This window comes from Amblyomma americanum, chromosome 10 (genome assembly GCF_052857255.1).
Source record: "Amblyomma americanum isolate KBUSLIRL-KWMA chromosome 10, ASM5285725v1, whole genome shotgun sequence".
Classification (NCBI taxonomy): domain Eukaryota; kingdom Metazoa; phylum Arthropoda; class Arachnida; order Ixodida; family Ixodidae; genus Amblyomma; species Amblyomma americanum.
Genome location: NC_135506.1, coordinates 58,830,794 through 58,902,543, shown reverse-complemented (window position 1 = coordinate 58,902,543; position 71,750 = coordinate 58,830,794). Strand labels below are relative to the sequence as shown.

General features: G+C 46.8%; 3 protein-coding genes across 3 annotated transcripts in view; all 3 read left to right on the top strand.

Annotated features, from left to right (window-relative positions):
* Nucleotides 1–3,892, top strand: part of LOC144107101 (uncharacterized) — a 14,470-nt gene extending 10,578 nt beyond the window's left edge. The window contains exons 5-6 of the mRNA XM_077640090.1: nucleotides 1,913–2,035; nucleotides 3,296–3,892. Coding sequence (XP_077496216.1) covers nucleotides 1,913–2,035; nucleotides 3,296–3,484 — 312 coding nt within the window. The 3' untranslated portion in view covers nucleotides 3,485–3,892. The remainder of the gene's footprint in view (nucleotides 1–1,912; nucleotides 2,036–3,295) is intronic.
* A 19,741-nt stretch (nucleotides 3,893–23,633) lies between these two features.
* LOC144106739 (uncharacterized) lies at nucleotides 23,634–35,452 on the top strand. Its single transcript, XM_077639585.1, has 5 exons — nucleotides 23,634–23,792; nucleotides 24,406–24,599; nucleotides 26,045–26,087; nucleotides 27,546–27,633; nucleotides 35,306–35,452. The coding sequence occupies exons 1-5, from the start codon at nucleotides 23,680–23,682 to the stop codon at nucleotides 35,360–35,362; spliced, it is 495 nt and encodes a 164-aa protein (XP_077495711.1). The 5' UTR covers nucleotides 23,634–23,679; the 3' UTR covers nucleotides 35,363–35,452.
* Nucleotides 35,453–45,839: 10,387 nt separating this feature from the next.
* On the top strand, nucleotides 45,840–68,324 carry LOC144108340 (uncharacterized). Its single transcript, XM_077641599.1, has 5 exons — nucleotides 45,840–45,968; nucleotides 53,854–53,919; nucleotides 54,444–54,539; nucleotides 55,385–55,541; nucleotides 68,263–68,324. Exons 1-5 carry the CDS (start codon nucleotides 45,840–45,842, stop codon nucleotides 68,322–68,324), a joined length of 510 nt encoding a protein of 169 aa, XP_077497725.1.
* Nucleotides 68,325–71,750: the final 3,426 nt, after the last annotated feature.

Here is a 71,750-nt window from a genome sequence, read left to right as displayed (position 1 = left end):
CGATGACCGTCTCATTTGGTCTTTGCGCTCGTATGTGAAAGATAGTTAAGTCGGCATGAAACCACTACGAGGAATATGTGAAATATCAGCAGTATGCGGGCAGGCTGTTCAGTGCACTCATCCACCAATGTATCCCTCCTGAATTTAAACCACGCTATCTTTCTGCTGCTGCTGCTGCTGCGTTCTGAAGGTGGCTTCACTGAACGGAGTTACATTTCAACTCCAAACGGTCAGGGAGAGTTTCGTTAAAGTAAAGTGTTAGCGAGATGGACTAACAAGATTTTCACTGCGTCACACAAAATTGTTACTATAACAGGGCGCAAACTATCAACCGATTTTATTGAGTAGGAAGTTCATTTTGTATGAACTCTTAAAAGCGCAAATAAAATGAAATAAAATATCAGAAGGGTGGCGTCTGGGTGCTTGAATCAGCTTCATCTAGTCTGTGACTGGTAGGCATGCGGAGGGTGTAGGTTTCAACGCGATGACGTTAAATGCCCCGTTCAGCAGAAAATTCGGCGTCGACGTTGTCGTTGTGAAGGAAAAATTATGGGCATGGCTCTGGGAGCTAAGTGGTCCCCAGAGAGGAACCTAGGAGGCAGGTGCGCAATCTAGGCCACGTGGCCTTGTGGCGTCGTCAGAACCTGCTCAGAGAATAGTGAGAAATAATCCTATCGTGGCAGGTGGCAGTTGAATTAATGATTGGTCGTTCTGGAAGAGCAACCGGGGTCTCACAAGCCCCACCACTGGGAGCACATGCGATCGGAGGTCAGTGGCGCGTCGCTTAACCGCTGCACCACTGCGCCAGAAGGGGTATGAGGACTCGCAGATATATATGAATGTAAAATAGACAATGACCTTCTGCATATGTGAGATTTAAACCATTACGCTTTAGCGTAATAGACTTAAGACGGAGCTTAAGTATCCCATCCAATTTTAGAACGAAAGCTCTACACTTCGCACTGCAACTCCCAAGGTGAAGTTTGGTGCCCATTTGACCTTTAGCCGGCAGACCGGTTGTGTGGCAAGTGACGTCTACCACGTGACTCGCTGTAGAGAGGCACCGCAGCTGCGCTCTTTTTTTTCCTCATTGCCTGGGTTTGGTCCATAACATTTAACCAAAAACACTCAACAAAAAACACACAAAACGCTGTGTACATACGACACTGTCGTGGTCAGCCAGCGTTAGTCTGGCTTCGTGATACTAAAATTCGCGTAGCATACAGAGCGGCTCTAGCCTCGTGAGCCACTCGGGAGGCTCTGCAGCGGCTATCTGGATGGCCAGAAAGCAGTCCATTCTTTCCAGAAAATAAATTCGGTCAGGTCGTGCCTTTCATTCTGGAGCGCTCTCTCGGAGCCTTGCCGGTTGGTCGGACCATAGCCGCTGCTGTACCACGTGACTAACGGGGCTTTAACAGCTGCTCCACTGGCACTCGGTCGCTCAGTCTAGCCATGCACAAGGCGCGCGACGGACCAACTCCGGCGCCAAACTATGAGTAACAATGCTTAACAGAGCTTTCGCTTGTATCACTAGTTATAACAAGCGCTAAACCTCTATTTTTTTTACTTCTTTAAGCAACTGACTTTCCGCTTCGTCGACGTTATTTTCTTGTCTTTTTAACGATAAATATCAAATCAATTTCGCTCGCAATGGTATCAGTTGGTAGTTGGCGCGCTGTCTTTATGTATGGTTTTTGCGTCCGCTGTTGTTCGTACTGAAGAGTAGCGTCTGAAGAAGTTAAACATGGAAAACGAACTAGCCCGTTTAAAGCTTTACAAACAGCGTACACGTATATGATCTACGTTACTTTAGCTTGTGTACTAAGTTTCTTGCTATTAAACAAAGAACGCAGGCCTCATGAGAGCGGAAGTGAGAGCGGAGCATCCTATTTTTGTTTTCCTCACAATATAGGTGTGCGGCAATAATAAGTATGGAGAGCCTCACGACTGCCAAAAAATGGACTGCAGATTTGTTGTGGACCAAGAGGAGAACAAGAGATTGGTATTCGACTCGGCAGACACCCTTCGGCGGAAGGTGCGTTGCTTGACTTGTCTCCCGGTGTGTGTACTTGTGTCTTGGTTTTGCAGCAACTGCGTAGCCACTGAGGTGGGGCACGAATTGCTTGCGCGGGCAAACTTTACACCGCCTCGCGCTACATTAGGCTCTTCCCTTGTATGTGTCTAAACTGCCAGGGCGTTGTTATGAGCGAGAGAGGTCGAGTTGAAAACAGAATGAAGTCGTAAGAACCGAAAGCACAGCCGAGCCAATGAGCGGTCGCTCCCGGAACCTTTCATACCGGTTTAACAGAATTCATCAGATTACTTTCCTACAGACGGGAGAAAAGCATGATCCCGCTATTTCTTTTTAGCGGCTCCAAGAAGAAAAAAAAAGATCACGACCTTCGGTAAAAACTGAGAAATGTTTTGCGTATAACCTGCTACGGCTCAGGCTTTTGTGCATCTTTGCTCGCGGGAGTGCATCATAATGTAACGCATATTTCGAAGCAGGGCGACAAAGAGCACCAAAACTCGCCTTTTCCTTAGCGTGCACTGCGCTGTGTGGCCCCTAATCTGCCGTGTTGTATCTCAAGAGATTACTGACAACATGTTTGAAGGTGGCAGCGTTAGGGCGGACCTTCGGGAGAAGAGCCGTTCGCGTTGTCACTCTAATTCAGGATTGGTTGAGAGGGACGTGACGTAACAATTTGAGGTGTGGAATGGTAATGAATAAAAGTCGGGCTAAAATCTGTCTATGAGATGTCAACACGACTGAATTGTCACTAGATTCAAAGTAAATTACCTACGGTGAAAAAATATGCGATAATTCTTTGGGAATCGACCGATGATCATTGGGTTGCGAGTAAGACCCGCTACCCCTATGCTGTTGAGGCACGTCTGTTTGATTGATTTGAACGGATCTTGCTTGTCTTGTGTTGTTTAGTACGATAAAATGATCTGTTAATCAGTTCAATAATTATAGGTGTTAAATAAAAAATAACTGAGCAAATGACCATTAGTTCTGTATCTTCATGCACTTTTTGCGCAGCCTAAGTGCCCCCCCCCCCCCTAATTTTTCTTATGCGGTTTCATGCTTCATATATTTTGAGGTACTTTTATGCAATCTAGATTGACTGTCATTTTACAAAGGGCTCTCTCCGAGCTGTCACCCTAATATTACTTCTGAAGATAAACGCCCAGGACTGCTCGCATGAATACCTGATGATAACGTGCCTTAAACATTTATGTATCTAATAAATTCAATTTACACCATTTCTCTCTTCGCCCCCCTTTGCAGTTGTGTCGAAGCAAAAGGAACGTCACTGACTTCAAGTACGGCATTGTTGCAGCACGCGTCGAACATTCGGATGCGAGTGGCGGCTGCGGCGGGGGAAAGTTTCCTCTACTAAAAGCCTTGAAGAAGCTCATGCAGTTTTTCAACGGCGGACATGCATCCGAGGCGGCACTGCAGAAGTGCCTTGCATGACGCAATGGTGCCTGTGTGTTGCAGCGGCAAACAATGAAATGCGTTCTAGCTTGGCGCGTATTTGTTGAAAATAGCACTTTGAGCATTCATAGATTGTTCATAAAAAGAAGTCGAATCGTGTACTCACGCGCGGAAATTTTCAGCGCGGCTGCGGAATTAACTAGTGCTCAATAAAATTACCGCAAATGACAGACACTGCTAATTACCAAGTGATGCACGTAAGAGAAGGAGCCAGTCGTTAAGTAGTAGTAAGCACTGGCTGTCCCTGGCCTACTGCTTCCTGCTCTGCATGAACCAAGTGCAGTGGTATGTAATGTTTAACGTACCGCAGCACCACATGGTCTATGAGGGACGTCGTTGCGGAGGACACTGGATTATTTTCGTCCACCCGTCGTACCTGAAAGTGCTCTTACATTGAACAGCAGACGGGAAATATTGGATTTCGCATATATCGAAGTGCGCCCACCACTGCCACCGTGCTATTAGGTAATATTTTGCTCGGCAGTCAAACGCAACAGAGACTGAGCCACCACGGCAAGTTATTAAAAAAAGCATGCGGTGGAAGAAAAAACTTCAGCGTTATTTAATTTGCATTAGCCTTCATTTGCACCGATAAATAAACAACGTTGCTCGTTATGAAAAACCTGTGTATGATTGAGCTATGTTCGGCTGTCTTTAATATTAGTGTTAAGAAACCTGATTTGAAAACACGTTTACCGATGTCAATTAAAGACACGAAGACATGAGAAATTCCGGAGAATATATACGGAAAAAACATATATTATGTAGCAGACCCAAGAAAGGGGGGTACAGAGAAGATGTAAGTAGAGGCGATGATCGTTAAAGGTGACAGCCTTGATTCCAAAGAGAACCGAAGGCTATCGGCGGGTGAGAGAAAGGTCGGTGAGCGGATGTGCTTAAGAAGCGTGTGAGGATTAGGAGGCCGCAGCTGTCTGAGGACCGGGTTAACGGGTGTGTATTTAGACATTTGTCCTGCAGGGGACGTAGGCTAATGATGAACCACGAACGTTAGGGTCACGTGGATCGCCTTCGTTGTATCTGAAGTTCGCAGTAAGTAGACTTCCCATAGTGCACCTGTACTATGGGAAGCGCAGTGCAGCGCACGGGTGTAGAGAACGTACAGTCAGCTGAATGCACTCTACCTGCATTCAGCGCAGGAGGCGGAGAGCTTATTGACCAGATGATACATGCCACGAGACTAGCTGCACCAGCAAGGCGTACTATGTAACTGTTGTTCAAACTTCTCTGGTTGATACCATTGATTCATCGCCGACCGGGTGCAGGAGTTCAGCTTTCAGCGCTGCTTTTTGCTATTGGCTATTGGCCATTTCACCGGCAAGCAAAAGCCCGTCGCGCTCCCGAATTTTCAGCGGTGTCTGTGTGAAGCGTGTAAGTAGCGAGAGCAACTGGCCCACTGTGTCAGTGGACACCTCAATGGCGCTTTGAGGTACGTGGTGGTGGTGGCCACCTGCGAAAAACCGTGCTTTCGCAGAATATTTAGTGTTGAGCAATGCTAATTGCCAGCCATTTTTTTTTTCATAATTGCCGTTGTTGAGATGTCTCGAGTTGTATGTTCCGCTTACGGTTCTAAGGACATGCTACACTCGTTGCTTCTGGCGTTTTACTCTTGTGGATCTTAAGTTTGAGAACGTTCAACGTTTATCTCAAAATTTATTTGGTGTCCTGAAAAGTTTATGCTCCCAAATTGTACATAGTGCAAGCCATATAACCAAGAAAGCGCTCTGACAATGTCATTTGTTACAGGGGACCAGATGCATTTAAAACTAATGAAGACGTTTCGAAAATGTTTCAACTATGTTAATGAGCAAACACCTCCGTTTAAGAACACACATATTCTACCTGAAGCTCTCACAGATATGAGCTTTCTTCGCTGTCTGCATTAACCGAAACAGGGATAACTCGTGAGTGAACTCTCAATCGTGACGCGCGCACAGCATCCCAGCACTGTCAGCCTCAATGAAACATTTTTCCTGTAGTCATTGCGCACAGGCTTGGCTCGTTTGGCTTTGTGGTAAGGATTGCTGCCTTTTTTGGGGTGCTAATTGGAGATTCACAGTCCCTAGAATAGTAAATCAGCGCTACTTTTTTCAGCCGAACACACGAACAAACATGACCTAACGGGCGCTTACAGTTCGAGCCAGTGCCCGTCGTGTCATGTCTTTGTGCTCCTTTGAAATAATTAGCGCTCAATTACTATTATGCGGACTGTTCGGTAATAGTACCAGTTCATGTATTCATACTCAATATGCAACAGCGGCAAAGAGAGGGGAAACGCATACTGAGCAATCGACACATAATTTGACCGAAACCATAACCATAGAATTCCTAAAGTATCGCGAGCTGAGGGAATTTTGATTGTAGTACTGGCCACTGGCAGACAATTATATCGTTGGTAAAGCTGCTAGCAATGCATGATTTCATGCCTCCGCCCTTACTATTAAAACCCGATAAAAAAAACTAAGGAATCATGAGATCTCGCTATATGTATCACCAATACATATGTGTTGTCACAATTGATCCTTTTGATGGGCGCAAATATTTAGTTAGCGACAATGCGCAGTTCATTAAATTATACAGGCACTAAGTTCTCTCCCCTCTGCACTTATTATTCACAGCCTACGGAAAAGGAAAACTGCGGAGGACCGAGAACTTGACGAGATGTTTCTTGCCAGGCTCAAGCGCGCGTCGCATGAAGGAAGAGTAAGCAGGAACTGCCAGACGCACGTCGCAGGAAATGCCTCTGAAGCCTTTTCACTCAATTAATAATTGGTGTTTTGGAGAAAGGAAATGGCGCAGTATCTGTCTCATATATCGTTAGACACCTAAACCGCGCCGTAAGGGACGGGATAAAGGAGGGTGTGAAAGATGAAAGAGGTGCCGCAGTGGAGGGCTCCGGAATAATTTCGACCACCTGGGGATCTTTAACGTGCACTGACATTGCACAGCACACGGGCGCCCTAGCGTTTTGCGTCCATAAATACGCAGCCGCCGCGGCCGGGTTCGAGCCCGGGAACTCCGGATCAGTAGTCGAGCGCCTTAACCACTCAGCCCCCGCGGCGGGGTGCCAATTCAGCAATTAAACAAACATTCGGGTCCAACCCGAAAAATAAATGAAACAACCGTTTTATAAATTTCCACACGGTTACTGTCAATTTAGATAATAAAAGGAAATTTTTCAGACACATTCGTGACAAAGACGATGATTAGTGAATGAGTGAGTGAGTGAGTGAGTGAGTGAGTGAGTGAGTGAGTGAGTGAGGGGAGTGAGTGAGGGAAGAGGATGGAGCACATATGTGTGTGCCCTGAGTCCAGGGCTCCGGAGGCTTCTGCCGTCCTTCTGGCGATGAGGAGGAGCGCTGCCTGGTGGTCGACGAGATTTTGAACAGGCGCTTTAGCAGCGCTGCTATTGTGGCGTGTGTCTGTGCTTGACCTGGCTGAGAAAATCGGCTTTTGGGGAAAGAAAATGGCGCAGTATCTGTCTCATATATCGTTGGACACTTGAACCGCGCCGTGAGGGAAGGGATAAAGGAGGGAGTGAATGGACAAAGGAAGAAAGAGGTGCCGTAGTGGAGGGCTCCGGAATAATTTAGACCACCTGGGGATCTTTAACGTGCGTTGACATCGCACAGCACACGGGCGCCTTTTGGCCTGAGACTGTTTTCGCCGCTGGTCCCGTCGCGCCGGTTCCTTTATTAGACCACCATCTTACATTTCACAGACATGCAGATAAGAAAAACATTTCCAAACAAACCTGATGTTCGAGAGGAATACATTTCAGCTTGTTTCTGCAGCTTGAACTTGAATTCGCGTCTCCCGACTGAACACAATGGGTGCGCAGGTGGCCGCCAGATGCTGGGAGCCTGACATTTGCTGCCGTCAGTGCAGTTGTGGGTTGGGATCTCTTTCAGGCACCGTTATGCGTTTCAAAAAAAAATATTTTTTTAAGCATATACTGAAGCCTCGAGAAATGCAGTTCTTAAGTTTAACAACGCAAAATGTATGGCGAATTTTTACCGGCATGTACAAAATTTCGCACGAAGTGTCAGAATACTTGGATATTGCAACTTTTATACACTAGAATTCTAAATTTGCGTGCATGAAAATGACAGCGGACATGCTACCAAGTTTAGTGTTTTCAGAAATATTATTTTTTGCTTTCGCTAGTTGTAACAAAACACGTATCTTATTTGCGTATGGCGGATGCTTAATTCGCCTGAAACAAAGGAAATGCTCCTAGTTGTAGCACACTCTAGGAGAAATCCTATGAGTTCGCTGTACGTAAAATTCGTAACATATAGGAATTTACAAGGCTAAGTTGACGAATAAAATATTGCTATTCTTGCTCACACGGATGAGAGACGGCAGTGAATTAAGAAAATGGGCAACTGAAATTATTCCTATAAATTTTACCTTTCGTTCAAAATGTACAACAGAGGACTAACATAATGTCTGACTTTTCAAGTTCTTGAAGGGCTCAGGACTGAGTGCAAGGTTGTGAACTATCAGTGTGTGCCCTGTGCACCCTCCAAGTAATGGCCAACGGACATGTGGAAAAGCGATCATCTCCGTTTGTTCTCTCCCCTTTCTATCTTTCCCTACGTTCCTTTTCCCACGTATAAGGTAGCATACCGGGCGATGCCTAGTTAACCTCCCTGCCTTTCCGTTTGCCTCTCTCTCTCTGATAAATCTCTAAGTTACCAATGTATAAACAACTTTAGAAGGCTACAGTAAACACAAGGGCACGTTAGGCAGTACGAAACGAAAGCCTCTGTCAAATAACGCTGAAAGAAATAATGAACGGACAAAGAGCCTAGTATGGTTTTAAAAATGAAATAAATCTCATATTTATGAATGCAGAAGAGTGCCGACAGCAATCACGGAAGCTATTGCAAGCTCGAGACAAACTGCTGCACGGTACAATGGGCCTATGCCTGTTCTTAAAGATCGTGTTCTGAGCAGCTCACTCGTTTTTTTTTCCAGTTGTATCAAGAAGATTGAGAGTACTCTTTAATGGCCTGCGGCTGCAATGAAATTGTGAGCAGTTAAATATTCTGCGCGCGAAGCAGCGCACTCGCCGTAGGTGCGCAAATGCTCAGGCGGGAGTATAGTGATGTGGAATAAATAACAATCTTCCACTGAGCTTCTCTGCTGCTGCCCTCGCTCTGAATCTGTCTGCACATTGATCTCTTATCAGATGGCACATAGCGCATAGTATATACGTATAGAAAAACAGAATAAATATGTGACGAATGTGTAAATTGCAGAATGACTGAATGACCGAGAAGTCTTCTGGGTAGGGCCGGATGAATAGGACGATAGAAGGTGAGAACGCACGCACACCGCTATCAGAAAACTACTTGCTCCTCGTTTTAAAAAGCAGTCACAGGGGAATCAAACTGTGATTAGTGACTGAGAAACTGCATCATTAGATAGCAATAGGATTGAACATTAATGGGAGACCCGTTAAGACTTCCCACAGGCATTCCTTTTAAATGTAACGAAGTCTCATTGCGGACATTTCTCGATTTTTGGTTCGAAAGCTCAAGTGACGAAACCTTGTCTAATACTGCGCATGCACCTGGCGGGGCGGCCTCCCAAGACGCAGACCACTTGTGCGCAAAGGGGGGTAGGCCAGACGAGTTGATCGGAATGCGCCGGCTGTAAGAAAAGGTGGCTAAGATACATTACGTATCGCTGCTGTCACCGGTGTTGTACATTTTTTTTCGCTGCCGCCAGTGTAGTGTTTATTACTTTTTTTGACCGGCACAAGGCCATCGTAAGCAGCTTCGCCATCTGTCACCGTTCGTACTTGACGCCACTGGGTCCTTGCTATATGCAGAGGAATCAGAACGGGCAGGACATTTTTTTTTCTTCCTTTCCTGTTGTTTCGAGCCAAATTGAAAGAACAAAGCATTGCGCTGCATGTACTTCACTGTTGCCGTCACTCGCGACAGTTGACTGGCATAGTGAGGCAGACGGGCGAAGCAACAAACGTAGGGATTAACAGGGCTTGGCGCAACCATTACTGCTATTCCTTCGCTCGAAATGGCCGAACGAAATGGGAGGTAAGCGGCTTTTTTCACTACCGCTCTTGTAAAGCCTGCAGTTCACAGTCGTCCTGATTTCATGGCCATTATCTGAAAACTTATGCGGAACGAAAAAAATTAATCGAGAGTTGTTTCATCACCATGTCAAAATCTATGTACTGGCATGGAGCGCAGGATGTTGTAACTGAATGCCTCATTGGATAAAGATGCTGAATAGTGACAGATAATACCGCGCTTTTTTTATTTTTTGCTGACGCCATAGTTCACTTTCAATCGTTGAAAATCGAGGTATTGCGTTCGGCGGCCGACGCAAATGCAACGAACACCAACCGTTTCATGTTTTAAATGGTATGGAAGTATGGGGGCAGTTTTCCATTCCGCACACCGACTCCACGGCTGCAGCGTTTTCGCTCGGTAACCGCGAAGAGGTTCGTGCTCGAGCGGAACAAAGGGAGGGACGACAAAGCATGATCACTCATACGCTACTTATTGCACTTGGGAACAATACACAGAGCGGGCCAGCTGGCTACAAAAAATTTGCCATACAGTTCGGCGCCAGTGTGCACTGAGCGACGGGACGCCTAAAGTTGCACCTGAGATCTTCGCAGGAACCCGTCTTTGTTTCGACGCTGGAATTTCCCCGCTATCAGAGCCTGCTACTACGCATGGTGTGCCCCGCGCATCATCGAGGGAAGCATTGCTGCCAGCCATCTGATCGAGCGACGACAGAGACTGCTCCGAAAAGAACACTAGTGAGTGGCTACGAAGACCTAGTGGGTGGCTACGTGTCTGCTTCTAGGTCTGTGTTTTTGCTTTTCGCTGTCTTCTCGCGTGTGGCGTGGGTCGGACAGTGCCCTCCGTGAGACCGAATGCTGACGACGCCCCTGCGGAGAAATTCCCGGCAAGGTGGGCGCATTCTCAAGTGAGAAAACCCAACCGGAACCCACAGAGGCAAGCTAGGCTTAGCTCGGCGCTGCCGAGCGAGGCCGCACTGCGCGTCTGCATGGATTCTGCGTTGCGACGACAGCTACACGGATGCCCGCTGTGTTGCCACCTGACGCAGCTCCACGTCCACGCAATCGTCAGCGCCTCTGGGCCTCCAGCCTGCGCCGTCTTTCGATGCTACGACTTTGGCCTGTGACATGGACTGCTCCACCGCATCCGTGCCCGTGGCGCTCCCTCAAGAAACTGTGCCCGTCGCGCCAGTTCAGTATTCCCACCAAGGGCCGTCACCAGCGTCTGAGCCTCCTCCACAGATGCCTTCCGTGAGTCAAGGCTCTCTTCCACCTGCTGCGAACTCGTTCCGCGTTACCATCAAGCCTACATTGCGCTTTGATATGACTGCCATCCCTGCTCGGAATGTTCAAGCCACAATTGACCACGCTCTTGGCTCTTCGAACTACTGCGGGTTTGTCGTCCATCGCCCATCGAACACCATCACGGTAAACTTGTCATCCTTGATGGACGCCCAGAAACTTTGCGCAGTTACGCGGATCCCCCTGGATGACAGCAAGCATGTCCCGGTGCAAATATATTTTGCATCTGGTCCTGACACACTCCGCTGCATGGTTTATCATGTCGACAGCACGAGCCCTCCCGAGGAGGTGCGCGCAAATATTCGCTGCTCAACTCACGTTGTACTGCAAGCACGGCCTATGGGTCGCCGGGGCTCATACCTGCTCATACTGCAAGGCCCGTTGACTCTCCCGAAGTACCATACATACTACGGTGCGATCGTCAAACCACAGCCCTTCCGACCTCGTCCTATTTTTTGTTATCACTGCCACAAAGAAGGACATATGCAAAGTACCTGCCCTAATCCAGCAGCTGTGGCCGACATGAAGGAACCAACAGTTCTTTGTGCCCTGTGCAAATCGCTGGACCATGACATTCGCTCTCCCGCTTGTCCAAAGAAGAAGCAAGCGAAGAACTTTCACAAGTCGCCTCCAAAAATGGATGTTCCTACAAGTAATCGCTTTGCAGCTCTCGCATGTGACGACGACGACTTCCCTGAACTTCCTTTATCTGAGCCCGTTGCTCACCATCCGTCTCCTCACCAGCGTACATATGCACAAGCGGCTTACCTTCCCGGATCAAATGGTACGCCAAAACGTCCAGTGCATCCATAAAATGTGGATACCACAGATGAAGACACAGCTTTAGACAATGCAATCGCGGAGGCTCGCCGCCGACTAGACGAACTCACCCAGCGCCGGGAACAGCGTCGTTCTCAATCCTCTCGAAGAATTCTACTAACTCGGGAGCAATCATCAGAGGAATCACCTAGGGTAAGCACTGGCCCACAATCAGGTGCCGACCACCTGTTAGCCGTGACTACCCCGACAGTGGATAAGATATTAGCGCTGATGAAACAGGTGACATCCCTCATCGTGGAAGCTCTTCGGCCTCGTCATGGATAGCGCATCATCATCGGTGGTGGTGCAGTGGAACTGGCGAAGATTCGCTAATAAGGCCTCTGAAGTGAACATCCGCCTTCGCGACGGAAAGCTGAGGGCATGGGCGTTCCTACTGCAAGAGCATAATGCACTCCCACGCCTTTCAGGTTTCTGCGCATACCATTCACCCTCTATCCCTGATCGCCGTTGCACCGCCTAATCCCTCAGCCCAGGTAAATCTGCAATTTATATTCACAGTTCAGTACCGCACACACCGCTCGACCTTTCACGGTGGTGCAACACACGTCAAGAGGTTGTCGCCCTTCTCCTAAAACCTGCATGTACACCCCTTGTCCTAGTTTCGTTTTATAGTCGTCCTGGCTCCGCATGTCCCAATCTGGGAGAGGTTCGTTTTCTACATTCTACCAACTCGAGTATCCCTATTCTAGTTGGTGGTGACTTCAACGGCGCAAACACTGCGTGGGGTTTCTCATCGGATTCCTCAAGGGGTGCACACGTCCAAGGGAGCTTTTCAGATCATTCCTTTCAACTTTTAAACCACCCGAATACTTCTACCCGCCCACGAGGTGGCCCGTATTCACCTGATTTGACTTGGTGGTTAGGCCCCGGTAACCCTCGTTGGGCTGTTGATTCTGATACTTGGGGTAGCGATCACAGCCCTATTTTTATCTCCTTCACACCTACGCGTCTACGGAAAATACGCCACACTGTACGAATAACGTCATGGGACTCTGTACGCGCAGACAATCATTTATCTACATTCAACCCCTCTTCAGCACTGTCTACTCTCTCTGCTGTTCTCGCTACTCACACTATTACCACTACTGTAAATGAAGACGACCCAAACCCGGACATACATCTGAATCTGTGGGCTCTTCGTCGCCAGGCGGATCTTTACGCTACTCGTCACCCCGATGACCCATCGGCTCTTCCTACTCTTCACCGCGCAATCGCACGGGCGCGGCGCTATGCAAAGCGGCTAGGCAGGCAACGCTGGGCTGCATGGTGTGCCCGCCTGTCCTCTACGCCGGGCAATCGACATCTTTGGAGAGTGTTTCACGCCGTGGAGCGCCCTTCTCATGTTGCAGATTACACAAAGAGCATTCGCCTCGCACTTAATGTGGATGAGGACACATTTGCACAACAAGCGGCCCGTCAATTTTTTCCAAACCATGACTGCACCTCTACGTCTCCACCTGACTTATCGGTTACAGAGCCCCCCGATGGGTTTACTTCTGACCTCACCATGGCAGAGCTGCTGGCCTCCATTGAACGTTTAAAAACTACTACTACTCCCGGGCACGACGGCATACCTAACTCTTTATTCCGTAACTTGGAAGGGAGGGCTTTGCAAACCCTACTTGATACATTTAACAAAGTGTGGCTTTCTGGCGTCATGCCGGGAGAGTGGAAGCATTCTATTGTGGTTCCAATACCCAAGTCAGGTCAGCCTCCAGTTTCTCTCTCGGCCCTTCGTCGAATTTCTCTTACGCCTACCATTTGCAAGCTTTATGAAAACATTCTAGCCGCACGCTTGTCGTGGTGGCTGGAATCCCATGATCGTTACCCAGATTCCCAAATTGGTTTCCGCCCACAAATTGGAACGGAGGACGGCCTTGCTATTTTGGCTGCTGACGTGCTTGACCACTCTCCGCAGAGTCACCTTGTACGAACCGTAATCGCTACAGACATAACAAAGGCATATGATAACATCCTTCACTCTGCCATTCTTGCCTCCCTTCAAACTATTGGTATCCCTCACCGGTTCCTCCTCTCTATTCACGCCTTTTTAGCAAATCGAACCTTCAGCGTGCGTGTCCACGGAAAGCCCTTTGGTAACTTCACTTCCAATAGAGGAGTGCCGCAGGGCTCCGTTCTCGCCTCCACATTATTTAATGTGGCTTTAATTCCTCTTGTTCGAGCCCTAGAGTCCATTCCTTCTATCCGCGTGCTTGCGTATGCCGATGATATAACCTTTTGGTGCTGTCATCCAGATGCGTCTATTCATCAGTCGGTCCTTCAACACGCACTGGATGTATTGACATCTCGCCTCCCACCTCTGGGTCTAACACTCTCTCCTACTAAATCATGTTTCATTCGAATTGGAAATAAAGCCGGCTTACGGAAAGCTCCCCCTTTAAATTTTACGGTACATAATTCTCTGATTCCTCAGGTAGAAACTGTTCGTATTCTTGGTCTTCTCCTCCATACATCTGGGACTGGCACCCCGTGGCTGACAGCCACCCGTAAATCGGCTCACGCTACTCTAGGTCTGATTCGTCGCATAGCTATGCGCTCTGGTGGCGCACGTGCTCATACGGCCCGCCAGCTTGTGCGCTCTATCATTCAGCCACGGATAGTATATCAGGCACAATTTCGACGTCTCACCCGCAGACAGTGGGACTCCCTTGAAGCTACCAATCGTGAGGCTATGCGCGTCATAAAATATCTGCCTCGTTTAACACACATACCTGTGCTACAGCAGTTTCCACAGCTTAATACACGCAGTGAAATCATCGACCAACGGGTGGCAAATAGAGCTCGAAAACAGTCTCTCAAACTTCATCATTTAAAGACACTTCCACCGTGGTCCTATTGCCAGCTCACTGACAATCGCCCCACTGTTTCCTCGTCGGTATCAGCAGCGTATCTGCCTGAAGGGTGCATATTATACACGAATGCATCACATTCTGCAGATAGGGGAGTTACTGCTGTGTATAGTCCGTCTCATCCGCATCTCAACTCTAGCGCGACGTATACTGCGGATACGTGCACTCCCCTGGCATTGGAACTTCAAGCCATTTGTAATGCCATTGCTTCCCTTCCTCTCGTTCCAACATTCAATACAGTTCATATTTACACCGACTCCGCGCCGCCCTTAAACAGCTTAAGGCTGTTCGACGAACGTTCCAGATTTCACAATCAATTCATGTGCTCTGCGCAAAGTATCCATGTCCTGTGGGCATACACTGGATTCTGGGCCATGCTCAGGATCCACATAACATTCAAGCGGATGCTATGACTCATCTTCATACATTAGACGATCCGCCACCTTCCCCTCTTCCCCCAGATCCGTTCCTGTCCCATGTTTCCGATTCCGAAGTTCTGCGCCAGCGAACACGTGCTCTAATTCCTCCCTGTTCGCACCCTCTCCCCCGTAGTCTTACTCGGCAGGAGGAGGTATCCGTGCGCCGGATTCGGGCAGGGGCGGCTCTGACACCATCTGTCCGTCATCGGTGGCGTGCCAAAGATCTGCCAGCACCTGACAGGTGCCCTCACTGTAGCGCTGCATCGGACATTTGTGATGTGCGGCACTTGTTATGGACGTGCCCAGCGACGGCTACTATCAGAAAACGGCTCCTCTGGGAGGTGGGCCTGCGGTGGAACCGCGAAAGTGACTACGTGAAGTGGACTATGGACAACCGTTTCATAAGCAACCTGTGCGACTACCTCAGCGCAACGGTTCTTCACTCCTTCTTTTAACTTTCAATCCCGTGCATTCCTCCCTCCCCTCCTTCCTTTTTCAACTTATGCCTCATGGCACACTTCTTGAATAAAAAAAAAAAGAACACTGGGACTGCCTGCTATCTACATATACGCCGGCAGCCGCTGGATCTTCACAGTCCGGCGGCAGTGCACTGAGCGACGGGACGCCTAAAATTGCAACTGAGATCTTCGCAGGAACTCGTCTGTGTTTCAACGCTGGAATTTCCTCGCTATCAGAGCCTGCGACTACGCATGGTGTGCCCCGCGCATCATCGAGGGAAGCTTTGCTGCCAGCCATCTGATCGAGCGACGACAGAGACTGCTCCGAAATGATCACTGGGACTGCCTGCTATCTACATATACGCCGGCAGCCGCTGGATCTTCACAGTCCGGCGGCAGTTTACTGAGCGACGGGACGCCTAAAATTGCACCGGAGATCTTCACATGAACCCGTCTGTGTTTAGACGCTGGAATTTCCCGGCTATCAGAGCCTGCGACTACGCATGGTGCGCGCCGCGCATCATCGAGGGAAGCATTGCTTCCAGCCATCTGATCAAGCGACGACAGAGACTGCTCAGAAAAGATCACTGGGACTGCCTGCTATCTACATATACGTCGGCAGCCGCTGGATCTTCACAGTCCGGCGGCAGTGCACTGAGCGACGGGACGCCTAAAATTGCACCAGAGATATTCGCAGGAACCCGTCTGTGTTTAGACGCTGGAATTTCCCCGCTATCAGAGCCTGCAACTACGCATGGTGCGCGCCGCGCATCATCAAGGGAAGCATTGCTTCCAGCCATCTGATCGAGCGACGACAGAGACTGCTTCGGAAAGAACACTGGGACTGCCTGCTACCTACATATGCGCCGGCAGCCGCTGGATCTTCACAGTCCGGCGGCAGTGCACTGAGCGACGGGACGCCTAAAATTGCACCTGAGGTCTTCGCAGGTGAGGGGGCCAACCTATTTTCTTGTTTCTGTTTTCTCCTTTCAGCGCTGCTGCCGGGCAGTGTACTTGACAGTGTGCTGCAATTATATCATTGGGCTGGTATAATCCTAGTACATGCGTCATGAACAATGAGAAAAAAGAAAGAGCTAACTACGATGATCGCATACTTCCGCAGAGAAGTGCGCGCTGAATTAAGAGCCCTTGAAAAGAGCGTAAAATATTGCAGTGACACTTGTTATGAGGTGAAAGAGGTAGGAAAGGGCATTAAAGCACTCAGAGTTGAAATTTAAGCGCTAAGAGAAGAGAACAAAGTTCTGAAACCTTAAAATCAGCGGCTAGAAGGGAAAATCAAAGAACTAGAACAGTACAAGCGAGGAAACAACTTTGAAATCAAGGTTGTGCCGAAGAACTTGACTCGGTTAAAGTTGTCAAACTGATAGGGGAGATTGCGGGCGAGGATGTTCCGATACTGATATCCACATCTGCCACAGGGTGAATACTAAGCGAGAACTTGAACAGGACATTATCGTCCGGTTTGTGTCACGTGCAAAGCGAAAGGCTTTGCTCACGAGCTAACAAAAATATCGTTACCACCGAGCTTGGTCACGAAGAAACAGAGAACACAGTCTACGTTTATGAACACTTGACTCGACAAAACAAGCACCTTCTTGGAGCAGCCGTTGGAAAGAAAAAAGCTGCGAAATGGAAGTTTGTCTGCCTGAACAATGGAAAGATTCTTGCCAGGAAAGATGAAACATCTGACGTCATCAAAATCATGAGCGTTGATTACGTAGCCCTTATCTCGTAACCAAGCGGACCAAAGGTTGTGTATACAGAGCATGTCCCACCCGCTTAAGAAATGCTGCTACATACGCAGACTACAGATATCCGCGACTTGAATTCCCAATTTGTAGTACTACACCAAAACGTCCGGAGCATAAGAAAGAAACATGAAGAATGGGATGACTACTTGAAGTATTGCCAGATAAACTTTGACGCACTCTTAATCAGCGAAACCTGGCTTACAGTAAAGGACCGGTCTCCGCAATTCCCCAGCTATACGCCAATTCGACTTGACCGGGCAGACAGAGCCAGAGGTGGGGGAGTGGCTATTCATTTCAAGCGTCATTATTCTTTTCAAGTAGTTGATACTCTCAACCGCAGCGACGGTGATATTGAATGTTTAGCCGTTGAAACAGACTCTTTCCTTCTTGCTGTAATATATACATCCCGACAGCACTTAATCGACACTTCCTTTCGCGTCTGGAAGAATTACTCGAGCATTTTAATGACATAAAGAAACCATATTTTGTAATATGGGACGTGAACATTGACTTGCTCAAAGATGATTTACCGACCTGGGACCTGAGAAATCGCATAGTGTCGTATGGCTCTGAAAATGCCATTGGCAGACCTACCCGTATTTCTCTGAACTCTTCCACAAGTATAGATGTTGCAATAACAAATCTTATGACTCGGACTATACAGCAGGGGTTCTGACAAGTGATCGAAGTGATCATCAGCCAATATACATTGGCACACGACGTCTATTTCAGAAAGTCAAGGGTAGCAATCCTTATTTTGAGCATCGGAGTATGCCAATCCTCAATGAGAAAATTTAGAACACTGATCAAACAAGCAGATTGGTCTCCAGTGCTAATGAAAGAAAACGCCGATAAAGCATACGAACTGTTTCTAGACATTTTTCTATGCTGCTATAAGGCTGCTTTTTCGTTGCTAAGGGTAAAAATGCGGAAACAGAAAATTCGTAAGCCGTGGACCACTGTAGGGCTTCATCAAAAAATGAAACAAACGAACACAATGTTTCATGAATTTCTGTCGATCAAGGATTATGCTTTATTTCTTGAGTTTAAGAGGTTTCAGAACAAATTAAATAGCGACCTACAGAAAGCAAAAAAAAGGTTACTATGAATCACTATTCTCTAGAATAAAGTCAGACCCGAAAAAAAATATGGAAAGAGGTCAATTACTTGACAGCAAGAAACAAGGCCGACAGCACGCCTCAACAGATAAAAACTGATAACATCATTTTGGAGGGGCAGCCCCTAGTTGATGCCATAAACATCTACTTTGTGAATGCAGCAATACCTCTAACAGACCAGGTTGAAGACTACAGTACCTATGATGAAACTAGTCGAAAGAATTCTCTTGTACTCTTTGATGTCAGCCGGGCTGAAGTCGACGTGTTTATAAGAGGATTAAATGCCGATTCTGCTAGTGGATGTGACGATATTAAGGTAGCAGGAGTAAAAGAAGTCTCGCAACTATTAGTCCAATTCTTGCGTTCTTAATAAACTTATCGTTTATGACTGGAATCTTGCCACAGGAATTGAAGGTGGGCCAATTAAATCCTGTCCATAAAGGTGGTTCTATTAATGATATCTCAACTTATCGTTCAATCTCTGTGCTGCCCATATTTTCAAAAAAATATGAAAAGTGTATTCATATGCGCCTTATAGGATACCTTAATAAATATAACATACTCTCGCTATCTCAATATGGTTTTCAAAAATAAAACTGAAGATGCACTTATAAATGTGAAAAATCAAACTTGATAACCTTGATAGGAGGTTGCATACCTTGGGTATATTTCTCGAATTGCGAAAAGCATTTGATTCGGTGAATCACAATATCATGCTTAGAAAATTGAGCCGATATGGAATTAGGGGTGTTAGCTTCGATCTCTTTCAGAGTTTCTTGACACTAAGCCAACAGTACGTTTTTTTTTAAACAAAGTGAAGTCCCAAAAATAACTCCCAAAAACAGGTGTCCCACAAGGTTCAGTACTGGGACCAGTTTTATTTCTATTATATATTAATGACATCACTGAGCTAAAACACACACCTAACATCACACTATTCGCTGATGACAAAAGCATAATTTTTAAAGGTGCAAACATTCAGGAAATAAGAGAGGAGGTTAATGTCTATCTGGTGGAATTGTCGCGATGGCTGAAAAAAAAATAATTTACTGCTTAGTGCACAAAAAACTGAATACATAGTATTCAGGCCCATCAACAAAAATTTAACTGATATTCAGGTCATGTTCGAAGACCATTACTTGGAAAAAGTACAGGTGCATAAGTTCCTTGGAGTATGGTTTCACGAATATTTTTCTTGGAGTTATCATGTCAATCATCTCATTTCGGAACTCGTGCGTTCCGTTGGACGCCTAACCAAAGTATCTTATATCTTACCTTTATGGTTGAAAAGATCAATTTATTATACGTTATTTTATTCCAAATTGTTGTATGGCACGCTTGTGTGGGGTACTACCAGCGAAGGTAATTATGAGAGAATACTAATTCTTCAGAAGAGCGTACTTTGAATACTAGAGAACTTCAAAGGCCCAATAAAAAACCTAGCCACGCAACCTCTCTTCTCCAAATATAACATCCTTCCAGTTATAAAAGTATACAATTTAAGGCTAATGCAACACATATACAAAAACAGTTGTATACTGATTTCATCCGTCATAGTTCCTGGAGATATGAAAGTAGAAACCCTAAAAGAAAGATTAAACAATTTAGAACTATAGCAAACAGGGCATGGACTACCAAGTAGCCAAACTACTTAACCTGCACGAACCTGATATTGACTTCAGCCAGACAATCGGAGCTTTTAAACGGACATATCAAAAATTCTTGTGCTCAAATATATTTTTAGAGCCTTGAACAAACTACAAATATCACTATAAACCAATGTAGATAGCTATAATGCTGTCTGTAACTTAGATTCACTTTTTTGCGCTACACATTGTAAGACAAGGCTCAAATCTACCAGATGGTATTATTAGAAACTTTCAGTAACGTCCTTTTAGTTTTTGGCTTGGATTCTATCAAGTGTTTCGGTTGTACATGGATGTATGTGTACCCTCTTTCCTTAAAAAATCTCCAAAGTGTATTTGGGTTGTATTTCTGTATTGCATTATTTAATTGCTGTACTTCTTGTGTTGTATTTGAAAGTGCGCAAGTATGTTTGTGCTATTGTCACCCCGTAAGTGTATTATCTAAAGAAAATGTGGTTCTGCTGCTGCAGGCTGTGAACAAGTGTATATGTGCTAAGGCCTCATCAGGCTTCCGAGCCTTTAGCCTTACGCCACCCGCAGGAATTAACGGTATTACTTCCTGCAAAATAAACTTCCTTACTTACTTACAACGAGGCATTCCTCCGAAGTAGAAGGCTATATATGTAATGGCTTACTCACACTTGTGCATTCGGCGACGAGACGGAGTGAAATCCGCCGCCGCGTCAAAGATTTCGCTTCAAAACCCAGCAGAAAGCTGGATCGGTAAAGGGGCCGTATTACGGAACTGTCATATAGCAAAGATGTCAAAAACTTGTCAAAAACGTGTCAATTAGCCTCGCTCCTATTGGTCGGTCGTGGCCGGCGGCCATTTTGCTTTTTTGCGTCATGGGTGGCTGCATAATACGTCACGGATGTGGCAGAAGTGGTGACGTTGCACACCTAATTATGCAGCCGGTAATTGACAGTTTTTTGTGACATCCTGGAGGTGGTCAATTTACCATTTCGTTTTTTTTTTTACTTGCCGGACGAGCTGTTTCAACGGCTTTTTCGACTGGAGAAGCAGACTGTGCAGTGGCTGTGCGACGAAGTCACCGATGAACTGGGAGGTGTGCGTGCTAGCGCGTTGTCTATGTGCACTCCGGTTATTTGCCACGGGCGGCTTTCAACCTGCCGTTGGTAACGAGGCGCACGTCGGCATCGCACAACCGATGGTAAGCAAATGCGTGGGGGGGGGGGGGGGGGGTGTTTGGTGGCAATCTGTTAACTTAGCGCGCAGAAGGGGTGGGTTCCCGCGGTCACCTTTGTGCCACAGCTATATATAAATGAAACACGCTTATGCTGGCAAAACACTTTATTTTTCCCAGCAAATCACACTTCGTGGTCATCTTCTGCTTCCCAAGGGAAAAGAAACAGACAACCACACATCACATACTGCAACACCTCAACTTTTGCCATTTTTGTCATCGCCTACGAAAGAATACCCTACGAAAGAGGCCATCGCTTCGTTGGAGTAATCCCTAATCGTAATGTAACATGGAGTCCACATGTCTCGTACATGAAAAGGCGGCCGACATCCATCGTTCACGTTCTCTCCTTTCTCGGAGGGAAGTCGTGGGGAGCATCAGTGCACTCGATGCTCCAGCTGTACACCGCATTATTAATGATATTCCTTCGGTACAGTATGCCTGCACTAGGAAACTCAAGGAAAATGAACATAGGGTGTCTGCAAAGTGTTCAGGCTCAAGCTCTGCGGACGTGCCCAGGACTGCCAAAATGCGCGTCTACAGCCGCAACAGTACTCATCGCTCAAGAGAATCCAGCGACTGCCTATGTCACAATCGAAGCGTTGAGAGCGCATATTCGTCACCTCTCTCGGATTCCCGCCCACTATCTTGTCAGTCTTCCTGCTAACCAGCCGAGTACATCGTTTGCGAAAATTATTGATGTCCATCGCGACTTTCTACCAACCCAGTTTACACCAGTCTCTAGACCGTCTTCTCCATTATGGAGTCTGCACCAACCTCGTGCGCTTCTTTTCATACCGGGCATCAAAAAGAAGGATGAAATATCGACGACAGCCCTAAAACAGACCACTCTAGAATATTTGCATGAGAAACACGGACGCCGATATCACGTATACACCGATGGCTCAGTTACCCCTTCTAGTTCCTCGGGCTCCATAGTCATCCCCGTAAGGACCATAGTTAAGAAAGTGAAAACATCACACCGTGCTTCATCGACTGGTGCAGAACTTACTGCTATTTTTGTCGCCATTGAGCATATCAGTGAAGAAACACCCCAGCAATGGTCTGTTTTCACTGATTCAAAGGCAGCCCACCAAGCGTTACTGTCTACTCTTCGTCATGGGTCCCATGAACAACTTGTCGCCGAAATCCGAGAGCTCCACCACACAGCCATCAACAAAGGGCACGATATTGTTTACCAATGGCTGCCAGGACACAGCGGCATCGCAGGCAACCACCACGCGGACGAGGCCGCGCGAGCTACTCACCATGAGGGTGATTGCGTGTCCATCCCCCTCTCTAGAGCCGACGCAGCGGGTAGGCTTAGACCACTGTCGCGGGACATCACGCTTGCCGCGTAGAATTCAGGACAATTCTCGCGTTCGCGTTTAAAATCCTCGAACCCAGCTCTGAAGCTTCGGCTTCTATCAGGCCTATCACGACGTGAAGCAACTTTATTGTGTCGCGTGTGGCTTGGTGTAGCTTTCGCCAAGCACTGCTCCTCCTTAATAGGTATGGCTGACAGCCCTGCAGCATGCATGTGCCATCTGCAGGTGTGATGAGACTATATCCCACATACTTTTGTGAATTCCCTGCATACAGCGCCGAAAGACGGTCTCTCTGCCGTGCACTGAAGCATCTAGACCTGCGCCCACTGATGGAAACAAAGATTCTCGGCCACTGGACGCGGCGGTCGTCGGCCGTGAAGGCCTCCAAGGCACTGCTCTGCATTTTGAGGACTTCTGACCTGCACTTTAGGCTGTGACTTTACTAAACGCTGTGACTTTGCATAGTGACTTTAATTTCCTGCAACTGTCTTTTCTCCTTCATCTTTTTCTCCCCTCAGCCCTTTCCCCCCGTGCAGTGTAGCAAACCGGTTAATCTTCCAGTTAACCTCCCTGCCTTTTCCCCTCCTCCTCCTTCTTGGTGGTGGTTGTGAGGCCTGCATTTCCATTTGTTGGCCTTTTATACCTTTTAGAGCCCAGTTTTTTGTGAGAGCAGTGTCTTTGTAATTAGATCGCTGCTATCTCTCGACACTAGCAAACGTTAGTCAGTTTTTAGTGGCACTTTAAGATAAGTTCTTTCTAGTTTTACGGCACAGCTGTAGTACTGCTCATGGTCGGCAGCATGACATATTTAAAGATCGTAAAATGTGCTGATTTGTTTACATAACGCCTTGTTATGACACGAATGAGTCAAATTGAGCGAATGTGCAAAAAAAAAAACAGCGATGAGACATAATGCCGACATGTAAGAACTCAACAAAAACAGCATAATCAGTCACCTGGAAGGACGACAAACTTCTCTCTTCAATCTTGGCGTATACTCCTGAAATAAGTCTGAAATATTTTCTGCCACTACATAATCATTATTGCCTAAAAGGGTTGAATACTGGTTGTTTTGTATTTCATCATCATAAGTTAATCCTTTGCTTGCTTCTGCGGGCTTCTGACATTATCCAGATGGCGAATAATTTTCTAACTCATTCCAACAGGACCCTGCTCCATGGGGCACAATATGAGAGTAAGAACGAGGCCACTCTGAACTTGGAAGACTGCGCAGATTTGCAAGAAAGGTGAGAAGAGCATGCCTTAGGATTGCGTACTTTACAAAAAAGAAATTTTCGCTGACCGCACGGCGAATAAATGTGCAAATGATTAAGACTTGGTATTGAAACGCAAACAACTACAAAAGTTGTAAGAATTATGGGGTATAATATGTATGGCAGAGCCTCATGCTGGTGTCGCTTCGCCAACACCCCAGTGAAATGATGGTGAAGTTCCCAAAAAACAAGCGTACACATTTTGACGCTTTGCAAGAACGCTGTCTTTGCGCCACCATTTTTTTCCCGGGTCTGGTTAGAGTACATGCGCCAGCCAGAGAGGAAGAATTAGTGTGACCGTTCAGCATTTGTTCGCAAAAGCTCAAACAGAAACTATATTACCTTTTGTACGTAAGCAATCCAAAAATATGTGCAAAAACAAGTGTCTAATGACACCTGTGGGCCTGTGGGTGTGACAAGGGGTTATGAACCCCTGTAGAATGACTAAATTCGAGTACAGCTGTTAAACCACGCCATCGAAAAGTAATTACTTGAACAATGATTACGGCAGTGGTTATGAAACATTTAGAGAAAATCATCAAGGTGTTGTGCTGGCCGGTCCTTTCAATGTTCATTCTGTGGGCAGGAAACTGAGACAAGCAATAAAAGAAGCCCTGAGAGAGAATGACATCTGCAGCAACGACGAACTCAGCGACGTCGTAGCAGCGCTTAAGAGGCTGGGTGTGAAAACCACGAAGCACTTTCGCCTCCTCAAGACTGAAGACCTTCGTTCAGAGGGCATACCGATTGTGACAGCACGGATACTAATGGTACAATTCGGTAAGCTGACCAAAATTCTTCGGCCTATGGAAAGACTTTTGGCAGTTGTTGCTACATCACAGTAAGGCCGTGGTTCAAGCTTAGTCAGACACGAATGGCATCGGGGTGCAGTAGGCCTTACTGTATAACGGAAAAGGAAAATAGAGGTTTAAGCCTTTAGTGGCCTGTCATTGAAAACATCAGACAAAAGGTATGAACTTCAAAGATTTCATCGCTTATGGTCACTTCACTGTATAAATGTAAAAATCTGGAAGCTTGCTTGATGAAAAGATGCTTACAGCATAAATAACTAATACCGCGCGGGATGTGTCGCTTGACGCACTGCCTTATCAAAACCATCCCGGCAGGCGGCGTCTGCGCCAGCGCAAACCTTTTAAAACGACGCGCCATTGGTACCTAAAGCGCTCTGGGGCTAGCATAATAAGCACCAATGCGTGTTTAAGAACGTAAAAACCGTAGTCAGGCATGATATATATGTCAAGAGCGGAACTATAGTCATTTCATGTGCATGAAACTTCACACCTGGCGTCACACCAACTAGTTTCTTCCTCATTCGCCAGTGTCCAGAACTTGCCTTTGCGGTAAATACTTTTCGTTGTCCCATTGGCGGCCTTGATTAGAAATTAGGACGACATAATGGAAACCTATCATAACCGAGTGTATTTTGCTTTCGAGTACCAAAACCGAAACTATGTCTGCCACCTTTTGCGCCAGCAAGAGCCAGATTGCTTTCTTTTATTTGAAACATTTAGTTTTCGGCAATTTCCTTTCCTTCTGAGTTATAAGCGCCCTTACGGTTGCATATGAAACATAATGCAATGGCAACTATTGTAATTTTGTTACCTGCCTAAGCCGATGTACTCAAGAATCGGTTCAAACATACCATCACTTTAGTTGTTGAAATGGCCAGTTCTACAATTCCTGTATCTTCCGCACTTTATCTAGAATATAAGAGCCTTGCTTTTACTGACAGTAGTTCCTAGAGATTCGCATTCAGTAATCAGATCGTGTAAGACACTTAGAATTTGTTCTTGGCTTCTGCTTAAGATCGCCTTACGTGCGTATACGCCTCAATGAATTGAAACCTGCAATGAATGCTCCGATTTTGGAATTCTTAGCCACTGATGCCGAGTCGCACACGCCTAGAACCTCGTAACTTGTCTCTTGTTCATTATTTACTGCAGCCGGAGGCAGGCATGGGTATGCGGGCCCCACCCTTGACTAGCGGATTAGGCCAGAAACTAGTACCTATGAGGCCCCTGCTGGACTGTCAAGAAAATGCCTTTGACCACGTGTGCCCACAAACGGTTTAGATCTATGAATGTTCCCTACCATGCCCAGATGTCATGGCTTATTATCGTGCACACAGATCACGGCCGTTTTATGCCCGTAACTTGTTTCAAATGGCGAAGAGCTGTCTTCTTGACATTCCTTCTTTCTTACAGGCCCAGCTTCTGAGGCATTTCCGAACGTGAATAAGGCAGACGGGTAAGGCAGTCTAGCAATTTTTTGTAAAAAAAAAAAGTGCTCTCCCTCTCTCGACCGAAATATACACTATAGTTTAAGCCGTCGTTTCTGTACCCTGTGAATGAAATGAGCTTCACCTAATTCAGAATTTCTCCCAGCGTTCCACCAAAGATGCCTGCTGACAAAACTATCCCAGATTAAGGCTGACGGCCCATTTAATAGCTCAGCTCAGTTGGTCTGCCTCATCTTTTGCACTCTTCGTCCAGCGGGAATATTTTAAAAAGAAACAGTGTTTCATCCAAAAAACAAGAAAGTTTATGGCTTATGTTTATAATTCACAGTTTTCTGCGCAAGTCAGCAATTTACACCCTTTATTGAAAGTTTAGAGTTCAAAGGTATTACATCTAGGCCACGCTGTGTAGTTCGTTATATAGCGCCAGTGCTCCATACTTCTTGATGGTGAGCGTCACCTCTGCGAAAGCTGGGTCTTCCACGGATGCTGCACAGGCTCCGCTTCATGTCTTAGAAGCAGAACCCCTTGTGCTCGTCACTTTTGACAAAGGGTGCTCATCCGCCTGAAAAAATTATCACCCGTGCGTTAACATCGCTTGAAATTGACAGAGGGCACGGAGGGGCTTAGTTGCAGTGCTCTTTGAGAGATGTGTGAGTGGTAACAAGAAAGATTGCGCATTGGGGGTGTTTGAGAAGGTTAAGGGGACAGGGCTATAAACCTCGGGGAGAGAAAGGATAGCTAAAGACATGGGCCTTGTGCGCCTTTATTAAATCTATCGATATAGGGTTGGTGTAAGCCTGTTTAGGAGAAATGTTGGCGTTGGCACAAGAGCACCTTCAACATTTAGCATGCACACTGCTGAGCGATTATTCGTTACAGCCGTTCAATATTAAGTGGCATCTTACTTGATTTAAAGAGGTAGGATATAAGCAAGAAGTAGTACGTCTTAACAGATCGTAGGCTCTCTTTGTGCTAAAACGAAAGCTGTCAGGAGAAAAAGTTCACTTTTGACTATGTACAAAACCACGCATTGAAAGAAGGAGCCTGAGTGGAGACTGCTAAAAACAACGAGATATAGAACGGAAATAATAGCCTTAACCCAAGTATAGAGAAAAGATAGCAGAAATTATAGCATAAAATATGGCAGAAAGATAGCAGAAAATAACAACTTACTCCCCAGAAATCTGCGACGGAATGAAATTTGGTAAATGTGTATGGGGACAACAGAGATTCGCAGATTTTTTGGAGCGGCTGAGCGCGAACTTTGAGAATGGCAATGCCTCCTGAAAGAGCAGAGATGTACGCCGAAGGAAGATGTAGGGACATTTGCAGACCCAGCGTGACAGCGCTTGGCGTAGGCCATGGCTAGCTCTGTCTCTGAAAAGCCCCACCTCTGCAGTTACCGCGGATAATGGTGATGACGCTAATCAAGACCACAATAATGATCGAATTTTCTTTCTTCGTAGGTTCTGGAAAACGGTGTCCAAATTCGTGGAAAGCCAAAATTTTCCAGTACTTCTTTCGTTCCTCAACAATATAATTAGGACGTTTTGTGTAAGTAGAACAGTCCCCTTCCCCCTTGTGTAGAGCGCTCGAGGAGTGCACACCTGGTAACAAAAAATTAAATTACATAGCGGCCCCTGATTTGTGGGAAACATACTTATATCTGCTATGTTTGCGGGTCTATCTGGCTCTACTTCCGTGCAAGTGCTGTGCCTGGAACCTAGCAGCTGCGACAATATCCTGATTTGTTTGCAGGGAAGTGCACCGCCCGAGCGCTCTACATAAACGGGGACGCAGTCTGTACATCGCCGACTGTTGTCACTTTATTGCTTCATAAAGATTTCTGCTTTCACAGATGGATGCAGTCATCTTGAGCAATTGAGGCGCAAACATGTTTTTTTTTTTCATTGGGGCCACCGGGTGCCCAAGGCCAATATGAAAAGACCAATAGAATATCGCAGGCTTCCGTAACTGTCACAAATATGTTTATTTCCGTGTGCCCCAATTAGGACACGTTTGTGTTAATCGCCCGGAGCTTTCACGCACCGTGCAGCTGTAAAACGGTCTAAAATCTCGCATGAAAGATGGACACATTTTCTGAATTATTTTATGTAAAAATCGAACGACATTGGCCTTATAGACCTGTTCACAGGTACAGGTCATAATATTTGCCTGCTTATTTTAACTCAACCCTTACGCGAGTCCTGTCATACTATGCTTCTCACGAGGGCACAGCTTTATACAGCGCGAAGATTGCACAAAATGGAGTCGCTTACTCCAAAGAGCATGGAAAGTATGCCATATATGCTTATAAAGTACTTGTATGCATCTGAATATGCTTGCACCTGAACTAATTATAGGTGGGTTCAAATCACCTGAAAATGAAGAAAGAGAGAATGCGTGGGAGTGATCACATTTCCTAAAGCCGTAAAGGGTGGAAAGTTAGGGCTTATGAGATTGTTCATTGAGACCGTGTGAGTGAATGAGGACGACGAAAGCGTTGTAGACAAAGATCTGAGGTTGAGCGGGGGTGTTCACCGGCATCGAAATGAATATAGCATTTCATCGAGTGTGCAATCCTTCCCCAGTAAAAACGTCTTTGTCGGCATTGAAGCACCATAGGGCTGAACGCCGTACTCAGTCGTACATTGCTATTTTAAGATGGAGAACTGTTGCCGTCAGTTTACCCTCGAGGACTGTGATGAAGTATAACTAAACCTAACAAGTTTACACTTGTACTGCTACGCTATAGACTATGATGAGACGAGAAACTATTAGAGCAAATTTACTCCTCTGGTATTTGTGGAAGACCAATAATTCACGGGCGGGGCTTGAGAATGCTTAAAGTCCAGCGATCGAGAAAAAGGTAATGATCATGGTATTGCTAGACACGAGGAAATCAAGCATGGAGCTAAACAACCGCTAAATAATGAATCCTAGAATAAAACATAAGTGCAGATATGACGTGTGAGGGAAATGAAATGCAACGGTGATATTCACTGCGAGGCGGTAAACACACGAGGACAAGATACATACACTTCGAGGTCTGTAGGGTCTAACGTTCTAAACCAACTCAGGGACGCTTTTAGTGGAGGGCTACGGGTAATTTAGACCACCTGCGGTTCTTTAACATGTCCTCACGACCGACAGTACACAGGCCTCTAGCATTTCGCATCCATCGAAATTTGACTGCAGCGGCCGGGATCGAACCTGCGTCTTTCGGGTCAACAGCCGAGCGTCATAACCACTGAACCACTGCGGCGGCAAGGACAAAAGTTGTACATAGCACGACAAGGATTGGCACATGCTCCAAACTAACTTTATTTGCAGAGCATGCCGACTTTATTTTATATAGGTAGGTATATTCACGTGACAACCGAGAAATTTGATATGAAAAGAGGGAATCGTCTTTTTTTTTTCTCTATCTGCGCAATGGAATTATGACAAGCGAGCCTAGACAGGATTAAAACCACAGTACAAAAGAGCGACCCGGCAACCATAACTAGAAAAGTCGTACACGCTAAGCCGAAAAGATATCGACATGGGCATAAAACCACTTGTCCTGTAGCGCATTCGGTAATGGGAATTGACATTATTTCGTCCAGTGGAACAAATAATTTATTATCGCACAGAAATAATTTTTGGAGAACAATGGAAATATTTTCTATTGGTTCAAAGAGTTGATACCGGGGGTTGATGAAATTATTTTAAAACGACTGTATTACTAGCCCTATTGCGAGAAAAACTGGCGACGTGTGTTTGTGTGTGTACTCACAGATGATGCAGAAGATCCCCGCGATGGCAACAACAATAGAGTGACGTCACCAAGCGGCCGTAGGACGCACAGAGCAAGCCAAACACCGCCATTTCAGACAATTGTGTACATGTCGTTAGTCTGTTATTCCCTCCACCGGCCGACCTTATTGTTGCGCCAGTTTTCCCGACTACATTCGTACTAAAACTCTTACGCAGCCGTTTGTAGCACAGCGTTCCGGTCGGTGTCATTCTCGTTGCATATAGTTTACACGTGGTAGTAAAGTTGGAGGCTAGCTTGAGGGATTCGAACAGATGACATATGCAACTTCAATTCTATGCCTTCCCAGACTATTTACCTCTTCCCTTAAGGGCGGTTGAGATGCCTGCCGAGATGCGAGACAGTTACTGTGCTATTTGCTTGAAATTGAAAATTGATTTTGGGGAAAGGAAATGACGCAGTATCTGTCTCACATATCGGCGGACACCTGAACCGCGCCGTAAGAAGAGGGATAAAGGAGGGACTGAGAGAAGAAAGGAAGAAAGAGGTGCCGTAGTGGGGGGCTCCGGAATTATTTCGACCACCAGGGGAACTTTGACGTGCACTCAGATCGTACAGCACACGGGCGCCTTTGCGTTTCGCCTCCATCGAAACGCTGCCGCCGTGGTCGGGTCCGAACCCGGGAACCATTTGCTTTCCTCAAAGACCAATTTTTGCATCAAAATTGCGATACAATCGTTCGTGGTACAGCTTTCCGGGTGGTGTAGTATGCGCATAAGCGTGTGTTGGCGGTCTCGTGCAGCGTGGCTGGGTTTCATTGCGGCAAGTTGTGCGCGTGCTCGTGCAATTAACAGCGAACCATCAACGTCTACAGCTTCAACATTGGTGCCACCCGAAGTGAAACGTGATCGTCGACGCAAAACAACGCCGGAGAAGCATGACCTTGCTCGAGACGTCCATCCCCAATATCGTTCCGGAGCCCTCCACTTCGGCACCTCTTTCTTCTTTTCTTCTTTCACTCCCTCCTTTATCCCTTCCTTTACGGCGCGGTTCAGGTGTCCGCCGATATGTGAGACAGATACTGCGCCATTTTCTTTCCCCCAAAACCAATTTAACAATTACCGGAGAAGCGCGACAGCGTTCGTAATGCTTTCGGATTCCCACACGCCAGCAGTCTTGTGTGTCTGCTGAATTTTTTTTTGTTTCCCGGCAAGAAGTTTTAAATGTGGCGTCTGGCAGTTAATTTTACAAACATTTAATCGCTTAATCATGAATCCACGGAAGTTTATTTTACTTTTCAATTCCTCTGCTCTCGTAGGAGCGTACCTCTAAACCCGCTGCTATTGTGAGCCTTTGAAGAAGACCAGAAGGGGTTCTATGCAAAAATGCTATTACACTGCACTGTGGTGTTGCTACCCTACACGATGGCACTAGGCTGCATCTGAGGGTAAATTTGTGAGGAGGGATGGAAAACAAAAGAAACACTGATTAGGAAAAAGTATCGAAGTCGTACTAAAGTAAACAAAAACTTGCACAGGCCATCCTCGTATTAAGACCTTATGCACCAAGCGAAGAAAAACGATGTGCACACGAACACTCTGCACCACACGCTTAGCTGTTTCGAATTGTAGCGCTGCTAATTTCCTCAGATGGTCATAAGAGGTTATAAAACTGAAAAGGGTATCACAGTATTTTACGAAATGAGAAGAGCTCAAAAAGCATAATGATGTTGTTGTAAGTTCGTCAATGCAATAAACACCGATCCGACGCACACTGAAAACTCTGGGCGAGGAAAAAATGACAGAGAATGTTTACAAGATTCGATTCAGCGCGAAAGCAGGCGTTTTTTTTTATTTTTTGCAAAGACCGTTTTTACCGAGTATGCATGCATGAATGACTGAACTGAGGCGCACGCCTCACGAATGATTCAATTTTCTGTGTGTGTGTGTGTGTGTGTGTGTGTGTGTGTGTGTGTGTGTGTGTGTGTGTGTGTGTGTGTGTGTGTGTGTGTGTGTGTGTGTGTGTGTGTGTGTGTGTGTGTGTGTGTGTGTGTGTGTGTGTGTGTGTGTGTGTGTGTGTGTGTGTGTGTGTGTGTGTGTGTGTGTGTGTGTGTGTGTGTGTGTGTGTGTGTGTGTGTGTGTGTGTGTGTGTGTGTGTGTGTGTGTGTGTGTGTGTGTGTGTGTGTGTGTGTGTGTGTGTGTGTGTGTGTGTGTGTGTGTGTGTGTGTGTGTGTGTGTGTGTGTGTGTGTGTGTGTGTGTGTGTGTGTGTGTGTGTGTGTGTGTGTGTGTGTGTGTGTGTGTGTGTGTGTGTGTGTGTGTGTGTGTGTGTGTGTGTGTGTGTGTGTGTGTGTGTGTGTGTGTGTGTGTGTGTGTGTGTGTGTGTGTGTGTGTGTGTGTGTGTGTGTGTGTGTGTGTGTGTGTGTGTGTGTGTGTGTGTGTGTGTGTGTGTGTGTGTGTGTGTGTGTGTGTGTGTGTGTGTGTGTGTGTGTGTGTGTGTGTGTGTGTGTGTGTGTGTGTGTGTGTGTGTGTGTGTGTGTGTGTGTGTGTGTGTGTGTGTGTGTGTGTGTGTGTGTGTGTGTGTGTGTGTGTGTGTGTGTGTGTGTGTGTGTGTGTGTGTGTGTGTGTGTGTGTGTGTGTGTGTGTGTGTGTGTGTGTGTGTGTGTGTGTGTGTGTGTGTGTGTGTGTGTGTGTGTGTGTGTGTGTGTGTGTGTGTGTGTGTGTGTGTGTGTGTGTGTGTGTGTGTGTGTGTGTGTGTGTGTGTGTGTGTGTGTGTGTGTGTGTGTGTGTGTGTGTGTGTGTGTGTGTGTGTGTGTGTGTGTGTGTGTGTGTGTGTGTGTGTGTGTGTGTGTGTGTGTGTGTGTGTGTGTGTGTGTGTGTGTGTGTGTGTGTGTGTGTGTGTGTGTGTGTGTGTGTGTGTGTGTGTGTGTGTGTGTGTGTGTGTGTGTGTGTGTGTGTGTGTGTGTGTGTGTGTGTGTGTGTGTGTGTGTGTGTGTGTGTGTGTGTGTGTGTGTGTGTGTGTGTGTGTGTGTGTGTGTGTGTGTGTGTGTGTGTGTGTGTGTGTGTGTGTGTGTGTGTGTGTGTGTGTGTGTGTGTGTGTGTGTGTGTGTGTGTGTGTGTGTGTGTGTGTGTGTGTGTGTGTGTGTGTGTGTGTGTGTGTGTGTGTGTGTGTGTGTGTGTGTGTGTGTGTGTGTGTGTGTGTGTGTGTGTGTGTGTGTGTGTGTGTGTGTGTGTGTGTGTGTGTGTGTGTGTGTGTGTGTGTGTGTGTGTGTGTGTGTGTGTGTGTGTGTGTGTGTGTGTGTGTGTGTGTGTGTGTGTGTGTGTGTGTGTTTGCGGAAACGGAAAAGAGGATTTTGCTCTGGTCACAATCTCGTAATTAGTGCTGCGCAGAAGACAACGATAAGCGGGCAGTGCCACGGGACGGAGCGCTCGCACTAGGCACATGATCGGCGTATACACGCAGAGACGATTTTGCTACGCTCTGAACGTCCGCTTTAGCGCTTCAGCACTGAAAGGGACGCTTGAAAATTATTCGCCTGCACATTCCTCTCTTGCATAGAATATTTCCTAAAATTATATGCAACTCTTTTCTGTGAAAGGACGCTTACACAAGACGGAGCAGAAATAGGAACGCGGCTGCTGGCCCGAAAGGCGCGGGTTCGATCCCGGCCGCTGCGGTCGAATTTCGATGGAGGCGAAATTCTAGAGGCTCGTGTGCTGATACTGAGAATGAAGCATCTCGGAGAATTTTTGCTTATGACTGGTTTAAACATGGTATTATCTACAGCACACGTTTAGTTGGCTTATGGGGTGTAACATCCCAAAGCTGCTCAGACTCTGAGGGACTCCGCAGTGGAGGACTCCGGATAGTTCCAATGACCTGGGGTTCTTTAACGTGCATTGAAAAAAAAAATAGTACACGAGACTCTAGCATTTCGCCTCCATCGAAATTTGGCCGCCGTGGCCGCGATCGCACCATCCTCTTTCGGGTCAGCAGCCGAGCCCATAAGCACTCAGGCACCAAGGCGCCTTGTTTATAGTATATGTCTGAATACAACTGCTACTAACAGTCAGATCTTGCCGAACAAACCGGAAAGATTTGACCACACGAGCCATAATACACTAAGACCTCCACACTGATAGCAGCTGCAGTGGGAGAAGAGTTGAAAATGACAGAAATGGGAATTATTTCTTTCGAGGACTTCAAATATTTTCCGCCCCATTTTTGTTCGGGTGCTAATCGTGACATAATGAATTCTATACTTATTTCTTAACTTCAGGGCATTTGAGAGAGCCGAATCAAAGGTGTAATAAAACTTGCCCCTGTTTGGCCGGTGCTCCAAATCCGGTTCACAGTTTCGGTCCCATGATTTCTCTAAACTCGAGCACAGAATCAAAGCACAACCTATCTTTTACATTTCACGCCGTCGGGATACTGATGGGAGCACTTTCGCTAATAAGTAAAGCGATCTGATTAGCAGCACTGAGAGAACTGCGCTGAAATGTCATCTACAGATTACCTTTTGTCTGCCCTCGAACACGCGTTGAACATGTATTCTGACACTCCGTAATGCAATTTCATTGTTTGCTGACAGCTGCCGACTGCGCGTGCACTACACACGTATCGCGCTGTGTATTTGCGAAGCCCAAATGTGGCATTTCAACAAAAAGCGCTCAGAAATCGTCGCTGCTTTCCTTGCTGAATTCAACACCAATTTTTCGGTATACTTTGCGGAGGTAGCGATTAGACACATTTCCGTTGGTAACAGGGCGCCGATGAATTAAGAGCGAGGGTTTTGTGAAGGTTGCTCCACCAGTGCTTTATGCACCTTTCTAAGCACAGTTCCGCTCTTTTAGACCTCCTTAGCGTGTGTATCGCTCTTCTAATAGGCGCTCATTCATGTTCATTCAAGCTTAATACGACTCGGTTTTCTTCGCCGTAATTTTCTTAGTTCATGCCATGGTTGCCTTCTTGGTTGCTTTTTGTGTTCTGGCTTCTAGCTTTTGTTCGGTTGTCAACATGCCGATCGTTCAGTAAAGCGCAAAATGTCACCTTAAGCCTGTATGTTACATTATGTTTCTCGACTGTCATGTGAAGACGGCCGCCTATATGAATTACCTTCTGTATTTTCCAATAGTTTAGTCGGCAGTGCCACGCGGTCACTACGACGATTCGCCAACTAACCCACACCAGACATCTGATCTAAATGTAAGATATCTACCGTACTATTACAGCAAATGTGTTCACATCGACGGGTAGGTGTACGAAGCATGCAGCTTGGAATAGCAGAGAATAGGGTGGTGTGAAGATTCAAAGACATTAGTTGCACAGACCTACAGCAAAAATGCGGTTGGCTCTATATAAGGTAAACTGCAATTCATAGATGCTTTTTTGTGCCGTGTAGTTCCATGCTATTATTGAAGTTAATGACGCAATTTCTAACCATGATGACGTTATTTTTTTCATTGCAGGAGGCGGCGAAACGCAATAAGGACGATAAAGATGCCGTTAACAGTTGCAGCTGTTAGGCGCTCAGATTTTTCGTGATATTCAAAGTATGTTATACGACGGCATTGGACGACACTACATGATCAGTCCAAATAAAAAAAATGATATCTTCAAAACTCGTTCAAAATCTTTGATGCTCGTTTTTTACAACGTGCCCTTACATTTAATGTACTCATGTTAGGAGCTGGAAAAGGAAAATTATGTTACAGAAATCTGTGAAAATCCCTGCAGTCTTCCCCAATACAAAAATGCATGCTTGTGGACTCGTGTTCTGAGGTCATAACTGCAAGGCTTGAGCATGAAATTTACTGAGATGAGTCAAAATGGTCACCCAATCTTCAGCGTCTTGTGATATCGGGCATTTGCGACTGGTGGGAGTGTAGACAATGAGCGCATGTTTGCAGAAGAGTATATCCCAGGCAGACAGCCTGCTGGAGGTGCAGAGCTCGTGCTGAGAGAGAGTCACACACTGCGCGCAAGCCGGTAAGGGGGTAACTCGTCATGGAACCGCGCCGTGAGGCAAGCGATTAAAGTAGGCAGCGAACGAAATGAGACGCTAGCTGTGGCACAACCATAATGGAGACTCTTAGCATAGCGCGCACCGCTACCGCATCGGCTGCGCAGTGCTCACGCGCTGGTTTGTCAAGGTGTGTCAGGCGTGCTGCACCCAACTCACTAGAGCTCCCCGAAGGCGCGCACATCGAGGTACCCTTGTAAGGAACTAGCGACACAATGCGTCGGCCAGCGTTGTCAGCGACGAAGGTGAAGACGTCCGCATAGGGCGTGGGCCGAAGAAGGGCGCGCGGCGCGTTAAGGGAACAGCGGAGCAGGTTCGCGTAAGACGGACGGCGTTTTCCGTGCTCTGGTTGGCCCTTCCCTGCAAGACTTCGAGCCGCCCGATCCTCCTGACCTGGCTTAGCACACCTTAACTGCTGCTGTCCGGGGTGACCAGACCTGTGTGCCCGCCGTTCCAGACACGGAGTCCTGGACCTGGGTCTTCGAGCACGCGCGTTCGGTGCCGTGCTGTGCTCTCTCGCCGGGGCACATCTTGGCCGCACTGCATCTCGTTGGCGCTGACTGTTAGCTGAGGCACCTCCGGCGCTCAATCCCCGGCTCCTCCGGTATCACCGGGGCGTCATCTTACTGGACCGGAGCGACTCCTTGCCTGGTGCGGGAAGACCAGAACTCAGTCAACTTTGTTCTCTATACAGTGCCACCTTCTTCCCGGGACCTCCCAGGGCGCCCCAGGACTGGTCCCCTATGTCTGCGCCACTACATTCACTGGGTGACATCGCCTCGCCACCTCTTATCGTCCTCATGAAAAATATGAATAACTGCGCAAAAAAGGACGGGACAAGAGAGAAGAAGCACAGAAACACACGAGACAAGCGCAGACTAACAACTGGTTTATTGCACCAACGCCTCCTTCCTTCGGCAACAAAGCGTATGCGCACCAACAGCAAAGACAAAAGCCATAATCATTACGCCAAACCAAGAAACTCCAACTCCTTACGGTACAGGTGTATGCAAGCCTCGCTAACACATTTTTCAGGCCCTAATCTCGCGATTTCCAGGGCTTCAATAACTTCACGTTCTTTCTTATCCCTCGCGCGTCCGATAATCTTAGTGCTGCCGAAAAGTGGAGTGCAATCTTTATCGTCATGCTTGCAGATCTTGCAATGGCTAGGCAGACGCTGCCCTCTGGAATAAGCTAAGGAATTGGCATGCTGTAATAATCTGATGTTGGTGCATCGGCCAGTTTGCCCTACGTACGCCCTACCACAGCTCAGCGGAATCTGATAGATTACATTCACTCTGCATTGCACAAACTTGTTCCTGTGATAGGTGCTACACTCAATCTTCTTTTGCCTATCTGGTATGACCAAATTGCACAAACGCGACAGCTTGCAAGGTGCCGAAAAAAAACCTCTACGCCAAATTTACCGGCGACCCTCTTCAGGCCGTGCGATAGGCCATACCAGATAGGCAAAAGTAGATTGAGTGTAGCGCCAATCACAGGAACAAGTTTGTGCAATGCAGAGTGAATGTAATCTATCAGATTCCGCTGAGCTGTGTTAGGGTGTACGTAGGGCAAGCTGGCCGATGCATCAACATTAGATTATTAGAGCATGCCAATTCCTTAGCTGATTCCAGAGGGCACCTTCTGCCTAGCCATTGCAAGATCTGCAAGCATGACGATAAAGATTGCACTCCACTTTTCGGCAGCACTGAGATTATCGGACGCGCGAGGGATAAGAAAGAACGTGAAGTTATTGAAGCCTTGGAAATCGCGTGATTAGGACCTGACAAATGTGTTAGCGAGGCTTGCATACACCTGTACTGTAAGGAGTTGGAGTTTCTTGGTTTGGCGGGATGATTATGGCTTTTGTCTTTGCTGTTGGTGCGCATACGCTTTGGTGTCAAAGGAAGGAGGCGTTGGTGCAATAAACCAGTTGTTAGTCTGTGCTTGTCTCGCGTGTTTCTTCTCTCTTGTCCCGTCCTTTTTGCGCAGTTATTCGGTTTATGGTTTATGGGAGTTTAACGTCCCAAAGTGACTCAGGCTATGAGAGACGCCGTAGTGAAGGGCTCCGGAAATTTCGACCACCTGGGGTTCTTTAACGTGCACTGACATCGCACAGTACACGGGCCTCTAGAATTTCGCCTCCATCGAAATTCGACCACCGCGGCCGGCATCGAGCCCGCGTCTTTCGGGCCGGCAGACGAGCGCCGTAACCACTCAGCCACCACGGCGGCCGGCAGTTATTCATATTTTCCATAATGTAGTACCAACTAGACCCTCACCGCACTCTTCTAGCTTTCTTATCGTCCATCGTCCTAGATATGTCACAAAAAGTCTATGTTCCAAGATGGCTGGTCTGCGCTGTTTTTCTGGTCCCACTGTAGGGACACTACACAAGACGGTGCGGGCAGGGCAATTTTTCTTTTTTTAGCCCAGTCTAACCTCTGTAGGGACACTACAGTGGTGACATTGTTTGCTTCCGAACCTCACAATCCTACAGCTCACCAGCACGTAGCGCCATCTGGCGTCCTCGCAGCGGGATTTGAAGCTATATGCTATCACTGCCTAGTCTTTTAAGTAGAATAACCCCCTTTGCGACACCGGGCACATCTGCATTCTCAACATCGTTTATGTACGTGATAACTCAAAACCTCGTAAAGTTCGAGCAGCCCACACTCACGCAATTGTTAATTAACACCTGCAGGGAACAGAAGACTAGAATTTTTTATCCTCGCTCAAGCAGCCCCTTGTTTACATGAATGGTCCCACGTCCTAGAGGATGGGCCTGGATGGGCAAACTGACTGTGATCGGAAGAACAAATTTAGCGGACAAAGGAAGGGGGAATGTAAGGTATGTTTTGGGGCGAATTGGTTAGGATTTATAATTCCTAGAAACTCAGCGCAGGCAGTCGACGGTCAAGGACAAGGAGTGGACACAACTGCTCTGAACTGAGAACATTATATTCGAAGAAAATGGTACGATGAAATTTTTTCCTTGCTGGATCACCGTCCTCGCGTGAAGTGGACTAACGAGAAAGAGCAGAAAACAATACATTAATACATTGGCAATACATTAATAGAAGCTCTCAGTTGACCTTCTTTAAAATGTGTTGCCACTAGAAGCCCCATCATTAAAGGGTCGCTGAAAATGCTGTTTGGGGTTGGCTATAAAATGCTTGCATTACGTAGAGTACGGGCCAACGAGCGTTCATGCCACGTACAAGACCTCAAAAGAAAGCCGATAATAGAACTCCCCCTTTTTGGGAACAAAGTGACATGAGGAAATAACGTGGGCAAGGGGGCGCGCCGAAAGAAATCAGTCTTGGTTGGCGAAAAGCGCCTTTCCGTTCCGATGTGCCCGCTGTGCGGAACGTCGCGGAGCTACCCGACGACGTGTATTTTCTGCCAGAAATTGTATATCAACTATATTAGGGAAGGGCCAAATATGCGGTTATCCAGTGCCCGGACCCATTAGCGATTGGCAAGTGGAAAAATGTTTTCAGGTGTCCGGATTATGTTCGCTTCAGAGACAATTGCGTGTGCCCCGTTGGATCAACCGTGGCCCCTACAATCATCGGGCACTGAAATCCTACCAACTGCTTGAAAAGTATAGGGCCTCAAAGTGGAGGAGCATGTTGGCAATAAATCGGCACAGGTTACTGCTCTATAAAGGCCCATCAAGAAAGCGACTGCATAGCCCTACAAAGTGCACGTGGGCGCTCTTGAGCGAAGACAGCAACGTATGCACGAGCGCCGTGCATGGCTGGCCGATTTTTGTCTCAGGTACGGGAATATCTAGTTTCTCTCCTTTCGGTTATACGTTCTGTCTGAGAAGCACTTGGTTGTTATATACCATTGCTAGAACGTACATCATCCAGGGTAAGTGCAGGGCTGAACACACGATGCGATGTGCATCAGTGGAATCAACTGCAGTCAAAACAGTGGGGTTTAATTAAGCCTATCATGTACACCATTGCATAACATTCGTGCAGAGCGCTGGGTTATTTTGAAACCAACTTAAATGACGCAAGCAAACCGCTTTCGGATTCGGACACGATAGCGCTTGATCGACGCGACATGCTACAATTCTGGTTTGGGATGCGGCTATACTTAAGAGTTCAAGGTGCTGACATGCCCTTGCGAGCCATCTCGTGACAGAAGCTAGCTTCTTGAACACGGTCTGGCGCACAGGAATAAACGACAAATGCCTATCTAGAAGTCCTTAGACTTCTTTCAGCGATCATATGACATCGGGGCCTTTGAGCGCTCGATTGGTTATGGTTCAGTACGATTAGAACGGGAGGATAATAAAACAAGCTAAGTGCTTGCATATTCACCCAAAAATACATGGGTGCAAGAGTAATAACCTAGCAAATATCCTTACGGTTAAGCGCATGCCGCGCATCCAGACAGCTGCTGACTTCTGTCATTTCGTGCTTTGCACGGCTTCAAAACCTATTTTGTGCCGGTTTTCGCAATTCGGAAAGCGGAATGAATATACGCGGCTGCTCTTCTTCGGTCGATCAGCGCATTCCACCAAGCAACAGCCTAAACGAATTGAGAAAAACGCAACAAGTTGTCACTACACGAGACCAAACCCACTGCACCACGCCAACAGCAGCGGAATGTTTTGCCGGCCACGCCAAGACACGCCCTCCGCCCCTTCTTTTAAACGTCATCCGTGACGTTGGCCGGCAGAGGCCTATTTAGAATACATTTTTTAAAATTCCCGCTTTTGCGCCTTGCGGTGACCAGCGGTTCTGGGCTTTTCCTCGAATCCGCGAGCAACGCGTCATGCAGAGTTCGTTACGTTAGCAGCGGAGAGCTATGATTGGTTCGCCCCGCCAACATCATTCAGACGTGACGCAGCTCTACCACTGCCGCGGCCACTCCGGCGCATCAGGAGGCTCCGCCCCCCGGGAATTTCTGGCGCGCGTCAGCAGCCGGCGCAAGAGCGCGGACATTTCAGCGTGAAAAAAGTGAAGAGAGGAGCGGGAAACATGCGAAGAGGCGGAAATTCAAATTTTGACTACAGATAACTCGGCTTCCAGAAAGCGCATTAGAAAAATTGTTGCTGGAGGATATTTGAGGTGCGGCGTCCTTTAATACCCTAAGCATACCGCAATATTATTGAGAGCCCCTCATTGAGAGTCCAGCGTTGTACTGATTTGTACACCAAGTGCAATCAGCCACGGTTCGCGCAAAGAGACATAGCAAGTGGTATAGCAAAGAATAAAAAAGAGAGTGTTGCAACATGTAAAATAAATTTGTGAGTGCACTTCTTACAATGAGAGGACATAGTAGTAAAAGGTTTCCTTTGTCGACACGTCCGGCACATTGGGGCCCTTTCACCCTACTAAATTCAGATTACAAAGTATCAGCAAAAGTACTCGTTCGCCGTCTACGGGGTCTCCTCCCATCTCTCATTTCCTGCGACCAGGTTTGCTCTATCCCGGGTCGTGAAATACGTAGCGCCTGTGTTGGCTTGTTCCTGTCGTCCCTGTTTTTTAGCGCTACTATATGTCCTGTCATTCCAAACACCAACAAGCCCAGCTTTCTGCTTTAAATGCACTTCTTATTCATTACCTGTTGTGCCTATGAAGCTGCTGGCGGCAAGGCTATCTACTGGGCCACCGAAGTTCGCTTCGTGAAAGCACTTCAACGAGATTTCCTTCTTCCGTTAGTTTAGATTTAGAAAAATGCCCTTAGAGCGGGTGACACTTCCCGCAAGTGCAGATACACTTGCGCGCCTGACAGGATATAACTGTCATTTCATCTTTGCTAAGAGATCTAGTTACTGAGGGCTTGCGCTGGCGAGTCCAGACTGTTCGCGCAAAATCACTTCTGACTGTAACTGCATGGAATTGAAGTTGTTCTTGTTTATTTATTTTATTATTTATTATTGATACTCTCAGGGCCAAAGGCATTTCAGAGGGGAGTGGTTACAAATCACAGAAAATGAACAAAAACAAAAATTCAACATACAAGCGTCATGTTCCTGGTTATACAATTCAGAAGTAAGCATAATATGTAAGTGCAAGGTAAGAGAACAAAACAAGGGAAACTAAAGTAAACAAAGGAAATGGAGAATGATAAGTACATTTGTTGTGAACCTTAGTATACAATGTTAGCTAAATTGCTACGGAAGCGCAGGATGTCTTGAATGCAGGCTGTCGATCCGGGAAGGTGGTTCCAATCTGCTGATGTACGGGGAATGAACGACTGAGAACAAGCTTTTGTTTCGTGCGACGTTATACCGACCTTGTGAACGTCTAGCCGTGAGATGAAGACGGAGAGAGATCAAATCACGCGGAGATATCGATCATCGTCTCGTAATATTGTGACAGATGTAAAATTATAAACATAACCGTGAAAATTTTCGACGGAGGCTAAGGGTGGGAGGTTGAGCGTGTTTTTCATGGAGGTGACACTTGCAGTACGATTGAAGTTAAGTAGGATGAAACGGGCGGCGTTATTTTGTACAAGCTCGAGTGCATTAATTGAGTTTGCGTAGCTGGGGTCCCAAATTGCAGATGCGTATTCTAGTTTACTACGGACAAGGGTTTTGTATAACATGAGTTTTAGGGAGGTAGGGGAATTGGAGAAATTCCGGCGTAGGTAGCCTAGCATGCTGTTAGCGTTGTTAATTATGGCGTTAATATGGAGCGACCAATTTAGAGTGGAAGATATATGAACTCCGAGGTAGCGATATGACGTGACGGCCTCCAGTATGGTATTATTTAGACAATATGCACCTGTAGTAGATGATGTGCGGGAGACACGTAAAACTTTGCATTTAGAAGAATTAAGTTGCATTAACCATAAGTTGCACCATGCAGATATAGCAGATAGATCATTCTGTAGAGCGCATACGTCGTTAGTGTCGTTAATTTCGCGAAAAATTACGCAGTCATCAGCGAATAAGTGTATGTTAGAGGTTACGCAAGAAGGTAGGTCATTAATGTAAATAAGAATAAAAGAGGGCCTAAGACGGATCCCTGTGGCACTCCAGAATGGACGGGGGTTGATGGAGAGGTGGCATTGTTAGCAGTTACGAACTGAGTGCGGTTGCAAAGGAAATATTCGAGCCAGAAAAAAAGCCTAGGATCAAGGTTTAGTTTGCTTAGCTTAAAAAGTAGTAATTTGTGGCATACCTTTTCGAAGGCTTTTGCGAAGTCGAGGAAGACGCAGTCAGCTGTTGAGCGGCGATCAAGGATGAGATTAAGTTTATGCGTAAATGATGCTAACTGAGTTTCGCAAGACAGTCGCTTACGAAAACCGTGCTGCATGTCTGTAAAAAATGAATTTGACTCCAAGAAGTTCGCGATACCTGTGTATAATATGTGCTCCAATACTTTACATGGAATACTTGTCAAAGATATGGGACGGTAGTTAAGGGGTGAATTCTTGTCACCTGATTTATGGATTGGGACCACCTTCCCGACCGTCCAGTCAGCAGGCAGAGCACCGGTGTCGAGGGACTGTTGAAATATCTTGCAAAGCAGCAATGAACAGTAAGTTTGAGAACCCTTAAGAAATTTCGCGTTGATTGAGTCAGTACCTGGACTGGAGCATGGTTTAAGGGAGTCAATAATCTTCTCAATACCGCAAGCTTCGATGCAAATGGGATCCATAGTTATGTAGTTGTAGGTCTGCGCTTGTGGAAAAATGGTGTTAGTACAATGAACAAAGTTTTTACAGAATGTGGAGTTCAGTACCGCTGGGCATTCTGCATCTGGGATGGCAAGGCCATTCTCGTCTAATAAGTTAATGGTATCGCAGTGGCTGGGGTTGACAATGCGCCAGAACTTTTTAGGATCAGTGGAAAGAATGCTAGGAAGTGTATTGTGAAGAAAATTATTTTTTGTGCTTTTAAGTGCAGTTACGTAAACGGCGTTAGCTTCGCGGTACGCCTCCCATTTTGCGTTACTACCAGACCTTTGCGCAACTCGGTAGAAACGTTTTTTTCGATTGGACAGTCGTTTAAGATAGGAGTTGTACCACGGGGCTCTCGAGTGGGAACAGATTGTCCGTAATGGTATGTATGTATCTGTTAATTCTTTAACCTTGGTAACGAATAGATTCCAGTTAGTATCGACAGAGCGGTCATCAAACCCATTGCAATAATAATCGATAAATTCGGCGAGTTCCCTGTTAATGGCCTGAAAATCAGCTTTTGTATAGTCGCGGATGTGTTTAGAAATCTTCTCAGCTGGGGGAGTAACGATGCAAACGTCAAATGAGAGCGATAGATGGTCGCTGAGACCAGGTAAGTAAGTGATTTCTGAGGCCATATCGGGATGGGTAGTCAGTATTAAGTCCAGCGTGTTTGCAGTGGTATTAGTAATTCTTGTCGGTTGAGAGACTAGTTGGGAAAAGGAAAAAGTGGAACAAAGGTTTAAGAAATCGGTGCTTAAGTTAGAAGAAGGGTTCTGAACTGGGGTATCAAAAGACCAAAATATGTTAGGAAGATTGAAGTCGCCAAGTAAGAAAACAGGCGCCAGGGTGTGTCGTGTGCAAACAGCATTTATGGCATCGTGCAGATCATCGAGGAAGTTAGCAGAGTGACTGGGAGGACGGTAGCATACCCCGAAAACAATTTTAGAGTGTCCAAGTTCCACGCATGCCCAGACAATCTCGAGATCTGTTGTGATGTTAATAGCGTAAGACCGGAGTGTTTTACAAATGGCAAGTAATACGCCACCACCCTGACGTGACGTGCGGTCGCAGCGATAAAAAGTGTATCGGGATGAGTCCTGGAAAATTTCGGTGTTACGAATGTTAGAATGAAGCCATGTTTCAGTAAGTGCAATAATATCTGCGTTACACGTGTCAGCTACGGAATGAAATGCATCACGTTTGTTTACGATACTTCTTACGTTAGCGAGAAGAACAGATGTGCGTGGTGAAGGCGACGACTGCCCACGTCCCCTCTCGTGATGCTACGGGGCGTTTTCGGTGTTTTGGGCATTTGATGAAGGCGACCGCGGTGTGTCCTCTTCGAGTACTTCGGAGGGAAATTCCTTTATCAGTTCGATGTTGTTTGTCACGCTGTCGTACATGTAGCACTTATTGTTAACGTAGAGTTTGTTGTAACGAAGCTGGAACTTTGGAGACTGAGGCAGGCTTTTAGCGAAATTAGCAAGTTGCTGGCGCGCGTTACGGGTTGCTGGCGAAAAATCCTCTGATACAGAAATGTTGTCAGTTTTAAGTTTAGCTCGACATGCTAGTATTCTGCCACGGTCTTTAAATGAGCCGAACCGGATAACTACAGGCCGACATTTTTGATGTGAGAACGTACCTATCCTGTGGGCGCGCTCAATGACCGGTTGATCAAAATCAGTGCCTAAAGAAGTTGAAAATGCAGTGATAATTTTTTTTTCAGTCTGTTCCCAGGTTTCACGTGCGTCGGGTATACCGCGTAAGATTAAATTGTTCCGTCGTGAACGGTCTTCAAGGTCATCTATACGAGCCTGTAATTCATACTGTCGCGAAGTCAGCTGTTCGACAGTATCTTGAGTTGCGGCGACGTCGAGTTCTAGGGTTTCCAGAGTTTTGCATCTGCTTTCGATCAGTTCCAAACGGTTGAACACATCAAGCAACTTAGTTTCGAGGACTGCCTGGCTTGATTTGATTGTGTTAACGTCTGCACTCAGTTTAGTTTGGCCAGTCGTGAGTTCAGACGTTTTTTTGTCAATGCCTTTAAGTAACTTCATTATCTCATTCATTTGCTGAGAATCGCGTTCCGGATCAGTAGAGGCAGAGGCGGTACGTGTGTTGGGACCAGGGTTGGACTCGACGTCGCCGCAGCTTAGCAACAGATATGCAGAGTCAAAGCAATCGCAGGCAACAGCACAAATCACCCTTGGGCAAGGGAGCGAAATAAGGAATCTGTTATCGTTTTTCTTAACGAAAAGAGAGTGCCGGTTACACACCTGTGGTGCGAAGAACAGATGCGTGTTAGCCATGCTGGCGCAATGGCTGCTCCCTTGCCCACTGAAGATGGTGACGGGCTGCAGGGCCTTAAAGTGCTCGGGCTGCTGCGGTGTCGCTGTGGTAGCGAAGAGCCTGATATCTGGTACGATGACAGGAGATTGTTCCGCGATGTAGGCGCATGCGTGGCAAATGCGATCGGTCGCATCGGCATCGGGTAGACAGCCAGCTTCATGAAGTGTGACTGGCTGCGAAGCAAGCAGGCAACACGTCGCCAGGGACAGGAACGCCTGTGGTGCGAAGAACAGATGCGTGTTAGCCATGCTGGCGCAATGGCTGCTCCCTTGCACGAGATGTCGAGACCAGCCCCATGTCCCCTTGAAACCAGATTTCCTTTACTGTCGGGCTTTACTGCCGGTGTTGTAAAGGCTGAAAGTTGGGCAGCTGAGAGCTAAAATCAGTTCACGCAAAACATTCTGACCACAGTAAAATTTTTCAAGGACCTCAGGACTCTGCTGGGTAAGATGAAATGTGAATACGTGTCACTCGCTTCCATAAAGTCAGGGCTGAGCGAAGTACAATCTGCCGTGAATGAGTGCGTGGCTCACGTATCAGCGTTATCTGTCCGCACTGAAAGCACTGAATATAGTCCTAGCCGCAATAACTTCGATTTTGAGGGCTTTAGGGGATCACGAAATGAATTGGGTTCTCCAAGCGAGAAATAAATCGCTGCTAACCATCACAAACGCCCCGCGGAGATTAGCTTGCATTTTGAAAAAAAAAAACAGATGAAGGATGATTGAGGACTACACCTCTACCACTACAGTAACAGAGCGTGGGCACTCACCACACATCACCTCAATATCGAGAAGTTTGAACAGTAAGAAAAAAATACACTTCCGTTCTGCCAAACAATGTAACACCAACACTCGATGGGATAAGTGGTCTACGCAACCTGCGAGTACTATTAGTCATTACGGTGAACTAAGCATAATTTTTAGAATAACACTTTTCCCTCTATGCTACGTAACGGCCTAGCTATAGATTTTGGAAAACGATTCATTCTTCCTTTTCTAATGAAATTGCCTTCGTGCACAAAACGTGCTCAAATATGTGCTCAAATATGTTAAAATATGGTCCTAATATTCGTGCGCAAAAGATGCTCTAATATGGGAATCGTTTTATAGGACGTTTTAGAAGATTGAATTTGCATCTATAAACATTTCTATGAATAATTTTGTAAAACTAGACCTGTTGGTGGTGATAGGTTCTTGTACTGCCTCTATTAGGTCGTTCTAGTTGTGGGCGCTGTCCTTGTACTGATGTTTTGTTTAGCATCACAGAGCATACACTGAAGAATGCGTAAGCACCAATAGCGTATAAACTCGTGTATGAGCCGCACTTCTTTACTGCAAAACGCAGTCCCCATGGGGTCCAGCATCCCAGCGCCACACCAGATTATGGGCCCAATATGGTGCTGTAGACATGCACGCGGCATACTGTGATAAATGCCGGGACGAGGCACTGGAGGCCGGAGTAAAAAAAAAGAGGTGAGAATTAAAAAAAGTATATAAAATCGTAAAATTATTGACAAAGAATAAAAACTAAAAAGTTAAAAAGAAAAAAACTCACGCTTTTCGAACCCAGCACCTTCTGACTGCCTGCTCGACGCGCTATCCACTTTTTTTTTCCTTCGTTGCATAGACGTACACCAGCCCTGACAGGCTTCAAGTCCGACTTAACCAGGTTGCATCCCGGAAACTGTCTCACACAATCACACCATCATCCTGCTGTCGCTTCGCTTGCCCATCAAAATTCCGGGAGACCCACGCATGCGTCGAGGGAAGGGAGCCAGGGGTCGATCCTGCGCAGCATATACCCCTCGCGCCATACATAGCACACTGCTCTCTGAACAGAGACTTCGATGAACTTGGCGGCTCTGCGTGGCGATCTAACATGCGGCTCTTCCACAGACTAAACAGTTCCATGAGCACTAAAAGATCACATGGTAACATCAGAACCTGCTTTGTAGGCAATTTTCTTTTTCAATGTGGTATATATTACAATGACACGATTCTTTACATACAGCAGCTATCTACAAGCATTAAGAAAACAGCGGAAAATGAACACGCCCTAGCAACGAAGCACGAGAAAAGAGCCAATTTGTTGCACATAGCTAATACATCATAAAACGACAAATCTAAGTTACAAAGAACTAGAAAAATACAACGAATAGCACAGGACTCAGAGTGAGCGCCACAACGGTTCAAACTCGGTCTGGGCATACAAATTTATTCCGTGTACAATAATTATGCTGAAATGGCCTTCAGCAGAAACAACAGATTCATAATGTCGTATATCATGCGTGTTTTCGGCTGGCTGTGTAATCCAATTAAAATAACATATCTAAGGCAGTGCATTGAGATACCATACAGGATGCGGCGTCAAATCGTCTCTTTTTCAATGTCCGTTCGTGTTGTCCCAGAAGAGTATTGCATTTTTGCAATTAATGAAACAATGCTCAATCATTTCAAGAGCATCACAAAGGCGACAGTTAACCGCGGATACAAAAGTACCCTTCTTCTCTAGCCGTGTTTTAACCGGAAATGGAGAGAGGGGGGGGGATTTTACGTACTGTCCTGAGTACGTCATGACCCGGTGAAAAAAAAATTATATAGGGAACATTCATAACCCAACCCACAGAATAATAAATTTCTTCACGTGTGGAGCATAATTTTACACTGCTCTAACGAAAGAAAATATACAAAATAGGGATGGCGAAAGTACGCTATATGATAAGGTTTAACCCGGTCTCTAGCGGGGCATTTGTTTAGCGGCACAGGGTTCTAGCGAAGGCAGCTGCGATATCACGCCAGGCATTTTTTTTTTTCAGCTATCCTTCATTGCTGTGATCGCACGCTTTGCGAGTCTGCTGCTTTTGTGGGGATAGAATGGCGTTCAAAAATACGCGACGGCGTTTTGCGAATGACTGCAGCAAGTTCTGAAGCTGTGAATAGCGTGCCGTTATCATTAACCAAGGCGCTAAGCAGACCAAACTGGCTGGACAAAATATACGCGAAGCCTCTGCTGAGCTTCTTACCGCGACGCGAGCAGCCGATATAACCTGAATTCAATTGCTGTGACTATGCAGAACATAAAATCCTTTTGTGCATACTTGATATGGCAAAGTATATGTTCTGTCGTGACTATACTCTTTATCGCTAGCGGGCCAGCTTACTGGATTACCTGAACGGGGCATCGGCAAAGCCTGGACACAGTTTTTGACATTGTGCGGTAGCACGATGAGTGTCCATGTCGATGCGAGGCCACCGAAATTTCAACCTTGCCGCTTTCGTTACTATACCCGCCGCGGTGGCTCAGTGGTTAGGGCGCTCGGCTACTGATCCGGATTTCACGGGTCCGAACCCGACCGCGGCGGCTGCGTTTTTATGGAGGCAAAACGCTAAGGCGCCCGTGTGCTGTGCGATGTGAGTGCACTTTAAAGATCTCCAGGTGGTCGAAATTATTCCGGAGCCCTCCACTACGGCACCTCTTTCTTTCTTTCTTCTTTCACTCCCTCCTTTATCCCTACCCTTACGGCGCGGTTCAGGTGTCCAACGATATACGAGACAGATACTGCGCCATTTCCTTTATTATTATTATTATTATTACTTTCGTTATTCTCGAGACTGGGAGAGAAAAGCGCGAGCCGCTCCTGTACCGACCGAAAAATTCGAGGAACTTCTTCACTCTTGGTGGAGGCATGAAGAACGACTAGGCTCTTACAGGAGGAAAGTCCTCTTTCTGCCTCTATACGCTTTGAATTTTCACCCGTGCTGTCTTTATAACCACCGAGCGCTTTTTGCTTGTTTCCAGAGCTTCGTCAGGCGCGCTATCTCTGGCGCTCTGGGCTGCTTGGCGGCGCATGTCTCTTTGGCGACGCGTTCCTTCATGTGTTAGGGATGCAGGTACAGCGACAGCTTTGCCGTGGGGCTTGGCTTTCTGCTCGTCACATTCTAAGCGCCGAAGGGTGGAGCGACCGGCACGGATACAGGGGGCACACATACCTCCATACCCTTTCTCAGTGCCGTTGCTTATTCCAGCGCCGTGGGTTATCAGCTATGAGGTTTAGTCACTGCTCTTGACGAAGCAGTCATTGTGTTTTGTCCGCAGAAGACACACTACACGGTGGGAGCCGATCGTGCAAATGTATGTTAACTGAACTTTTTTGGTGTCGCATATATTAGCATGAACTGTAAAGGTCTTGCGTGACAGTGCTTTGGTTTGTTTTCTGGGGTTTAACATCCCACAGTGTCTCAGGCTGCGAGGAACGCCGTAGAGAAGGGCTCTGGAAATTTCGACCACTTGGGGTTCTTTAACGCGCCCTGACATTGCATGGTACACGGGCCTCTAGAATTTCGCCTCCATCGAAATTCCGTGGCCGGGATCGAACCGGAGTCTTTTGGGGCACCTAGAGCTATAACCACTGAACCACAGCGGTGGCCCTGACAATGGTATCTATTTATGTGTTGACGTATATGCAATGAGATTTTTGGAACTACTCTATTGAAAAAACCCCATATGCATATGGAATTATTGGACATGGGACACATGGGCCATATAGTCCGTATGGGACATATGGGTCATATGAGAAATACGGTTCATATGGGCTGAGCATTTTTTGAAAATGTGGGAGCCATGGTCATATGATTCCAGTTTACGTGAAAACTCATAGCTACACCTGTAAAATAAGTAGAATGCAATAAAAGAAAAAAATAGCGCCAGAGCTTGGTTTCGAACCAGCCGCCTACATATTCTTAGTTCAGCATGCCATATACGGAGCGACGTGGAACAGTGTAGAAAAAAGCATTATTTTCTCATGTCTACAACAAATGTACATTTTTCGCACATGGAAGTTTTTCACATGCCAAAACACTGCAGTCGTAGCGGTAGCTGCTTGCCTTGCAAATGTGCCAAATATTTTTGCGGGCTATCGGCATGTGTCACCGATGCCTTGCATCTTTATTGAGCATCGGTTGTGGTAGAAGTATCTTAGAATGTCATAATTTCTCAGTGCTAGCTTTCATGCAGTGCCCTCAGAACGTACGTAACTCTTGCAACGCACAGCTATCTGGCTCATCTGTGCCTGTCATAATGCGTCGTTTAGCTTCACAGGAGGTCAGTGGAGAAGTGTCGTCAGGAATACACTTCCGACATAGCTTTCAGAGGCACGCAAATACACAACAAACCATAGGATGAACCACATCCTGGTACACGAACGATGGCTGCAGGGTACATTATTGTTTACATATGAATATCCAGGTAATGTAGATTTCCAGCATAATTAGACAATTGACCGAATAGGTTATTCAATTTCTGTTAACCTAACCAGGGCTCCTATGGGCACATGGGCACATATGCCCGTATGGCCTCATATCACCCTCCATATCAACTACACTTGCTCTCCTGCGCCCCAAAAGAAATTATATTGGTCCCCGTATGTGTCCCATAGGTCCAGGGTCATGCCCGATTAGGGCTTGCCTACTTATTTGCCATCGGGGCCTAACGTAGGTAGTAGAGGCGTCGCCCAGTCCTACTTGAGTAAGTGAGACTCAATATGGCCCTACATCGTGTGCTACTTGGGTCCGTTCAGTTCACATTTCTTTTCACGGCCATTGTAAAGTATTACACTTAAATGTGGACACTGACGCATCAGTGCCCTCTTAAGAGAGAGTGGAAATTTGATGCAAGGAGTTTACTGTAGATTTCTCAGTTAACCGGCTGGTCAGCCTGCATTGATCATGTGAGGAGTCTGCCACGCAGCTTCACCTTGTGGTTTGCTTTCCCGTGGTGCACCATCCTACGGCATCGCCTCTAGTAGGAGGGCGCCAGGTGACTTTTCCTGGTTAGTTACCTTAACTAACAAGGGGGAGGCGGCGCCATGAATGGCGTGATTGCTGCGCACGCGGGAGAGCGCGGCCTCTTCGGCTGGGATCGTCGGCGCGAGCGGACGTGTCGAACGCGGCTCCGCTCTTCGCCAGAGGGGCGAAGTAGTGGCGGGGAGCCATGGTCCCGCATCTCGTTCCGTCCGGCTACGGTGTCTGCCCTGCCCCTAGCGTGGGCGAACATTCGCTCGTAACCTTGCTGCTGAGTCGGACGACCTCGATTCCATACAGTGTCTTGTTGCTAGCTGGCGTCATTGTTGTTGTAGCAATAAATGCCTTGTTTCTGTCAGTCAGTGTGTCGTTCCGTTGTTCCCTCAGAGCAAGGCCCGCCGTGGTCGGCGCGCGCTCGGTAGCGTGCCCGGCCACGGGGCGGGTTCCGGGTGGCTTCGAACTGTGTCAGCCGCGACTAAGCGGGGAGAACGTAGTTATCTGTCTAAATAAACCCCACAACCATTATCAGTGTTTGGAAGGTTGCAACAACTAGCGTGGCTGGGTGTCAGTGTTAAAAGAACCCTGCGGCGTAAGAGAGATAAAATGGTACATCAGTTGCAGAAGCCACGGGAGGAGCAGTGTTATTGGGCACTGATTGCCAGATGCATCTAAAGACGTATTATACCGCTCTACAATCAGTCAGTATAAGGGTAACAAAGTATGGTGCAGCTGGTAATTCAGTAATCGCTTATTGCACAAATGTCATTCTACCACGTACGAAAAATTGAAAACAGCTCGATAAAAGTATGGGATTCACCGAAAGGCACGACCTGTGGTGAAACGCGTCGCCTTCAATCGCGTGCACTGAAATGCATCTACAAACGTAGGTATTCATTCGCCTTCTTCTGGCCTGGCTGTACCAAGAAGCACTTGATAGCCTTTCGGTGGTTCAGAACTTTGTGCAGTTACAATTCAGATTTTACAGTTAATTTCCAGGTATCAAACACAACGCGGACAAGTGACTTCTGCCGCATTCTGCTCAAGCAAGGTGGTGTGCACGAATTTTTTGTGACATATATCCTTGCAGGATCACTTCACTAAGGTGAATATGGAAGCAAACAGCGATGTAAGTTAACAATATGTAAGGCTAACGTCCCAAAGCGACTCAAGCTATGAGGGACGCAACATAGGAGGGTTCCGGATAATTTATAACACCTATGGTTTTTAAACGTGCAGTCACAACGCAAAGTACACGGGTCTCTAGCGTTTCGCCTCCTCCAAAAATGCGACCGCCGCAGCCGGAATGGAACCCGCTTATTTCACCTGCGAATTGGTATTCCTTAATAATTTTTCGACCAGTGATACAGACTTGCCGCGGTGGCTCAGTGGTTAGGGCGCTCGTCAACTGAACCCGAGTACCCGGATTTGAACCCGACCGCGGCGGCCGCGTTTCGATGGAGGCGAAACGCAAAGGCGCCCGTGTGCTATGCGATGTCAGTGCACGTTAAAGATCCCCAGGTGGTCGATATTATTCCGGAGCCCTCCACTACGGCACTTCTTTCTTTTCTTCTTCTTTCACTCCCTCTTTTATCCCTTCCCTTACGGCGCGCTTCCGGTTTCCACCGAGATGTGGGAGACAGTTACTGTGTCATTTCTTTTCCTCAAAAACCAATTCTCAATTTCAGTGCTACGGCACCAGGACAAAGAACGCGAGGGCTGACACAAAGAAGGCTTACAGGTTCAAGGCAAAACTTGGGCTCTAGGCGTGAAGCTTACCCCACTACCCCGTAACACCTCAACTGAAAAGCTCTTAGCCTTGGGACTGCACAAGACGTTCGAAGAACTACGGGAAGCGCAGGACGTCGCCAAAACGCGCAGACTGCAGCAGACCCACACCGGCAGAGTTCTCTTAAGGAAATTGGGCTACACCGAGCAAATTAGGGAAATACTGAGAACCGAAACGAGCCCCGTTGAGTACCGCAGCACGCTCAGGGTGGCATCTATACCAAGAAATATAGACCCCATCCTCCACAAAGACGGCAGAGAGGCAAGGGCTGACCGCTTACAGAAAACACACGATTCCCAGGATACAACAGTGTACGTGGACGCTGCCACATATGCCATGACCAATTGACAAGACACCAACAACGCAGTGGCAACTGTAGTCAACTCGGAATTGCAGGACATTGCCAGCGCCTCATTGCAAGACTGCACGGTAGCCGAGGCTGAAGAGGCGGCCGTCGCGCTAGTGGCAGCGGAGGGCTATTGAATTGGGCCGTCACTGACAATTCTTACTGAATCACAAGCAGCCTGCCGCAACTATCTTTGCAGCAGAGTCGGTCACAGAAAGAGGTACCGTAGTGGAGGGCTCCGGAATAATTTCGAACACCTGAGAATCTTTAACGTGCACTGACATCGCACAGCACACGGGCGCCATAGCGTTTTGCCTCCGCAAAAACGCTGCCGCCGGGGAGCCCGACCGCGGCGGCTGCATTTTTATGGAGGGAAAACGTTAAGGCGCCCGTGGGCTGTGCGATGTCAGTGCACGTTAAAGATCCCCAGGTGGTCGAAATTATTCCGGAGCCCTCCACTACGGCACCTCTTTCTTCCTTTCTTATTTCACTCCTTCTTTTATTCCTTCCCTAACGGCGCGGTTCAGGTGTCCGCCGATATATGACAGATACTGCACCATTTCCTTTCCCCAAAAAACAATATTATTATTATTACAGAGAGCTCCACATACTCCGCTCTGTAGACTGCAAGACACAACAGATAGATGCAGAACCGATCAAACATAAGATCATCTGGGTACCGGGGCACACGGGGGTGGCAGGAAACCAAGAGGCGGACAGGATAGCTCGAGGATATACTAACTACTGTTGTGATCGCGCTTACTTCTTGCTGTGGAATTCAGCGAAGAGACGTGACTGCAGGACTGCCAGAAGGAACGACAACAATAGCGTCCCCACGTATTCGAACAGGAATGCCGGAAGCAGCGACGATAGCGTCTCCATAGCAACGATAGTGCTCAACAGGAATGCCAGCGACGACCATAGGCGTATTCGTTCCGGTCCTCGCCCTGTGGTGGTCCCCTTTAGTCACGCTGGATTTGAACAATTGCCCGAGTGCCGCACCTGCGACAGAGCCTCCGCGTTCCGGTCCCCAGTGCAGGATCTTTCGACACCTGCGGGGAGACAGCCCGCATTCCTGTGTCATGCAGCTGCCCTCCGGACGCACGTGCGCGGCCACCTGGAAGCCGCGGGGACGACAACGTGACCGGGTCCTGTTCCCTTTCCCTCGACCGAGCTGCGAAGAAGCATCAGGACCGCCCTGCCGTGGGTTGTACCATCAGTGCCATCGTGTGATTGGACATCATTCTTCGAACTGTATTCCCCTGCTAGGGATCTGGGGAATACGAAGAGTATTTAAGGAGCTGCTGGTTTGATGCCAAGAGAGCCCCCCCCTTCTTGAGAGGTATCAGAGACTCCCGACTCCTATGAAGCTCTCTTTACTGAGAAACACTCTCAGTTGCCCGTACTTGTACATACTGTAAATAGTCCTCGTATAAAGTTTTCCAAGTTTTCTTCATCCGATCGTCCTCGTCTCTTCTCCGGCCCAGTCACGCTACCTGAATCCCAACAACTGGTGGCAGCGGTGGGATGCTGCTACCTGAGACCCAACACTACCGAGCATCCAAAGTCAATGACCTTGAGGTGTCCCTGCCAATACCTCAGGAATACTCGGCCATACTAAACAACTACAAAGGCAGCAGGATGCGGTACCCACCACCGCACAAATCCTTAAACAAAGAAGAGGCTGTCACATGGAGACAACTACAAACGGGGTCATATCCAAACCTAAACACGCCAAGTAAAATCCAACCCACACTTTACGAAAACACGCGTCCATGGTGCCATTAAAAACCTACACTATATCGCATAACGTGGGCATGTCAAAAAGTCGACGTCGTTCGAATTATAACAAATTAACCCAAGTGCGGAGCAATGGGAAAGTATGCTCTCCAGCGACTGCCGCGATGACCAGATCGGTCTGATACGGCGAGCTCAGCTGACGGCAGCATCCAGCGGAGCCCTGGACTCATCATGCGGAGATGGGCTCATCTGAACCCCAAAAAAGCACTTGCGCTAGAGCTCAATAAAGTTATTCTATACTATTCTATCCTATTCTATACTATTCTATACTATTCTATCCTATTCTACCCTACCCTACCCTACCCTATCCTATCCTATCCTATCCTATCCTATCCTATCCTATCCTATCCTATCCTATCCTATCCTATCCTATCCTACCCTATCGTAAGGCGGCTCCATCTGAAAGCGAAGCCCTGTATATTATTGTTTCGCCAGCGCATCGCTCTGCCACCGCAAAAGAACCAATACACACGGGAGGCTGTCGTGCAAGAAATTATGCGGAAGCGCTATGTTAGCGCAACGCACGACCAACAGCATCAGTAATTCCACCGCCACAAGCCAGCGTGTGAGCAATCGATGGCCGAGCACGCACACACGCACGCACGCGTCATCTGTCGTACTTATGAGTTTGCGAGAACATTCCCCGCAGTATCAAAAATTGAAACAACTTACTTTGACACATTGGAACCGAAACAAGTCTATCTAAATTCCAAGAGATTTTTGTTAATGCATTGCCATTTAGGATTTTTTATAATTTTTTCTTCTAAACCATCTTGCCCTGCCTGTAATGCCCGCTACTAGTACGGAGCCATTGATGTTTAATATTTCTTGGCGTTTTTGGTCGCTGTTCATTTTATTCTCATTTTTGAACCTTTCGTGCATCATTTTTTGGCTTTTCTTTTCGTTTCTCTGCTTATCCCTTTTTCTTTCGGAAATATCTACTCTTATTTCCTTTTATGGATATGCTTGAACTTTTACTTTTTTTGTGAAATTTATGCCCATTGCTGTCTGTCTTTTGTATTCCCTATTATGTATTCGTTTTACCCCTCATGTGTTACCCTCGACCTAAGGGCCCTTCAGGCTAACGTGAATAAATAAATAAATAAATAAATGAATAAACTGGTGCTGGCGGTGGTTTCCAAGTATGATCACATGAGTATGCCGTGCACATCTGACTGGCCCACTGCCGCCTCGTTTTCCACGTGGCTCAGAGCGGGGGTAGCGTGAGTTGTGCACACACTTCGCCACGTCAGACGCTGGACTGTCATGGCGGCCTAAGTCAGCAGGCTACGTTCGGTGTGCTCCTGAGCGTGAAAAGCGGCATAGCCCTTTCTGGAATCGAGGTAACTGAATGGCATAAAGCGAATCTGCTAGGAGCGCGGTAAAATAGAACATCGTCGCGAGTTGAACGCAGCATATGGTCTGCAGTATAACAACCGTAAGACTGACGCATACGGCCAAGTTGCCCCTTGTTGGCCGCGCCTGGATGATCGAAAGAGTCGCCACCTGCTTAACACGAGGCAACAAATGGACAAGATCACTAAGTTTGAAAGCTGCGGGAACGTTGCCGTAAGGTAAGAAGGTTTTTCTCGCAATCGTTCGTGTTGAGCAGTTCTTAATTGACGAGTTTTAGTGCACTGATTTTTGCCATGACCTTTTCAATTGTGGCTCAAATCTGAAAGATGAAACGAAAATTTTCCCTCATTAAACCACATTTCTCCTCGTCATGATGAATGATGCCCGCGGTGATCTCCCACTCACGCCGGCATAAATTTTATCCTCTCATTAAAGCTGAGCATTGTTATGTTCTCCTAGAATAATATTGCCTCATCCTAAATCCCACGAATTTCGAGCATTAGAAGCAAATTTCTTGCAGTCTTCTGAAAGCATTCGAAGCTTCAGCGATATGAAGTTCAGTGTTCTCAAAACGCTGTTCATGCTCGTCTTCCTTGTTCTCGTGAAGTAAGTATGGTGACTTCACAAAAAGATTTCACAAAGAAAATTTAACTTACACGGCCTTCGTGATGTGTATGCTCAAAAATTTTGTAATTTTGCATAATTTTGTGCAATTTTCCTCCGTTCATAATTCTTAAGAAAGTTGATGTGCACTCAAATATGGTTAGGGCTGTTACAAGTGATACTGTGGTATTTACTTATAAACTTAGGGACTGCAGCTAACATTAAAAATGACAATCAACTGTTGCCCTCGAAAAATTTTTGCATAACCTGCTACGCACATTTATGTCAATTACTCAGCCGAAATGCGTAAGGTATGACTTTCGATAGTGCATTTTTTATTAACAGTTTATTGACTAGATATTCAAACCACAATGTTCACCTATATGGCGTCATGAAGTTGACGGTACACTGAAGGCCTATCATTGTGCTAGCACGTTATATTTGACAAGGTCAGACCCGCCTTGATAACTATATAATCAGGTTGAGATGTAGCAGCTGACCGTAGAATTTATTTTGTAGTTAGGCGCGTAGAAAATGCACTAGCCCAACGCCAAAGGCGAGGGCGTCCTCGGTGGAATTTTGCTCTTCTTAATGTGTCGTAAAATGAAAAAAGATAGATTTACATAGCCTAATGTTATAAGCCACATATTTAACTCGGCTCAAAAACTTTTTTAGGTTCTGTGGCGCTTATGATACCTTTAGTGCATCCTCTAAACCGTAAGAGGACATGTCCGAAAATAGCGTGTCTCTCTGAGATAAAAAAAAAAGCATAATAGCGGCAGCCCCGGTAACTTTGAGGCTCGAAACGATTCGCTTGTACGCAAACAACTATAATTTCTTCAAAAGCGCATATGTTGCTGGGAATGATTTGTTTGTTTATGATCATCATCATCATCATTATCATCATTTTATTTTAAAAACCAATACATCAAAACTTAATTGGACCCATAGCCAGCTCGGCTAGTGAAAGGTCCAAATACATAATATTCACTAAAGAATGGCAGACATTCAAAATACATGCACAAAAAGACGTGACATGCTACAATAGCGGCATTGCACATATGTTAAGCACATAAGTATTCTGAAAAACAAAAAAAATAGGTTTATGAATGTACAAAACCAAGCACAAACGCATTCAGTCCCACAGTTCTGGGCAGACAAGAAAAATGTTTTTCAATAAGGCCGAAAAATTTTGTTTGAGTTTGATGTCATCGGGAATCTCATTCTATATCTGGGCACCATTGTACTCTAATAGCCTTTGACCGTAAGTGTTATGACAAGGCGGTAGGTTAAATCTGCTATTAGTGGCGGCTCTTGTTTGTCTCAGCGGCGATCTTAACAGTCTAAGAGGAATTGGATCAGAGCCGCCTGAAAGATACTTTATTAATTTATGACTATACTGTGATGACCCCCATAATGCGCAGGTCCACACGGGACGGAGAGGCAAAGAGACACCGTATGGCTCAGTTTATACAAACAGATATATTCAATAATTATACATGATTAAGATTCAGAGGCTGGGGCGTCCGAGCTTACGTGCCGACGACTTCATGGGGGCGATGGAGTGGCTCCGGAGTTGGGCTCGAGCGGTTGCTGGCAGAAGCTGCACGCCGTCGGGCTTCGGCGCTGAAGGCCCTCTTGGCGAACGATGTCGTCCTGAGCGTCCCTCTTCCGTACTGCTTGTCGATTTTTATATCCTCTTCTCCACACTCCCTAGGGTGAGGACGCCCACGCCGGAGGGGAAAGAGGGGGGGCTAGGGCTTTCACTTGGGCGCACAAGCATACCACCGCACTTATGGTCTCGCCCCCCTCACGTGTTGAGTCCGAGGGAAAGAAGGTTGTCTTCGAGGTAGCGCGTAGCGTCGGCTGTGGTAAGGCGCGCTCTAGCCCGCTGACAGTTCCCGCGGGTCACCGGCCTCCATTCTCCATCCATCAACTGACACTCGCTCCTCAAGGTAAGGCGCGCTCTGGCCCGCTGACAGTTCCCTTGTCCTGGAATGTGCTCGACAGGGCCGCCCCTGGAACCGCCACGCCAATTGGGGAGGATAAAGCCCGTTTCCCCGCGGCGGCGGCGGCGGGTCCGGTTGGGTCCGGTTGGGCTTAAACCCCTTCGTTCTGGTCGTCACTCTCGAAGAGCATGGCTCGGTAATTGATGATGCCGCTGTCATCTGGGTCTCCGTCTACGCCGCGCCGTCGAACGCGGAACCTCGTAGCACACACAAGGAATGTCACAATACACGTGACCCCCTCTACCTGGAATGATCTCTGTCACACGCCCCGGCTTCTACGTTGTTCGAAATAGTCGCGATTTCGTTTCACGTCTAACCTCGAAAGTTCTTCGTGAGCTTCAAAATGAGCGCCAGCAATTCTGTTCTTCGAGTATACCGCCGAGCGCTCCGATTACTGTTGACGTTTCCCTGTTCATCATTTCTTTGTCCCCGCTAGTGAGCCCGATACAGAATTCCTTTCTACACTACATCGCGGCGTTGTCGCTGCCACGTTACAATGTGTGCAAATGAATTGCTCCTCATTCTTATTCTGACGAATGCGTGCGATTTGTGCATGGCTTATATGTATGTATAGATATATCTATTCTTTATTTTATTTAAAACTGATTCGAAGCATTCACAACTAATAAGGGATATCAGGCCGGTTCACTTGGAAAGGTCAAAATATACGCGGCGACCAATTATCGCTATGAACTTCTTTTGAGAGATGCTACAAAATCTGCATGCTAAGTGCGTTGACAGCACACGAACAACATACAGTACACATCAAGATTTTTTAGTAGTTCGGATATCATATGAAGGGCCTATGTGAATGCTCCGCATGTGAATAAGGAACGTTTTCATAGTCGCTGCAATAAAAAATATACGTATATCGAGTGCGGAAATTTAAAAAGCTTCGCTCAAAGAAATGTTGCTTCATGTCGACTACGACAAGCGATGTTTCAGCTTGGCAGCACTGGCGCAGTGCCAACGCTGCCTCGGTTACCGATAAATGTTTCAGCATCGGAACGCAAAGATTCGCGCCTGGAGAGGCAATAATCTGAATGTCAGTTTTTTAGCGCTGCCAGTGATTGAGCGCTTTTGAGATCAAGCAAATTTAATGAAATTTGCTGAAGAGCTGAGCTGAAGAGCTGAAGAGTTCGGCTCCTCGAATAATTATTGCTACTAGACTCGACGGGATAGAAAATGCATCGCCTTTAGAAATAAGGCTTGATGCCACGATACTTACAGACAAGCTACCAGTAAAGGAATTAGTTTAGCACTTCGGGTTTGCGCTCGAGAAGAAATGGTTTCTTTTATCCATAAACTACAGCCACTGCATATACCAGATGGATGATAGTTATGTTGCAATGTTTTTAAGAAGGTAAATAATGTTGGAGCTGATGTGTAAGCGCAGGACACTGAAAAGCTCTTGGATGAAATAAAATTACCTTGATGAAATGCCACAACATGAAGACCTGCTATTGCTAGGAGCACGAAAACTGCCAATATAATTTAAAATCATGCGGTAAGAGAAAGCTAGAGTTCAATTTTTAATTAAATTTAGGAAGTATAAAACGCGGGGGGATTAATTAAGGCGCACAAAATTCACGCATTGGCAAGAAATAGGTGGACAAATAAAGTCCATAAACATACAAAAAATCGGGAGTCCATAGACAGGCTATAGACTACTTTGTAAGGGTCTTGTGGACGCTTCGGTAGGCGCCTGGTTGAAACGTCAACAAGAAATGTTTCACTCCGAAATGGTTGCATTCTATATACATTATATGAACATATCTTTCCCTTTGTTTCTCTCTCTCTCTCTCTTTCTCTGGCCAGTGGCCCTACCTCGGGTACAGTGAAAAACGTCAGAAGACACACACGCACGGATCACAGCACAAAACGCTGGAACACATGCACACTTTCCATTCCACTGGAGTTCCCGATAAATTCATTGTACGTAACGCGTGGCGCCTCGGTTAAAGGAAATGCCTCCGACGGACACACATTCCGAGCCAGGAATGTGGATGGCGGTCTCCCGAATGAGCTACTACAAATCGGAAGGTGGATACCGGTCTTCGAGCCTGGAGTAAGGCCAGGCCCTTAAAATTATGTGGGTTGAGTCACCCCTAACTTAGTGTTCGACTGCTTTACTACAGGCATGTGTATGTCTTGCCAAATGCGTGATCGGAGGTGCAGGAAAGGACCGAGGCATTGCGACAGGCTGCACCCTGCGGCTTTGCGCCCTTGCTTCCTGGTGCACGCAACAGATGCGTCTTGGGGCATCACGCCAACCCAACCCGGTGACTTACCCGAGTGCGGCAGGACAGGTGAAAGAATGATAATAAAAGTAACCGATACCCTGAAGAGAGAATTGAAACGAAATTGTGAACAGTAAAAAAGAGATTAGGACTGTGAAGATAACTTGAAAGAAAAAATTGAAATTATTAACAACAACAAAAACTTGTGGAGTTCCTCCACTCTTGCGGCTCGTGACTGAAGAGGGCATAGCATGTTTTCGGTGCAAAATTATGAATAAAATTTAGAATCTTTATTCTTTAGGTAAACAGCTGAGTTTCCCAGTATTATATAAAAATATGATGTTGTAAAGATTGCATGCTAGGATTGCTGTTGTAGAATACGCCAGTAAGACTCATCACGAACACCACTAGAGCCTATCTCATTGAAACACAAGGATTTGATGACGTGTATTATTCTGTAATAGATTTACATCCAAATTATGGCGGCGTCAATTAAACGAAACAAAATAAAAATTGCAGGCCACCTAAGCCCTGTCGTCATGAATATAATCATGTATACGGTCTTCTGCGCTGAATTTCAGAAAAAACTCGTTCTGTTCTAAATCATTAAGAAATACTGGATTAACATTCCAAGGAATCATGACGTTTGAAATTTAGCTGGTGAATTTAGACTTTATCCATGATATTCACCTCCTCACAGACTAAGTGTAGTCATGGAATAAAAATAATTAAAGAAAGCTAGCAGAGGTTCCGCTCTCGTTAAACTTAGTGATAGGCGCGAATGCTCTGTTAAGTATGGTTACGCACGGTTTGGCGCCGGAGTCGGTCCGGCGCACGCATCATTTAGGGCTAGGCTTAGCATCTCAGCGCCAGCGAAGCAGCTGTTTTACTAACCGCTAGTCACGTGGTACAGCAGCGGCGACGCTCCGAGCGTGCGCAGCCGCGGCGCCTCTCCGCGGGGAGTCACGTGGTATGACGTCACTTGCCACACCTCCGCTCTGCCGGCTCAAGGTCAAACGCGCACCAAACATGACCTTGGGAGTTGTGCGAAGAGTAGAGCTTTCGCTCTAATATCGTTGTGACACGGAACTCTCCAATGAAGAGCGGCAGTTAAGATCTTATCGCTGCATGGTAATTAGCATATACTTACCGGGTTTCTCTGTAGGTACCCTGGAAAAATTCTTATCGATGGTGCAGTTTAAGGGAGAGGAAATGATTCCCCGAAGAATTAAAAAATTAACTTTCGATCGTAAGAACTAATTCAACTGAGCTGCGACAGCCGAGGGCTTCATACTTTTGCTTTTACTCTTTCGCCTTTACTTATTTCGGTTTTACGCCAGAGCATTCGCGTCCTTGCTGGCGCAGCATTTTTCCGACAAAGGGATTTTACATTCCGCCCCAACTCTGCATCAAATTTATGCCAGTGATGGGGACTTTTGCTTGGAATTAGCGAAGGATCCGACTCGGGCTATTTGCTTTTGTTTTGTTCCTCTCCTCATAATCGCCCCGGCTCCAGCTCTACTCATTGTTCCGCCTCTAGAGGCGCTATGACGACACAGGTGAGGCCTTGAGATTGCAAGCTACGACTTCGGCGCTGAAGCCGAGGCTTGGCACACATCAGATGATTTTTCTGGAAGGTAGAAGTAGGTGGTGCCACGTAGGTAGGTGGCACTTCTGAAAGATGCAGTTGGCTGGCGGTGGGCTGGGAACGTAGGTTGAGGTGATTGGCTGGGCAGTCCTTTAACTATGGTTGTGAGGTGGGGAGATGACTTCGCCGGGTTGCTCTAGAAATAGAGGCTTCTGGCACACGGCGCCCGGATTTTGTGGAAGCAGGTGATCGTGTGTTTGGGGGCGCTTTTGTAGGTTTGAAGTCGGGTGGGTAGGGGTGGTTGAGGTTAGCGGTGGGTGGCTGACCAGCCCCCAAGCTAGTTGAATGATGAGGTGGCCGTTGGGTGGCGACTCTGAAGAGTGGAGGCTTCACTCGTCGAGAATACCCTAACGAGCTACCGGGATTTTGAGGAGTCCCGCTATTACAGTTCTCGTAGCTAAACAGTGCAGTGAGCTAGCTGATAAGAAAACGTACGCGTTTCATTCAGCTCACTCTGCTGATACGCTATACCAACGAGTTCGTGTAACCAGATTAGGCAATATAATAAGTTTGAACATTAAAAAGTAGTTCTAAATTTCGGCAGCAAAAAAATATCAGATTAATTTTTCAGCACAAAATTGAAACAAACCGCTTGGTGCACTCGGCAAGTTCAGTTCGAGCAAAACATCCGCTGGCCAGGAGCATTATGTCTACAACGCGCAACTCGACCGATGTGAGCTTTACTCCGGCGTGCACTTCCTTTTGTATTGACCCTTCGTCCAAGGAGAGCCATCCCCAAATTCGTGGCAGCTGTTTATGAAAGCGAGAAAGCGATTTAAACCGAATGCCGCTTTACAACAAACAAAATGCTTCAAATTGATAATTTGCGCAATCGAAACGTTACCAGATGGCGACCCATTTGTACTAAATTTGCTGAAACCTCACAAGCTCTGTTTCAGCTTTGTCTGCCAAAACCCAGCAGATTTTTTTTGTTGCTGCAGGACTTTAAAGTACAACTTATTGTGCACTTTACAAACTTACAGCACATTGTCTTTTCCGCGACAACGGTCTCAAAAGTCTCCCAAAAAAAACAGTCTTCAAATTATGAGGCTTTTTAGAAGTTCATTTACCGGCTCGCGAATACGGATGATTTTCTAAAGTGCTGGCACCCGCATTGGATGACAGTTTGTTCTTTAAAAGCTTTTCTGTCTACGTTGACCGCACTAATTAAGCAATTGTCAACAGTACTCGATGAATCATCGGGGCCTATGTATGAAAAGTAGTGAACTCGAGTGCGGATGATGAGAAAGCAGTTAGCCCGGAGCGAATTTTGCAGGCAGAAGCTCTCAGCAGCCGCTTTGTGACGACCCCACATAATGCTCGGGTCCGCCCGGGACGGGGAGCCAGACACCGCTAGACTCAGTTGGAACAAAATAGACTTATTCAAGAATAACATATTATCGAGTACATGATGCAGAGGCTGGGGTGCGCAAGCTTTCACGCACCTGCGTTGGCGCTGGAGTCTCTGTCAGGAGGTACGGAGGGACCGCGGAGGAGTTGACGTTTTGTTCGCTCAGGTTAGGCTTCTTTCCAATGCTCGCTACACTTTCAGAAGGTCTGTGACGAGGGCGACGGCATCGTTGAAACTTAGCAGCAGCTTCGTTGTGTGTGGAATCGTCTCTTGTAATTTGTTTTTTGAGGATCGCCCTTTCCCTTTTCAGGCGAGGACAATCTTTTGAGGCAGCGTCATGAGGGCCGCGGCAATTGGCACACGTAAGGACTGTTGCCCGGCAAGAATCGCCGCTGTGTGGCTGAGTACACCGTGGGCACATGGTGTGGAAATTGAACACACTACTCACTTGTCCTATCTTCATGCATTTCCGGCACTGGAGAGGCTTCGGGACGAAAGGCCTAACTGCATGCCGAAAGTGTCCAACCTTCACGTACGATGGAATGCAGTTCCCTTGGAAGGTCAACTTGATGCACTTTTCCCTCCCAATATGCTGAGCTTGCAGTATGGCTACACCATCGGTAGCTGGTTAAATAAAAATGGGCAGATCAGATTTGCGGATGGATACGTCGACTTCGTAAATGTCGCCTGCCATAGTGCCACTGTATAGAAGGTCATGTGAACGAACGCTGATGCCGCCGAGCGTTCTGATGTTGCTCAAACTCTCAAGCGCGATCCGGTCCATGACATCAATGGCGACGACATTCCTAAAACGATTTACCCTCACATCTTTAGTTGCTCCTGGGACGCGGGCCTCCAGGAACGCAGACGTGGCTTGCCTATTGATGTGGTTGAGATTGTCGGTGGGAGCCTCTGGCACAAATAGGACAGTATGTGCCGATGATCCTCGCTCTGTAGTGATCGTGGACGTACTCGACGACCACGAGTCCAGACCTTTGCGCAGTCTCCGTTTGGTCTTCTTGCTTACAACTCTGATGAAGCCGTCGTCAGCGGAAGAGGCATTACTGGTGGCTGAGTGCACCACGGTGGCCTCGCTGCTTGCTTCATTCGGGAGGCCAAGATGTTTCTTCTGGGCGGCAGCGGCTGACCGACCGGACGGAAGTTCAACAGCGTCCACTTACATCACCGTGAGCAAAAAGGAAACAGTGGTTTCATTATACTGTCGTAAATCAGGAAAAAACTGAAGAGGCAAAGGGACGGCGTTCTGGTCTAGAGCTCGATAAGCGAGAAGAGCGCAAGATAAAGATAAGCGGAGAGTTTTAGGAGATGACAACAGTACATGTTACTGCTATGTGCACAGTACGGCTCTTGATGATGCCGATAACAAAGTACTTCAGCTAAGCGACGACTACTAGCCTAGGCGTATCGGTTCGACAGACGCCTCCTATGCACGCGAAGTGGTGTGGATCGAGCTATGTGGGGTCATTGCATACGCCCAGCCTGCGGACTGACATGTGTCTACGCTAGTACGTCTCCAGCATGCTAAACGCCGGCAATGTCGACTTGGATGTTGCCGGCTGTTGCACCAATGCTCGCTTCAGCTGAACTGAAATCTGAAGTTACTTTTGAAATGGTTGGCAAGTGAGAAATGACAATCATATTTCAAAAGAAACTCAATGTGTGGATTGTTATTAAGGACTAAACTGGAATCCTCGTACATGTACGGCAACCTCACTGAAGAAATTCGAAAAATGACATTATTTAGATGTAACGAATACATTCAGGACGAAATGGACCACGCACATTGATAACGTACTTTCTTCAGCGGGTAAAAATTGAGTTAACGAAAGCAGAATTTTTTTAGATGACCAGTGAATAGAGAAACAAAGAGCGGAAATCCTTAATAAGGCCTTCTCCAGAGTACGGTAGCTGTGTGTGGGTGCTTACACAAAAGTAGATCCAGAAAAAATAGGAAAATTCGAATGTTAGACATTAGTTTCACATAAAACTGCTACAAATGCATGGATACTCCGTCCTTTAACTTGCCTGGCGCAAAACTGAAGTGCTCAAACGAACGCATAGAAATTGACTGAATTAAATTTCTTGGTCATGAAGGTTTTTCGAAAATATGCCTAGAGCTACAAGCATAAATATTGAAATATTCATTTACAGTAGTCACCTTAGGAAGTGAGTTTTATGACAATTCGAGCCAAGAAATTGTGAAATCAAAACGATGCCTGATAGTATCGTACAACCTTGCTTCTTCCTGTGCACAGAACACTGACCACGCCATTGCATAGACGTTAGCTATAGTTCTCAAATGTCCTCTTGATGACTGGTGCTGCATTGGCAAAGAACGGTGGTTTGGCCAGCAAATGCCAGGAGATTTTGCTGCAGGTGCCCCTAGCCTGGCTGAACAGTGCAGCTTCTATATCTGTGCGAAGAGTGTGCTTTCTGTAGTAATTCTTATCTGTGGTTACTTGTATACAGTTTCCTAAAAATGAGTCCAACACTTCACGTCGGAGGCAGCGCATGAGATCGCATTTTGTTTATGGCGCTCTACTTCATAGTCGAGGAGAACCATTTATAAAGATGCAAGAAACAAAACCTGGCGAGATCTTTTAGATATTAGCAGGCCCTTCACTCAACTCTTGCCATGTTTTAAAGAGCTGCAGACCTCAGAATGGAGATATGCATACTACGTCCATGCAGCAAAAATTGGCAAAGGATGGCGGTATCTTTCAGCTGTTTAGTCCAGCTTCTCCGGCAGCAACCGCAGTCGTCCGGCGCACTGCACGTGCTGAAGTGCAGATATTTCTTCAGAATCTCCTCTGCAAGCCGACCACCAAAGCTGAGGTCGTCTACAATTCTTAATTTACCCTTACAAAAATTTCTTTACACGGTATATAGACTGTCTGTAAACTTCTGTCTATAAAGTCTATAGTCTGTGTATACACAAACCCTAGAGAACAGTCAACATGCAATACAAATCCTGTATACAATGTATATACAATCTGTCGAAATATATCCATAATTTTTTTAGACATTCGTCTCTAGACAATCTACAGACTATGAATAGAAAAAAAAATACCGGTAGGAAGGCAATACAGTCGATAGGAAGCCTATAGACTGTCTAGAGACTATTTTTTAGGTATTATGTCTTCGAATATCTCCGCGTTTGACAACACATACCTCCACCCCCCCCCCCCCCCCTTCCCCAACAATATCGCGCCTCCTCGGTTGAGTGGAACTTATTTCCGCACAGCCAGCTATTAAATTTCGTTTCATGAGTGCAGTTATGTTATGAAACGTATCCAGTTGAACATAAATCTTTATCGCCGGGTTTGAAAAGCGTCTGGTCGTTTCTACGCGTGCGTTAAAATTGTAAAGGCATGCGCTTTCCGGATTTGAAGTTTTTCTCGATATTCACTCATTTTTTTCTTCTCTTTCAGGCATTCCAACTGTATTCTACCCGGCCATTCGCGCTGCCTCCAATACGTACGGTGAAAATTAGTTCTTTATATGCTTATTGGACCGGAACAAGATTTCGATCAGAGCCTTCTTCAGTGTTGTGCGTGCAGCGTACAGACTTTTACTAACAGATTCAGATTGTATAGCTTGCACTGAGCGACCGTGTGGAGTAGACAGCACATTAACCCAAACTCGCAAGTTTTATTTTTTAGCATTTCAATGTACGGGATGTTACAGGGAAGACAGAAAAAGTTTCAGGAGTAGGCTTTTTGTGGTAAATATACGGCTTTTTTCGGCATATTATTGCCAGTGTTAGCGCACACCAGGACAGCGATGAATCGTCCTAAGTAGTAAGCTGGTTGACTAATTTTTAGTAATTAAATTTTAAGTAGTAGAGTTAGTCACCTAGTTGAAATCAGATTGTAGCCGGCTGTTAGTAACAGCCATATCGTATTTCAGAATTTCGAAAACGCGAGTACCCTCGATGCTGTGGCTAGATAAAATTTGGCTGCATCGTGCGAAAATACATGCGCTTTCGAAAGCATGCAGGCAAAGCGACCCCTACATTGCACTTAACTAGTCGAAAAAGCCAAATTTTGTCGAGCCACAGCGCCAAGGGTAATGACGTTTTCGATATTCTAAAAACTGATATCGCTCTTAGCAACGATCGGCTACCACAAAAGGATGATGTCCTTGAAGTCGTCCTTCTCAAAGTTATTAACCGTGTCCTGTACCTCCCCATCACTACTTCAAACAGCCGAGTCACGGCCCATGGGGTGGTGAATACTTTCTGGAATCTCCGAGAGGCGCACATTAAAAACCAGTACACGCGCTTGTCGCAAACCGGGTCGGCCCGCCTTCTTGTTCGACTCCAATCTACCACTCTCACGGAAGACAGAAATGTGCATCCCAGAACTGTGGAGACGCGCCCTCCATGTGCGACCTCTTCCAGACAACACGTCACACGAAGTCATAATGGTCGGCGCCTGGCAAGAGCGGAAGCCCTGGCCCGACATTATGGCAACAGACAGGAGTACACTACGTGGACGCTAGAGTCACTAAATAAAGACTTAGAGTACCGTCACTGCAGCACGGCGGTAAGCAGGGGCGGCCATTTTGTTGTTTATCATTGTCGCCAGATTGCCGCTTCGGAGACCTCGCCGCTAACTTTGGCCCGGTTATTTTGTAAACAACGCTGTTAGCCACCCTGCGCTGCGGCGGGGATCGTAGCCGTACGGCATGGAGCCGCTCAGATGCAAACGGTACAGCTGTTGCCTTCAGTTTATGCTTTCGTCGTGCGGAACTGAAATGCTGCGAGGCGCGGAATCCCTGGTCACTGAGTCGGTCACCGGCAGCACTCGCAGCGTCGCAGCACTAGGACTACCACAGTTGCCCGACTGAAAACGCATAAGCCACAAAATGGCAGCCCCCATGAACCGTCGCAGTGTAAAAAAATATCACGTGATGCAAACTGACCAATGATCGTGGCGGCGGCACAGAACAATAGGAGAAAAGAGTGCCGGTACTCTAAGTCTTTATTTAGTGACTCTAGTGGACGCCTCTGGCCCTCACCACGGAGGATGGTACACGGCCGCGGTAGTTCCCAACAGCAACAGAGTTGACGGCTTCAGCTTCAGAGTCCGCAGTGCAACACACGCAGAAGAGGTGGCGATTGATCTCACGGCCTCACATTCCGATTCAAAATACATAATCACCGACTCGCGAGGGGCCTTTCGGAATGTCGAGCAAGGCTGCACTCCCTTCACAGCCTACTGAATCTACCTAAATTGCATACGGGATACGGACCCCGCATATCGTCACCTTATATGGGCCCCTGCTCATCAGGGGTTGGCAGGAAACGAGGCAGCAGACGTATAGCCGCCAGCGCTCTGCACTCCCTTCCTGGCCAATCGAATCTACCTAAATTGCATTCGGGATACGGACCCCGCATATCGTCATCTTATATGGGCCCCTGCTCATCAGGGGTTGGCAGGAAACGAGGCAGCAGACGTATAGCCGCCCGCGCTCTGCACTCCCTTCCTGGCCAATCGAATCTACCTAAATTGCATACGGGATACGGACCCCGCATATCGTCACCTTATATGGGCCGCTGCTCATCAGGGGTTGGCAGGAAACGAGGCAGTAGACGTATAGCCGCCCGCGCTCTCTCTCTCACCGGGCTGTTTTCTCCTCCCCGCCCGATCAGGAACTGGATTTTAATCCGGTCTTTGCCTTCAAAGGTGTTGCAACCTACTATCAACGTAGTCATCGCCTTTACCCCCGCCCATGTAAACGCCTGAAGAAGGCGGGTGAGCGGCTCCTTCTCCGCCTTCTCACCAATACATTGTTGTGCCCGGCAGCACTAAAACATTTTGACCCCCCTTTTAACGGCAGCTGCCCGCACTGTAGAGTGGTGTATTCTGACACCTATCACATGGTGTGTGCCTACCCTTCCAACCCGGCTATTCCTCCCATACCCAACCCTATTCGGGAGGACTCGGAGGCGACCCTGCTCGGCTGTCACGACTTACAAGCCCAACAAGCCGTAGTCGGACGCGCCTGGGCGGTGGCCACCACCACTGGATTCCGAAACTAGGGACCTCAACCTAGTGCTTCTAAGAACCGGTCCCTTAATAACTCATCCAAGCGTACTTCCTTTCCCCTGTGTATCCAATAAAGGTTTTCACCACCGCTAATAATATTTAATTGCAATTAGGCGACTAACTCTCTTAGTTAAAACGTTAATTATTAAAATTTAGTTAACCAGTTTACTAAAGATGATTCACCGCTTTTCTGGTGTCTGCAAACCCTGGCAATGCTATACTGCAAAAGCCACACTTCTACCCCAAAAAGCCTATTTTTGAAAATTTTTGAAAGTGTTCCCTGAAACACTCGCTATACAGAAATAATAATAATGCATAGAGTTTTTCATGGCTTTCGGAAAAACTTTCGTCGATACGAAATGTGCAAATTTCAGTCAGAAGTGTCAGTTGCAGGCTAGTTCGGCGCCGTCAACATGAGGCGACGGTACGCTAATACCAAGTTGTGTAATAGAAAAGGGTAGAGTCAAGCGGCCACTCGAACCTCTCACGCGGTAGGCACTGTCTAAAGGAGGCACTGCTTCAATTTATCGGGGCCACAAATGTTACTGAACCAGAAACAAACACAGGGCGAAGATTTTTGGCAGAGAATATCTTTGCAAGAATTTATACTCATGTTATGCTACAAGGTACTTTTCTTTGTCGAAAAGCGAAAAAGTAGAATATATACAATGAGGCCAGCACAAAGATTTTATGCAACTGAAATCTGAAAGTGCAGTCATTAATTAAAACTGTTCGATACTGTATTCGCCCAAAGCATGGGCATTAATTTAAAACGGCAGTTCTTGCACCTCTTCATCAGCATCATCATCATCATCATCCGCCTGACTATATCCACTGCAGGGCAAAGGCCTCTCCCATGTTACTAT

What these genes read in the sequence shown, in the direction of transcription:
- LOC144106739 (XM_077639585.1), top strand. Translation starts at nt 23,680, where the DNA reads ATGGCGAATAATTTTCTAACTCATTCCAACAGGACCCTGCTCCATGGG. An exon ending in AACGTGAATAAGGCAGACGG is followed by an intron (nt 26,088 to 27,545) that starts GTAAGGCAGTCT and finishes CTTTCTTCGTAG; the next exon opens with GTTCTGGAAAACGGTGTCCA. An exon ending in ATATAATTAGGACGTTTTGT is followed by an intron (nt 27,634 to 35,305) that starts GTAAGTAGAACA and finishes TTTTCATTGCAG; the next exon opens with GAGGCGGCGAAACGCAATAA.
- LOC144108340 (XM_077641599.1), top strand. Translation starts at nt 45,840, where the DNA reads ATGGCTGCTCCCTTGCCCACTGAAGATGGTGACGGGCTGCAGGGCCTT. An exon ending in ACAGGAGATTGTTCCGCGAT is followed by an intron (nt 45,969 to 53,853) that starts GTAGGCGCATGC and finishes TCGGAATTGCAG; the next exon opens with GACATTGCCAGCGCCTCATT. An exon ending in AAGAGGCGGCCGTCGCGCTA is followed by an intron (nt 53,920 to 54,443) that starts GTGGCAGCGGAG and finishes AAGACACAACAG; the next exon opens with ATAGATGCAGAACCGATCAA.